Source organism: Sus scrofa, chromosome 13, assembly GCF_054392235.1.
Source record: "Sus scrofa isolate SSC_HxYL_T2T_F1_AM1 chromosome 13, Sscrofa_HxYL_maternal_Yorkshire_Landrace_v2.0, whole genome shotgun sequence".
In the NCBI taxonomy this organism is placed as follows: domain Eukaryota; kingdom Metazoa; phylum Chordata; class Mammalia; order Artiodactyla; family Suidae; genus Sus; species Sus scrofa.
Window position 1 is genome coordinate 34,660,114 of NC_139395.1, and position 72,089 is coordinate 34,732,202.

Here is a 72,089-nt window from a genome sequence, read left to right on the forward strand (position 1 = left end):
GCTTAATCCCATTGCTATTTACCTTATTACTCAAGTTGACATTTCTTAATTAGATCTCTTTAAAACTAGTTCTTACTCCAGTTGAAAATTTAACTGATTGATTTTTATATGATGAATTAAAGAATCTGAAATGGGAAGATATAACAAAATTGTATCCTTTAACTTATTTCATGAATTATTTTTATCTGTATAGCAATCATGTCTTCAATATTTTAACATTAAATTGATTTTATAGGAATCCCATCATGGCTCAGCGGCAATGAACCAGACTAGTATCCATGAGGATGCGAATTTGATTCCTGGTCTTGCTCAGTGTGCTAAGGTTGCCAAGAGCTGTGGTGTAGGTTGCAGATATGGCTCAGATTTGATGTTGCTGTGGCTGTGGCATAGGCTGGCAGCTGCAGCTCTGATTTGACCCCTGGCCTGGGAAGTTCCATGTGCCTCAGGTATGGTCCTAACAAGCAAAAAAAAAAAAAAAAGATTTTTACAAATAATATTACAAGTATATGTAAAATAATGGAGACTGAAAGTTAATCCTTAAAATTTTTTGTTAAAGTATAGTTGATTTACAGTTTGTACAAATTTCTGTTGTACAACAAAGTGACTTAGTTATACATATATATACATTCTTTCAAAAATTCTTTTTAATCATGGTCTATCCCAGGAGATTGGATATAGTTCCCCATGCTATATGGTAGGACTTTGTTGTGTATCCTTTTTTTTTTTTTTAAATTAAAGTATAGTTGATTACAATTTTGTGCCAATTTCTGCTGTACAGCAAAATAACTCAGTCATATGTATGTGTACACACACACACACACACACACACACACACACACACACATACACACACATACTTTCCATTTCGTCTATTATCTTCCATCATGGTCTATCCCAAGAGACTGGATGTAGTTCCCTGTGCTGTACAGCAGGACCTCATTGCTTATCCATTCAAATGTAATAGTTTGCATCTACCAGTCCCCAACTCTCAGACCATCCTTCTCCCTCCCCCCTCTCCCTTGGCAACCACAAGTCTATTTTCTATGTCCATGTGTCTGTTTCTGTTTTGTAGATAGGTTCATTTGGCCCACATTTTAGATTCTATACATAAGTTCTATTGTATGGTATTTGTATTTATATTTCTGACTTACTTCACTTAGTATGATAGTCTAGTTGCATCCAGGTTGCTGTGAATGGCATTATTTTTATGGCTGAGTAGTATTCTAGTGTATATATAAACCACACCTTTTAATCCATTCATCTGTTGATGGACATTTAGGTTGTTTCAATGTCTTGGCTATTGTGAATAATGCTGCTATGAACATAGGGGTGCATGTATCTTTTTGAATTGTAGTTTTTTTTTTTAAGGGCCACAGCATATGGAGGTTCCCAGTGTAGGGGTCCAATCAGAACTACGGCTGCTGGCCACAGCCACAGCCACAGCAACACAAGGTCTGAGTCATGTCTTTGACCTACACCATACCTCACAGCAACACCAGATCCTTAATCCACTGAGTGAGGCTAGGGATCGAACCCGCAACCTCACGGTTCCTAGTCAGATATGTTTCTGCTGTTCCATGATGGGAACTCCTGAATTATAGTTTTGTCTAGATATACTCTTAGGAGTGGGATTGCTGGATCGTATGGTAGTTCTGCATTTAGTTTTATGGGGAACCTCTGCACTGTTTTCCATAGTGTTTGTACTAACTTACATTCCCACCAATAGCATAGGAAGTTTCCTTTGAAAAGTTAATCCATCCTACAGCTATTTTTCTCTTTCTGTTTCCTCATAGGTCTGATCCACGGGAAGATACTATTTTTATCTATGGCAGAGCTATTAGTTTGAACCATGTGAAATTTTCAATATTTGACCATTTTTCCTAAAAAAGTTATAATTTCATATTTCAGCTCCAAATTTAACATTTCATATAATATTTTCTATGTTGTTAGGTAGCTGTCATAGTTGTCATTACAATGACTGTGTGATACTCCATCAAGTAAGAGTTCACCTCCCTATGTTTTGTCTGTTGTCCATAGTTTTTTACTGTTGTAAATCAGTATCTTCATACAAATACACTGTTCTCTCCTTTGGGTGATTTAGTTAGGATAAGTTTCTAGTGATGGAATTACTGGATCCAAGAAAATTAATATTTTATGGCTTTTGATATGTATAGTTAAATTACTTTACAAACAGAATCTATTTAAGTTGCAATCAACAGTGCATAAATGTACTAACTTCATGAGAACCTGATTAGCCTTGGGTATTATCATTATTTTTGATAATATAATAGGTGTAAAATGGTACTTAATGAATATTTTAATTTGTTTTTCTTTGATCACAGCAAGGTGGAGCATTTTTGCATGTTTGTTTACTTATTTCAATTCCTCCTGCATAGATGATCAGATCATATTTTTGGTTCATTCATCTATTGAGAATTTTATTTGTATATGATAATTATGTATTTTATATAATATTGATATTTCCTCTTTACATTTCTTTAAAAAATTACAATCCCTTATTTTTCTCTTAGTTTTCATTATGTTATTTTAGAAGTTAGAAAATAAATATTTTCTAGCATTAACTCTGAATTTTTCCATCAATTAAAGGTAAGAAAACTTAATTTCTGTATGTATTTAAACATATTTAATTTTATTCTTTGCCACATCTTATAAGATTATAAAATATTTCTTCTTTTTGTGATCTACAATTTATTTTGATTTATGGTATAAGCTGAGGATAGAAACTAATTTTATTTTAACTTATTAATCAGCTATCCTCAAACTATTTCTTAAATCAATCTTTTCCCCCCATTGTTTAATGATGTTTCCTTTAAGAATGTAAAAATGTTTACTATGATAGAATCTATTTCTGGAGCGTTTGGTTCCACATCTTTTTTTATGGTGCCAGATATATTTTAATGCCTAACAGGGTGGTGTCCTCTAACGATTTTCCCACCTAGTTTGGTCCTATTTTTCTTCTTAGACTAATTTCATAATGCTTTCATAATTTGGTCAGGTTTAAAACTAGTGTATGGGTTTCCTTTAGCTGATGTAACAAAATAATACTACAGACTTTATGGCTTTCACCAACACAGATTTATTACCTTATGGTTCTGTAGATTAGAAATCTCACTTGGTTAAAATCAAGGTGTCAGGGGCTGTATTCCTTTCTGGAGGCTCTAGAGGAGAAATCACTTCTTGTCCTTTCCAGCTGCTTGAGGTCACCCACATTCCTTGGCTCATAGGCCTGTTTCTCTGTCGTTAAAGACAGTGATGCTTCATTTCTCTGACCATTTTTCATTCTGAGCAGAGCCAGAAAATATTCTCCAATTTAAAGGAACTATGTGACTCGATGGGCCCTGGATAATCCAGGATAATTTCCCCCCATTGCAACATCTTCACCCTTAATCACCCTTGCAAAGTCTACCATGTACAGTAACATATTCAAAGGTACTGAGATTAGGATATGGATGTATTTAAGGGGCCATAAGTTTGCCTACAACAAGCAGCATCAGAATTTTGTTTGGGATTCTGTTAAATATATGTTAAAATGAGCTGAGCAGAATAGACATTTGCCAAATATTTCATGTGCAATCCATCCATCCATAAGGTCTAGTTCAGTCATCATGGTGATCATCTGGTGACATTTTGAGGATTTCTTTAGTAGTTTTATAGACATTATCTCCTTCATTGTACTTTCTAAATGTCCCTTTTGTGTGTTGCCATTGTGACAAGACTTCCCCTTGCCCAGATTACGTTTTTCTAACACATTACTGCTTGATATCCTTAATTCTTTGTGAAAATGTATTCCCTGATGTAATCTTCACTTGGCATCCACTCTACAAGAAGAAACATATGCTGACAATATGTGGTGCCATGTGAATGCAGCTCCCAGGGAATCAGCCCAGCTATGCCATATTGAGAAATCTCCACTTCCATTATTTATTTGAAAAGATGAAAAAATGCTGAGCACTGAGATGACCTTCAACATTTATGAAAGATTGCTGAATCCCAAGTTTGACCTCATTTGCTCAATGACCTGAGCAGAAGGACACTCAGCAGTCCGGGAGCTGCCCTGGCAAAGGGAAGTGGCATATGGGCCTGGGGAAGAAAGGCAAAGCTTTGCTTAGGGACCCTGCATAGTCCCTTTCTCCAAATGATTGATTGATTTCTACCTTGGCAGGTTGCAATTTGCAATCCCCCTCTTTCTAAGTTTGGTCTTCATGTTGAAAGCAGTCTCAGGAAGCAGAGGAAGGAACTTGGCATTGGGAAACAGAGGGCATGGTTCCAGCCTCACCTGAGCACCTGATTGAACCCATGGGTCTTTAGGAGGGAATATGATTCCTTGGGGGATCAGTTCTCTTATTTGAAGTAACAAGGGTGGATCTGTCAGTCTATAAACAGATGGGGATTTTGAAGATGGAAAATTCATTTGAAGAAGCAGCAAAGCACCAATCAGTTCAGTTCCCGCTCTTTCGTTCTCTTTGCATTGATTCTCAGCTGACATTCAGGAAGAGAGCTCTTTTTGACCTGTTTACTGACCATGTGAGCTAGGTCTCGTCTCAGCCCATGAGCCCTTATGACATCTCAGGATTCCCTTCTCTAAGTTGTGATTTACATCCTTCCTAAATGATAAGCATGTAGGATTAGAGACATATTAATCTTCTGACACTAGATCCTCCAGCCTTTGTGCTGCAGGAAGCTTTTGCTGCCTAGGCCAAGAGGAAACACCTCACTGGCTATCTTCAGGACACAAATAAAGTATAGATAGATTTGGCTTTTCCCAGACAATCTTTCTTATGGATTGTGTTGAAATTCTCCCCTCCCTCTCTGCTTGTGCATTGACATGTCTTGATATTGTGTCTCTTCATTAACTACTGTTCTCTTCCCCTATGGATCAGAGGCTCTGATGTCTGATGAGCAGAGATTGGTCAATGGGATCCAGAGAGTGGCTCAGAGATGAGAGGAAGAGGGAAGCCCTCAGAACTGTGCTTCAGAGGAGGAAATCCCTAGAAAGTCTTATGGAGGAGAAAATGGAAAAATCTGTGTTGTCATAACAACCATGGCTTTTGAAAAGACGCTATGGTATAGGATGCCCGAGCAGGAAGAGCCCTCACCGTGAGGACCTGAGGTCAGAGGGAGGGGCCAGGCTGTGTGGAGCCAGCACCTAAGCTGCCAGACCAGATCATAATTTGCAGCTCCAGATGTAGCAGATAGCTTTGCATCGGGCTGCCTGCCTTGGCCCCAAGCTGTGACTATGGTGGAATCGAACTTTATGCTTCCTTATGTAGTGGCATTAAACTGAATGTGGGTGTAGCAAAGGACTCTCTTAAGAGCGTTTTGTGGAACACAATTTTATCTAGGTGGATGTGAGAGGTAGAAATTGCCTCTGAAGAGGGGGTTGGGAGCAGGGACTTTTCATTGTAATTTCATAGCAGCATTTGTGCCAATCCCCAGACATTTTGTAGATGACTTTATCTTTTCTTGGGAATTGTCTTGTTTGTTCTTCTATCTGTTTAGAAATAACCCTCCTAAGTTAGAAGGAGCATGCCATTGTCCTAGAGTTTATTCACAATCTGTCCCAAACCTCACCTGTGACCAGGAACATACTCTAAATCTTCAGGAAGACTTTTAAGTAGGTTTCTGCCTTAGCTCAGGCTGCAGTAATACAGTGCCATAGACTGGTATTGTGTTTAAATGGTAGTTTAAACCATATAAATGTATTTCTCACGGTTATAGAGTCTGGGAAGTCTGGGATCAGGGTGCCCACATGGTGGATCCTGGTGAGGGCTCACTTCCTGGCTTGTAGACCACTGCCTTCTTGCTGTGTCTTCACATAGCAAGAGTGATGGAGCTCTAGTCTCTTTCTCATCATGGGGACTCCACCATCATAACTTCTTCTGAACCTAATTACTGCCCAAAGGCCTCATCTCTTAATGCCATACCACTGAGTGTTAGGATTTCAATGTGAATTTTGGGGGGAACACATGCATGCAGCACCTAACAACACCTAAGCCTTGGCTTAGCAGGTAGTGACACAGGCTCAGATTAATGACCACTGTATATACAGCCTGGAAATGCGGTATTGACCCAGACCATGGGCAGTGTATACTCTACCACTCACTGCCTCAGTATTAACTGGGCATATTATTTAGCCTTTCTGAGCCCCAGTTTCTCCATGTGGACATGCTGAGATGAAATTTCTATATTCTGCTGGGTCACTGGGAGGAGTTGCTGGGATAAATTATGCAAAGCAATTAACTTATATTAAGTGATCAATAAATGTTAATTATTCTGATTATCTGTTTTCCAAATACAACATTATTTCCACCCATGTATTTATTCCTTTGCAAACAGATCAGAAAACTGTCTGTCAGAGAAGATAATTGACTTTTTCAGATAGAAAGCATTTGAATAACCTCTAGCTGGTTGGGTAAAATTTTCTGCTCATGTTTGTTTGCAAGATCATTGTCCAAGATGCATGACTAACCATCAGAGAGACATCTTGAAATAAATGTTTTCAAGGACAGGTGGCAATAATGACACCTTGTGGAGCTGGGCTGATGAAAATCAGAAGAGACAGAGAGGGAGGGATTTATTGATGAGACACTCCCAAGAGAGAGTTGCCTGTAAAGATGAAGCTGTGTCATCCATGAAAAGCTCTTGCTACATGCATTAAACAGGCAAAGAAAGGCCTCAGTGATCCTACAGCAAAGCAGCCCAGTAAGGTGTGTGTGTGTCTGTATATGTGTGTGTGTATGTGTAAAGCCTATGTTAATAGCATACGTTGTTTGGGCTGTGAAATAAACCACAGAGGAGCAGAGCAGACTTGCCAGTAGTCTGCATTTTCTCTGATGCCCACCTGGCATTGTTGTAATCCCAGAGGAAGTGAGGTTTACTTCCTCCATCCAGCAGGAGAACTCCAAGAGCAAGCTTTGAGGATAACAGCAATGACTAAGCAGCCACCAGGTGTTCACTTGGGGCTACTTGTCAGGGGTGTACTAATACCTTATACTCATTATCTCCAACCCTGACAGCAGCTCACTGAAACACCTCCATCTGTGGCATCTCTCTTTGCCTGGAGACTAAGGAACAGAGGGCTAGAGAGGTTAGATGACCTGCTCAAGTTCACAAGCTGAGTATAGTTCAAACACTTGTAGTCTGAATCCAAATATGTGGTCTGTCCTCCATAACTTCTTCCCAACCCCTCAGAACCAAATAACAAAGTGAGTGTAGAATCCTTCCTCTAGCAGCTGTCTGGCTCTGCCTTGAATCCACATTGGCACTAGAGTATGGTGGTCAGCAGCAGCATGAGACATTCTGGGAAGGGCTGAGTTGTCCTTACTGGAGGTGGGCAGTGTCTGGCAGGGGGCAGGGCCACAGGAGAACTGGCAGTGCCTGTGGGGTTAAGAGGCTACAATTATCAGACAGAATAGCTGCAGGCTAAAGAGTGGAGGGCATATGACCCTGCTGGTGAGTCTTTAACTCCATCTCTCTTTGCTTAGAGACCCAGAAGTGGGATTCAGATGTCTGTGGCCAGCTGTCTTCCAGACCTAGGTCCTTTGTCTTTTGTAAGTCTGCAAAGATAGTTGTTCTTGAGGCTTTTGGTTTGAACCAACTGAATCTCTGCAAAAATATCTATTTTTATATTTTAGAATGTATTAGTCCTATGCGATTAGTCTGTGTTAAGTTACAGGTTGCAAGAAGTGGATTAAATGATCCCATTAGTGTGCTTCTGTTTATTTTCCTAGTTTTTGATGCTTTGTTCTAAGTCCTGGTTAGTGCTTTTTGCCCTGTATTTAACCCTGTCTGAGAGTGAGATTCAGAGCCTCTTTTCTTTTGATTTGCTTTGTTTGCCAACTTGTGCAGCCTCTCATTTTCAACCTGACTTAGCCAGTCTTAGATAGGTCTCTTGGATACATATAGTTGATTTTTTAATTCATGGCTCAATGTAAGAATATGGCTCTCTTACTTGTTGTTTGCATACTTTGTTATTAGAACAAATAAGTTGGATACTAGTTCTATCATCGTAGTTGATATTATGAATTCTATTTTTTCATTTTTATAATCTTTTATTATATGATCAGCTTCCTTTGTGTGTGTGGTGGTGGTGTGTTATGTCAGGGTACTTTCTGATGACTTGAAAAGTTTGTGATCTGTTTTAATTTCTTCTGGTGTTTACATTGGTAATACCGCTCTTCTCTTCATTTAGACTCTGTTGACCTTGCCATAGTCACTTTCATTTCTATCTCTTCTCTATCTTTCCCCCTTCTGTACCCAATTTTTGTCAGTTCTCTCTTTTTTTGTGTGTGTCAAATTTCTTGGGTTCACATTTATTCCTTTTAGTGTATTTATCTTTCTCCCAGTTGCTTTATCAGATTTAAATGATGTATTTTGACTTCCGCCTGGAAAAAGTGGCATCCTTATACCACCTTCCACTTTTGTCGTCCCCATCTCCTCCCAACTGTATTCAGTCATATAATTTCTACAACATCATCATGAATAACATGTATATTCTATTTATTATTTTTAGTTGTGATGAAATATATATAACACAGATATACCCTTTTAATAATTTTAAGTTTACATTTTGATATTGTTAAGTACATATACATTATTGTGCAACCAATCTTCAGAGCTCTTTTTATCTTGCAAAACTGAATATCCATATTTACCTAAACAACTCTCCTTTCTTCTTTCCCTCCAGACCCTGGCAACCACTGCTCCTCTTTCTATCTCTGAATCTGATTCCTCTGGTACTTCATATATATAGGATCATGCAGTATTTGTCCTCATAAGTAGGCTTATTTCATTCAGCATAATTTCCACAAGAGTCATCTATATTATAGTACATGTCAGAATTGGCCTCCTTTTTAAGAATGAATAACATTCTATTGATTATATCTCTCACATTTTATATATTCATTCATCGATTGGTGGACACTTGGGTTGCTTCTGCCTTTTGGCTACTGTGAATAATTCTGCTTAGGAATATAAATGTATAAATATCTCTTTGAGAACCTGCTTTCATTTCTTTTGAGTATATACTCAGAAATGGAATTCCTGGATCATAAGGCAATTCTATTTTTAATTTTTTTAAGGAAACATCAGATTATTTTTCACATCTACTGCACATTCCTATCAACAGTTCACAGGGTTCCAATTTTTCCACATCCTTGCCCAAACCTTGTTATTTTCTTTTTTAAAAGATTTTATTTTTTCTATTATAGTTGATTTACAATGTACTGTCCATTTCTGCTGTACAGCAAAGTGACCCAGTCATACATGTATATATACATTCTTTTTCTCACATTATCCTCTATCATGTTCCATCAAAAGTGATTGGATATAGTTCCCTGTGCTATGCAGCAGGATCTCATTGCTTATCCACTCGAAATGTAATAGTTTACATCTACTAACCCCAAACTCCCAATCCATTCTACTCTGTCTCTCTCCCCCTTGGCAACCACAAGTCTGATCTCCAAGTCCATGAGTTTGTTTCTTTTCTGTGAAAAGGTTCATTTATGCCACGTATTAGATTCCAGATATAAGTGATATAATATGGTGTTTATTTTTCTCTTTCTAACTTCACTTAGTATGAGTCTCTAGTTCCATCCATGTTGCTGCAAATGACATTATTTTGCAATTTTTATGGCTGAGTAGTATTCCATTGTGTATATATACCACATCTTCTTAATCCATTTGTCTGTTGATGGACATTTAGGTTGTTCCCATGTCTTGGGTATTGTGAATAGTGGTGCAGTGAACATAAGGGAGCATATATCTTTCTGAAAATTTTGTCTGGATATATGCCCAGGAGTAGGATCGTTGTATAATATGGTAATTCTATATTTAGTTTCCTGAGATACTTCCACACTATTTTCCATGGAAGTTCTACCAATTTACATTCCTACCAATAGTGAAGGAGTGCACCCTGTTCTCTACACCCTCTTCAGAATTTGTTATTTGTTAAATTGTTAATGATGGCCATTCTGACTGGTGTTAGGTGGTCCCTCATTGTAGTTTTGACTTGCATTTCTCTAATAATTAGTGATGTTGAGCATTTTTTCATGTGCCTGTTGGCCATCTGTATATCTTCCTTAGAGAAATATCTCTTCAGGTCTTCTGCCCATTTTTCAATTGGGTTGTTGGTTTTTTTATGTTGAGTTGTATAAATTGTATATTTTAGAGATGAAACAACTATATAAACATCATTTGCAACTATATTCTCCCATTCCATTGTTTGTCTTTTTTTTTTTTTTTTTTGGTGTATTTTCCTTTGCTTTGGAAAAACTTGTAAGTTTGATTAGGTTCCATTTGTTTTATTGTTTTTATTTTTGTTGCCTTGGGGGAATGACCTAAGAAAACATTTATATGGTTGCTGTCAGAGAATGTTTTGCCTTTGTTCTCTTCTAGGAGTTTGACGGTGTGTTGTCGTACATTTAAGTCTTTAAGCCATTTTGAGTTTATTTTTGTGCATGGTGTGAGGGTGTGTTCCAATTTCATTGATTTACATGTGGCTGTCCAGTTTTCCCAGCAGTACTTGCTGAAAAGACTTTTTCCCATTCTTACCTCTTTTGTTGAAGATTAATTGACCATAGGTGTCTGGGTTTATTTTCGAGTTCTCTGTTCTGTTTCATTGGTCTGTATGTCTGTTTTGTACCAGTACCACACTGTCTTGATGACTGTGGCTTTGTAATATTACCTGAAGTCTGGGAGAGTTATGCCTCCTGCTTGGTTTTTGTTCCTCAGAATTTCTTTGGCAATTCTGGGTCTTTTGTGGTTTCATATCAATTTTTGGATTGTTTGCTCTAATTCAGTGAAAAATGTCCTGGGTAATATGATAGGGATTGCATTGAATCTGTAGATTGCTTTGGGTAGTATGGACATTTTAACAATATTAATTTTTCTAATCCAGGAGCATGGAATATCTTTTAATTTCTTTGAATCCTCTTTAATTTCCTTGATGAATGTTTTATAGTTCTCAGCGTATAAGTCTTTCACCTCCTTGGTCAGGTTTATTCCTAGGTATTTAAGTTTTTTTGGATGTGATTTTAAAGGGTATTGTATTTTTATATTCCTTTCTAATATTTCATTTTTAGTCTACAGAAATGAAACTGATTTCTGAATGTGAATCTCATATCCTGCTACTTTGCTGAATTTGTTATCAGTTCAAGTAGTTTTGGGGTTGAGTCCTTAGGGTTTTCTATATCTAGTATCATGTCATCTGCATACAGTGACAGTTTTACCTCTTCTCTTCCTATTTACTTTTATTTCTTTTGTTTGTCTGCTTGCTGTGGCTAAGACTTCTAATACTATGTTGAATAAAAGTGCTCAGAGTGGGCATCCTTGCCTTGTTCCATAATTAGTGGGAAGGCTTTCATCTTTTCTCCATTGAGTATCATATTGATGTGGGTTTGTCATAAATGGCTTTGATTATGTTAAGGAATGTCCCCTCTATACCCACTTTAGTAAGAGTTTTGATCGTGGATGGATGTTGGACTTTGTCAAATGCTTTTTCTACATCTATCTAGATGATCATATGGTTTTTGACTTTTGTTAATGTGGTGTATGATGTTGATTGATTTGCATATGTTGAACCGTCCTTGTTAACTTGGGATGAATCCCACCTAGTCATGGTGTGTAAACTTTTTGATATGTTCTTGGATTTGGTTGGCTAAAATTTTGTTGAGAATTTTTGCATCTATATTCATCAAATGTATTGGCCTATAATTTTCTTTCTTTCTATTTATTTATTTATTTCTGCGGTACAGCATGGGATCCAAGTTACACATACATGTATACATACTTTTTCCTCCCATTGTTGTGTTGTGATGTAAGTATATAGTCATAGTTCTCATAGCTACATAGCAGGATCTCATTGTAAATCTATTCCAAGAGCAGTAGTTTGCATCTGTTAACCCCAGGCTCCCAACCCCTCCCACTCCCTCCCTCTCCCAATTTTCTTTTTTGGTAGTATCTTTGTCTGGCTTTGTTATTAGGGTGATGGTGGCTTCATGGAATGTCTTTAGAGTTTTCCTTATTTTTCAGCCATTTGGAAAAGTTTAAGAAGAATAGGTATAATTTCTTCTTTGTATTTTTGTTAGAATTAGGATATGAAGCCATCTGGTCCTGGACTTTTATTTGTAGGGAGTGTTTTTATGACATATTCAATTTCATTTCTAGTGATTGGTCTCTTCAGTTGATCTATTTCTTCTTGATTCAGTTTTGGTGGGCTCTAAGTCTCTCGAAAGTTGTCTAATTCTTCTAAGTGTCAAATTTGTTGGCATATATAATTGTTCACAGTATTCTCTTATGGTTTTTTGATATTTCTGCAGTATCTGCTGTGATTTCTCCTTTTTTGTTTCTTATTTTGTTTATTTGAGTTCTTTCTCCCTTATTAGTGAGTCTGGTCGGAGATTTTTCAATTTTGTTTACCCTTTCAAAGAACCTTCTCTTGGTTTTATTCATTTTTTCCCTATTGTTTTTTGAGCTCTTTTAATTGATTACCTCTCTGATTTTTATGATTTCCTTCCTTCTGCTGACTTTAGGTTTTGTCTGTCTGTTTTTTTTTTTTCCTAATTCTTTTGGGTTGTAGGTTAAGTTGTTGATTTAAGATTTTTCTTCTTTTCTGAGGAAAGCCTATGTCACTCAAACTTTCCCTCTAAGAACTCCTTTTGTGCCATTTCATAGATTTTGAATGTTTGTGTCTTTATTATCATTTGTCTCAATGTATTTTTAACTTTCCCTTTTGAATTCCTTGTTGACCCCATTGGTTTTTTTAGTAGCATGTTGTTTAGTCTCCATGTCATCAGTTTTTTTCTCATTTCTTTTCCTGTGTTTGATTACTAGTTTCACGTCACTGTGGTCAGAGAAGATACTTGAAATAATTTCTATACCCTTAAAATTTGCTGAGGTTAGTTTTGTACCCCAGTATATGATCAATCCTTGAGAATGTTCCATGTGCACTTGAGAAGAATGTATATTACGATTTTTTTGGATGTAATATCCTGTAAATGTCAATTAAGTCTAACATTTCTATTGTGTCATTTAGGATCTCTGTTGCCTTGATTTTCTGTCTAGAGGATCTGTCCATTGATGTGAGTGGGGTGTTAAAGTCTCCTACTGTTATTGTATTCCAATCAATTTCTCCTTTTATGTCTGTTAGTATTTGTTGTACGTATTTGGGTGCTCCTATATCTGGGGCATATATATTGACAATTGTAATATCCTCCTCTTGAATGGATCCTTTTATCATTAAACACTGTCCTTCTTTGTCTTTCTTTGTGGCCTTCATTTTAAAGTTTATTTTGTCTGATATGAGTATAGCAATTCCTGATTTCATGTCTTTTTCCATTCACATGAAATATCTTTTTCTATATCCCCACTTTCAATTTATATGTGTCCTTTGCCTTAAGGTAAGTCTCTTATAGACAGCTTATTGTAGGCTCTTGCTTTTTAATTCAATCTGCCACTCTGTGTCTTTTGATTGGAGCATTCAATCCATTGACATTTAAGGTAATTATTGACAAATATGTATTTATTGCCATTTAAACCTTGTTTTCCAGTTGATTCTATGTTTCTCCTTTATTCCTTTCTTTCTTTGGTTAGAAGATTTCCTTTTTTTATGCTTGTGTCCTTTTCTTTTTAGTTTTTGTGACTGAATGTTTGGTTTTGATTTGTGGTTGCCCTGTTTTTCAACTATGTTAACCCCTTCCTATATCTGCTGGCTTTAACCTGATAGTCATATAAGCTCAAACACATTCTACAAAAAAGAGTCTAGATTACTTAATTCCTTCCCCAAATCTTATGATTTTGAAGTCATTTTTAAAAAACGTCTTCATGTTTGCCCTTTTGCTGTGCCTTTTGTTTATCATTGCTTTTACCATGTTTTTTTTTTTTTTTTCTTTTAGATCTGTATAATGGCTTATTTAAGTGATAGCTTTCCAACTGTGTCTGATTTCCTCCATCCTGTTTCCTCTTACTTCCTTTTCATTTAGAGAAGACCTTTCGGTATTTCTTTTAAAATTGGCTTGGTATTGCTGTATGTACTCTTTTAGTTTTTGTTTGTTAGAGTAATTCTTTGTTTCTCCTTCTATTTTAAATGCCATTCTTGCTGGGTAGTATATTCTAGGCTGCAGATTTTTCCCTTTTAGAACTTTGAATATATCTTGCACTCTGTTGTCCTGTATTGTTTCTATAGAGAAATCAGCTAATATCCTTATAGGGATTCCCTTATAATTAAGTCTTTGTTTTTTCTCTTGCTGCCTTTAGAATCCTCTCTTTATCTTTAACTTTTGCCATTGTTATTACAATGTGCCTTGGTGTGGACCTATTTGGGTTCATCTTGTTTGAGGCCCTCTGTGCTTCCTGTATCTTGATATCTGTTTCCTTTAGATTTGGAAAGTTTAAGCTGCAATTTTTTTCAAATATGTTTTCAGTCCCCTTTTCTTTTTCTTCTCCTTCTGGAAGCCCTATTAAGCATAGATTGGCCCACTTTTATATTATCCCATAGATCTCTTATATTGCTTTTATTTTTTTTTTATTTGATTTCTGTCTGCTGTCCTGATTGGGTGATTTCCATTATTCTATCTTCCAAGTCACTAATTCATTCCTCTGCATTATCCATTCTGCTCTTCAGTGCCTTTAGCTCAGCTTGTGTCTCTGCAAATGAATTTTCTAATTTTTCTTGGCTCCTCCTTATACTTTCTAGTTCCTTTCTAAAGTAATCTGCATTACTGTTCATGTCCTCTCTTAATTCCTTCAGTATTTTCACTGTCTCATTTTTAACTTGGTATTTGTTAGACTGCAGAGGTCTATTTCATTGTTTGATCCTTCAGATGAATTCTTCTGTTCTTTTAACTGGGAGTGGTTCCTGAGCTTCCTAATTTTGCTTATATTTTTCTTATTCTGTGAGTTTAGGGAAAACAAAACTTGGAGGGCCATTTATATGTGGGAGCATCACAAACCTAGGTATTTTGTGATAGCTTACTTTTTGTTTTTAGGATGCTGTGCATGCTTCCAGGGAGATGGAGGCAATGAACAGGGCAAGTAGCTAGTGCCTGGTTCCAGGCCCTTGACAGTGGCAAGGACCAGCAGGAAGGTGGCTCAGACTGCTCCTAGTTGCAGGGCTCTGGGATGCTACAATGATCAGGCAGGTGTAGGTGGTGCCCAGGGTGTTTGGCAGTGGCAGCAGCAGCAGGGTGGGTGCATTCCCAAGGGAGTAAGAGCAACAATAGGGGGTGCTTGGTTGCAGCACCCTCTTCTTTGCTGATCTCTGAGGTGCTTTGGGTCCCAGGTAGTGACTGTTCACAGAACCCCTAGTGGTAGGAGGCCACACACACTCCTGGTGTCTGAGATGACTGATGTAGTTTGCCCCTGCCACTGGTAGACCATGCAAGAAATGCTGTGTCCTGCTTAGCCCCCCACTGCCCTTAGCTTACACAAGAGGTGCCCAGCCACCCTGCACAAGGGGTGCCCCATTGCCTGTAGCCCATGCAAATGGCACCTGGCTACCTGTAGCCTATGCCAGAGGCACTCCACCATATGAGAGTCTGTGCTTACACAGGAAAGGTATTCCTATGGTAGTCTACCCTTCCTCTTCTTGCCTTTCCCAACAAATGCAGCTTGCTTCTCCTATGGGCGCAGACCTCCTCCCGGTTTCCCTTGCTTGTGGCACTTGGTTCCCCAGCTTGTGGCACACCACTCTCTAGCCCCTCAGGCTATCTCCACACAGCCAGCCCTTGTCCTCTCCCCAGAACTGACCTCCAGACCCTGAGTCTCAGTGCCCAGCCCCTGCCTGAAGTCTCAGTCTGTGGTGTTCTGGGAGGTGGTACCTTGGTCTGTGCGGCTCTCACATGCTTTGTCCTCCTCAGTCCAGCTGCTGAGTTTTTCCCCATGACTCTGAGGTCCCTCTGTCTTGGCTGATCTCCCAATCAGTTAGGCGGTTTCCCAGAGTGTGGGTTCCTTTCCTCTTGAACAGCTCCCTCTCAGAAGTGTAGTCCTGTCTTGATTTCTTTTTTTTCTCTCTCTCTTTTTCTTTTCCTTTTGTTCTACCAAGTTATGTGGAGGGTTTCTTGCCCTTTTTGGAGGTTTAAGGTCTTCTTCCAGCATTCTGTAGATGTTGTGTGTGAATCATTGTACATGTAGATGGGTTTTTTTTTTTTTTTTGATGTGTTTGTGGGAGAAGGTGAGCACCACATCTTACTTCTCCATCATCTTGACCCTTCCTCTCTCTCTCTCTCTTTTTGATAGTATTTATCCTAATGGGTGCAAAATACTATCTCATAGTATTTGAGTTGCTTTTCCCTTATAATCAGTGATGTTGAGCATCTTTCATGCGCGTATTGGCCACTTTTATATCTTCTTTGGAGAAATGTCTGTAGTGGTCCTTTACCCATTAAAGATTTTTGTTTGTTTGTTTTTTGTTTAGTTGTATGTATTCTTTATATGTTCTGAATATTAATGCATTATTAGATATTATGATTTGCATACATTTTACCTCATTCCCTGTCTTGTCTTTTGACTGTGGTATTCTTTGATGGACAGAAGTTTTAAATTTTTATGTCCCAATTTATGTACTTTTCCTTTGTTTCCTATGCTTTTGGTGTCATATTTAAGAAATCCTGGCTAAATCCAATATCATGAAGATTTCCCCTTTTGTTTTCTTCTACTTTATGTTTTTCGAAAAGACTTTTGATTTTTTTTTTAATTTTATCACTTTTTTTTTTTTAATTTTCCCACTGTACAGCAAGGGGATCAGGTTATCCTTACATGTATACATTACAATTACATTTTTTCCCCCACCCTTTGTTCTGTTGCAACATGAGTATCTAGACATAGTTCTCAATGCTATTCAGCAGGATCTCCTTGTAACAAAAAGACTTTTGAATGCTTAGTGATAGTAGTCAATTTTTCCCTATTCTGTCAACAATTTTCTTATTTTTTTTCTTGTCAATGTTCTCATTTCCTGTTTTTTTTTTCCTGTCTCTTTTATTTTCATATGATCTTTTAAGATAAGTCTGTGTTGTTTCTTTTTGATTAGGTCATCTTTGAATGAAATAAGTTCTTCTCGGATCTACTGTACCACTAGGTTTGAGTGAGGAAGGGCCTTAAGATAAAGGGTTGGATGTACCTAGGAAGGAATGAATCATTTTAGCTTTAAGTTATCCACTGACAATTGAGACTCTATCTTCCTTCTACATCAGTCACAGTCAGCTTCCTGCAAAGTCTGTGTGATTCCTCATTGAACCCCTTTCCCCTGCAACTCTTGGTACTAAACAGAATCCTAGATACCTCCTCTGACAGCTCACTGATACCCTTGTGTTGCTCCAAATGAGAGAAAGTTTCTTTCCCTAGCGTGGAACCACCTTGTTTGGACGACTATGCTCTTATAGTTTGCCTGAGATCTGTACTTACTGAATTTCACTGGATTTCATAGCTCTTTCTCTTTTAGCCAAGGGCAGAGTCTCAGTATTCTGTTTTAGTTTGTTGAAAGTGCAATTTGTGTTTCTGTTTTCCATTCTCTTTGATGATGTTGGGGTGACTTCCTAGAGGAAAAAGAAGCAGGACCTTATAGTGAGTGTCCAAGTGGTGATATTCACTTCAATTCCCTTTCCCTTTTTCTTTTTGACCAGTTTGACAGCCTCCCACTTTCCTAAGACACAGATTAGCACATGGAGAGAGTCCAGCTGCATGGAAATTACAGACCAAGATAGATAATGGAGTGGACTTCTGATTCCATCACTTAGTAGCCAGGTGACCCTAGGCAAATAATTCTTCTGTGCTTTGGTTTTCTTCATAATGTTAATAGTAATAGCCAAGGTTTTATTGGGTGCCCACTCTGCTATTCAAAGACTGTTGCATATATTTGTTACTGAGTGCAAGTTCATGCGCCTGATGCACAGTGAAGCCAAACAGTACTAAAATAATGGAGGTTAGAGAAGGGAAATGTTTATTGCAGGGACATGAAAGGAGAGAGATGGCCCATGACTTAAAAAGCCTGAACTCCTCAAAAGTTTTCAGCAAAGCCCTTTAATAAGAAAGGTGAGGGAGGGGCATGGTTGCTTGTTGCAGACATCTTGGCGTCAGAGTCCTTTGTTCTTGCAGCTGTCCATGTAGGTCAGGTCACAATGTTCCTATAAACCTCCATCAAAACAAACGTTATTCTCTATTCTGAACATTTAACAAATCCCATAAACAAAGTGACATCATTCCCTCTCTCTCTCTCTTTTCTTTCTTTCTTTCTTTCTTTGTGGCCATGCCCATGACATGCAGAAGTACCGAGCCAGGGATTGAGCCTGGGCCACAGCAGGGACACAAGCCACAGCAGTGACAGTGCTGGATCCTTAATCTACTGAGCCACCAGGGAACTCCTGGTACTTCTCATTTTGCTTGTTGAAGATCCCAAGGATTGACTTTCACCTTCCAAGTTCTAGGCCCTGGCCGAGAGGAGGAGGGTCCCTGTGAGGGCCAGTCAGCCTGCCCAGGAGTGTTCCTCCAGAACCCAGTCTGGGTCCTCCAGCCATTGCCCAGGCCTGGTTGAAGAGGCAGATATCAGCTGGCAGTGCCCTCTGAGCTAGGTTCCCAGGGTCTACCCAATTGGCATCACTCAGGGCCAAAAGGATAACACATGGCAAATGCCAGAACAGTGTACCTGGTAAGTTAGACATTTCTCCTCATATTTCCCTCCCCTTCTCTTCCTATTGCTCCCCGTTCCCTCCTTCTTTTTTCTGTGTTCCCACTCTTCAGTGATAAGGTAGGGAACACAATGGTTTAACATCACTGTGTTTGACAAAAGTGTGTAAAATAGTTCCACACATTCAAAAACACTTCTTTCTTCTGAAGAAAAGTTTACAATGCTGACCTTTGTGCTGGAGATAAATTAGAAAATGATAAGAAAACTTTATCATTCAGTCTTTGTGCCAGTTTTCAAAAATATCTTAATGTCCTCAGGAGCTAAGGATGGTGTAAAAGGAAGGAACCTGTCTCTGAGGGCTTTTGGAAGCAGCCGCTGAAACTCTCTGAGGCACCGGGTCTTTGATCCTTTGGAGCCAGGCTGTAAGTCAAAGGAGGACACACGAGGAGAGGCGGCTCCTGTGTCCATACTGTCCTTTAGAACAGTAAGTGCTGTCTACTTACCTCATGACGGTCTCTGGCTCTGGGTTCCACATATAAAATAGGTCACAAAATGGGTAGTTAGTGACTAACGGTTGTAAGTCATTTTCCTCATCCTTCATGGTTTTCTCCATGTGTTTGCTTCACTCTCACTCTGCCAATTTTTTCTTAGAGGAGGAAAAGCACAGGCTGGAAAATGGATCCTTTGTCTGATTTTGCACAAACTTTTCAAACCCTGTGAAAGAGAGAAGGGAGAGAGAGAGAGAAGGAAGGGAGGGAGGGAAAGAGAGAGAGAGACAGGTAGAGGAGACCAATGAGACTCTGAACCCTTTTCCTGCAGGAGAATCTGATTGGTTTGACTTTGGTCAGGTGTCCACATGGGTGCAATCAAAGGTGTCCAGGTTGATGACATACCTGCTGAGGATACAGACCCTCTGAGAAGAGTGACTTGGGCAGAGGAGGAAGTGATTGGTGGAGAGAAGCTTTGGTATTTCTTGGATGCTAAATCACTGTGTCAGTCTGCTAACTGGGGCCTGATATGGCAATGCATTCTGTGTACTAGACTCAGGGACTGAGGATGCCAGCACTGTGGCCTTGTCTCCAGTTTCCAGCCCACTTCCTGAGACTGCTCATCTGCTGGCCTGGATTCCCAGTTTTCTGCCAGTCCCTTGGTTCCTTTTAATTGTCCGATACGTGCTGTTTGCCTTGGCCATCAGTCATCTCATTGGTTCCCACGCCTAATTCAAAACAGGCTTACCTGATGTGTCAACTTTGTCTTTTCTCTGCCAGTTGACTTCTTCCTTGAGTGTCTTGTCCTAACAGCAGGGTGCCCTGTATCAGACTGCAGCCAAATTACTCAAAAATTCTGTTCTGGAAGCAGAGGTGGGGTAACAGTCCACCCTGCCACTTCCATGCACTTTTCTCCAAATCATCCTAATCTATTTTAAAGAAGGAACCAAACAATCTCAGGGGACATTTCATCCCTAAAAAGTTCTCCAAGGAAAGTTCAAAGATGGGCTGTTGTTTAGAGATCAATGAAAACGAGATGGAATTTAAATATTAAGAAGAAAGCTCTTGCCTTCAGGTAAAGCTTGTATTTGCATAATAATGAGAATGACTAGCCAGATGGAATTGAAAATCTGACTGGAATCTCAAATCCTGGTGAGGGAAGATTCCTCTACCTGAACTGGCAATGGGAAATATGCTAATGAGAGGTTTGCTGCTGTCCATCACATTCCACAGATTCTGAGACGAAGAAATAGAAAGAGTTCACAAATAGGAGGTGATACAATTTGACATTAAACTTAATTTGGTTTGTTTTCCCATCAGCCCCTGGCAGATGTGCAATTGTGGAAGTCTTTAAGGGGGTGGGAGCAAGTGATTCACTTCTGTCAGAATTGCCTGACAGTGTCATCACCAGTGCTGTCATCGTCATTATTGTTATTGCACTGGAAGCAACAGGAGGGAGGGTAAAAGGAAGTCTGGAGTTTGACCCTGAATCATTATTGAGAACTAATAGGGGCATCTAAAAAGAGAAGTAAAAGCAGAAGAAAATGAGAAATCCAAATAACTATTTTTGTGTCTTGATGGTTAAGAAAGGGGAGACTTAGTATGTGGATGATGGAATTAATAATGTAGAAGACACCTTAACTTGGAAATTGAGTTTTCTGAAGGAGACAAGGTTGGGTTAGCCTGTCCCATACTTGAGACTGGATTCTTTTTTTTTTTTTTTTTTTTGAGGAAACAGAGTCCATTCTGTGGGAAGCTGGAGGAAAACTGTGATGGGCAAAGTTCCAAGATGGCTTCTGAGATCTCCTTCCCCCACATAGTGTTTTGTATAACTCCTTCCTTTTGAGTGTAGGTAGAACCTGGGGCTTGCTGCTAACAGAATCACATTCATGATCATGCTATATTATGTGGCAGAGGTAAAGGGATTTTGCAGAGGTGATTAGGGCCCTCATCGGGTTGAATCACAGGGGAGATTATCATGGGTGGGCCTGATCTACTTGGAGAAGCCCTTCAATAAAGGTTTAGAGGAATTTCTGCTGTGGTGTAATGGGATTGATGACATCTTTGGAGTCCTGGGATGTCCTTAGATTCCTGGCCAGCACAGTGGGTTAAGGACATAGTGTTGCCACAGCTGCAGTTTGGATGGCAACTGTGGCCCAGATCTGATCCCTGGCCTGGGAACTCCACATGTTGCAGGTGGCCAAAAAAAGGGGCTTAAGAAATAGAGACTCTCTCTCCACTTCTGACCTTGAAGAAGAGAGTCACAAGAAGATGACTTCTGTCACCAACCCAAGGGAGTGTGGAAGCAAACTCTTCCCATTATTGTGTGTTTGTATTTAATTATATGTATTTTATATATGTAATTATATGTATTTTATATGTATGTATTATATATGTATGTATATATATGTGTATATATATATATATATATATAGAGAGAGAGAAGCTATCTGGGCATTCCTTAGCCTACTGAAATTCATCAATTATTAACCATCAAACTTGGTCTTGCTACAAGTCTGGATGGGAGTAGCAAGCTAGTGGTCCCAGGAACCAGATGCAGTGGGAAAGCAGAGACTTTGGATCCAGCTGTCCTACTGCAGAACTTCTGAAGGTTCCTGCTGAGAGGGCGGGCTGGTATTTATGGCTGAGGGTACATTTGCACATCAATTGCACTGGATGAGAGGAGGCATTGTCCCAGTGATGTGTTGTTGGCCTGAGTACCTTTTTACTTTCTGCAGTAAAATGTTACTTGTCTTTTATTATTAATATAATAATTATGTTATATTGGTCAGTTCACAACTAACAAAGTCATTTTGACCAGCCAGAGACTGTTTGAGGAGCATGCTTCCCGGAGAACACCAAATTGGCTCTGAGCCATTTGTCATCATTGTTGTCATTGTCTTCCTGTGGTTATGATCATTATTAATAATGGCGATCATGATCATTAGGCTTAGAAAGAAAATAATGATAAAATGGCTCTAATTAGGCATTCTAAATACGTCATGTTCTTATCAGTATGTTGTCTAGTATTAATTATAATCACTATAATCACTCTAACAATATGAACTTCTCCTGGAGTTTGTCTTCTGTGTGATCAAAGCCTTGAAAGACATGCTCTTGTTAGCTTTCCTGACATTCTGGCAAAGGGGATACAGATTTCCAGTCATGGCCCTTGTGTGGTGGACTAAGTATGGACTAAAGGGGATGTAATAAAGAACTCTAGAAACCAAAACCAAAACACAGCCGAGTCAATGGTGGGTAGACACATTGTTGGGAGGTGTGTTTGATGTGGTACAATCCAAAATGAAATAGACTTCAGGAAGTTCATTTTTACTTTTCTTTTTTTTTTTTGGCACACTGGTGGCATATGGAAGTTCCCAGGCTAGGGGCTGAATTGGAGCTACTGCTACCAGCCTAGGCCACAGCCACAGCAATGCTGGATCCAAGCCACATCCGTGACTTTAGCTGTAGCTTGTAGTAACACCAGATCCTTAATCCACTGAGTAAGGCCAAGGATTGAACCCACATTCTCATGGAGATTGTGTCAGGTTCTTACCCACTGAACCACAGTGGAAATTCCCAATTCTACTTTCAACTTGAACATTGCCTCTGCCATTTCCCAGCTCTGTAACGTTGAGAAATTGCTTTGCCTCTCTGAGCGTAGTGATTAGTAATACTTTATCTTCCTATTGCAAGTAGAAGCCACACGTATCTTCCTGTTTCACAGCACATTTAGTTGAATGAAATAATGCATGGAGCCAAGAGTAAAGTCCCAGGTTTTGAACTCTTGGAAGAAACCAAGTGAATGTTCACTCCAGCCCTTGGGACAGAACTTGACACATGGTTAGTTTGTACTTAATGGCTATTGGTTGAGTGCGTAAAGACAGCAAAGGATTGATGGCTTTATATAATTTATAGCTAGAAGTTTTAAATAGAATAATTAATTTCTGGTACTTAATTTTCTGAGATGACTGAGTCTGAGGTGCTCTGCCTCTTGTCCCAGCCCACCCGTCAGCTCTCTCTGCCCTGGATAGGGACTTATGGAAGCAGCTTGTGGGGGAAAAGGAGGTCTCTGGACTCTTGGCATTAAACAAGATGAGCACATGTGAAGATAGCCTGCCATTACAGCCATTAGCACGATGGGTTTTGTCCCTGAGTTCACCCACCCCCTCTCCATGTGATTGCAGCCCTTTCTCCAGGGACTGGCTGCCCCTTCAAGGCTACCCCTGAGCCCAGGCCCTTTCTTTAACTTAACTTAACCAACATCCACTGTGACTCGGACCTGGGCTTGGAGGATCTCCTGTTTGAAGAATCTTGAAGTTGGCTAAAAATGGCAGAGTCTCTTAGCTATTCCAACATCCCCCTGTTCTGTATGATTTATGCTATCATTTGCATTTAGAAGGAGAAGGACGTGCCCATCAAAGGTAAGCTCAGTTTCGTTTCATTTATTGGAACTTCCTCATTATTAACGAAACTAATGAACTCTTAGTTGTCTTAGTTGTCACCAAGACTTAACATGCTGCTATCTGACTTCATGTGCCCCGACCTCATTTTTTCTTTCAAGGCCAAAGATGTTCTAGGGTAGTCACATCTATAGGGCATTTGCAGGCCTGGCTATAAGTCCTTTTCTGCAATTGGGCATGCTCTTGTTTTCCATTAGAGCAGTGGTCTCAGAGGCCATGTGTGTGAGGTAGAAGGATCCTGGATCCTCTTGGAGGAGAGGAACCAAGATACAACCTGAGACTGTGCCAGGAGAAAGAAGTAAAGCTCTGTTACCATAGGCATCTGAGATGTGGAGTTTTTTGTTACAGCAGCTAGTGCATTACCCTGACTACTGTGAAATTAATAAACACAGACAGAGAAATTCCTGGAAAGCAGGATGTTGAAGAGATGGGCATTCCAGGGAGAGAGACGTTCCATTTTGTTCTTTCACTGTCATCCTGAGTATCTGTCTGGGAGTTAGCAGTGTGTTGACCCTCCCATGATTCCCACGGATAAAAGGCGGCAGAGCCTGAGGTCCCAGGAAGGCCAGCTCTTCCGCTGGGCCCACATTCTGCCATGGGCTCGCTTGCCAGCCAGCTTCTTTGGAAGGCACATCACCCTTGATCCCATCCCTGATCTTGCTCGAGGGGCTTGGCCAAGGGGTGGAGGCCTGGACCCGCAGAGCCCAGGGGTAAGCTGGCCCTGATTTCAGGCTAAAGAATGCTCCACGGGCCCCTTTGCTGGTTGCCATCTCTCGGCTTTGTGTGCGGGGAAACATCTTGAACAAAATGTCACGGAGAGAGCATCTCAGCCGTGTCCTGCTGACTGAGGACATGGGCTGCCGGGTTTGCCATCTGCCTGCAGCCTCTCCGAGGTAATTATATCAGAGTCTCTCAAGTCCTGGAACAAGGTGGATGTCAGATGCACTTTTCTTCCTCTAGGAAGGTAATTTTCATTTTCTCACTTCATTTGGAGCTGCATATCGTTATTGTCTTCAGGTGTGAGAGAGGTGCAGGGAGAGAGGATGGGGGAGTGTGTGGAGTGGGAAAGAGGAGGAGCACCGTGGTGGGGGGAGTAGGACCAGGGATGATGTGATGGTGGCGAGAGTGGGAGGGGCTCAACCACCCCTGAGCCTAAAGAGGGGCACAGATACTAATTTTGGCAACTTTTAATTAAAGGATAGGCTGGGAAAATTCCATTATTATTACTGCTCAGCTTTCTGACTGGAGTGGCTTAACATCTCCTTTATTAGTGTAATTGTCTGAAAGTATTTTCTTTATTCTCAGATTGCTAATTTGCATCAGGAAAAGGAAATGTGTCTGATATCTCCTGAAGGAAAATGTTTTCAGAATTGCCAAACATGGAGCATTTATGCTTTTTCCTCTGCCCCTCGTATGATCGCTTTTTGTTTGGAGTGAGAAGAAGAAGAGGATTCAGGTGTAAGCATGAAGGATGCTTAACGAGACTGTCACCTGTAAAGCTAGCCCTCAGTGGGAATGTGTTTTAAACATGGGGCTTCTCCAAGTCCTTCCCCAATGCATCTTCCCTAGGATATGGGTCTTAGGACACTTCTGGGGAAGGAGGGGTGGCAGCATCTCTTCCTTATGGAATTAACTATGAAATTTGTATAACGAAGGCTAGTGGCCAAGACCACAAGGTTACTGGATGCCAGGCAGCTGTCCAGGTGCCCTTGGCTCTGTAACAAATGTTTGTAGACATTAAAAGTGTGCTTTGAAACATTAATTTTATTGTTTTCACAGCAGATGTACAAATTAGACTTTATTTTATTTTTGTATCATTTTACAGTCAGAGAAATTGAATTTTATAAAGAAAAAATGCTTTAGCCATGGTTGTCTAATAAGTAGACCAAAAAAGTCCCTATTTTCTTGGGATTGAGGGAGGTCCTGGGACATGGGACTTTCAATTTTAAAGTGAAGTGAGTCTTGGGTAAAATGGGATGGGCTGGTCACTTTACTAGAAAATTCAATTCTGGGTCTTAAGATCCAAGGACAGGATTCTTTTTTGTTTCTCACAACTTCCCCCAGTATATGCACTATATTTTACAGTGTTAGTTGGCTTTATTTAGGCATTTATTATTTTGCACATAGACACTAACTACCCTGCCAGTGAAGTAATATGGCTGATCTAGAGCTGTACAGGAGAATAAACACACCAAATATTAACAATACTGATTTGTGCCTTTTGAAGAATTGCCTTTGAGAGGTTGCATATTACTCCATTGCTCAAAATGTGCTTGGAAATTCCAGATCTTGCAATTTGTCTCTAGACCCAATTTTTAGGGCCATTCAAGAGGCAAAGTGTTACTATTTTGTGGCAAAATTGCTTTTTAGTAATTTGCCTCTTGTTTCACCTCTCTTGCTCTTCTAGTTTGGGCCAGGAAATATTTTCTTGTTTACCTATCTTTATTATGTGTTTTTATATCCTTGTACCAGCCTGTTTCAATTGCCATGTATCTATAGCAGTAGAAACTGTGGTTGATTATAAGTGCAGATGGTGTTAGGTGACCAACATGGTAACCCATTGAATTCTGAAGATGCCATGTACTGTAATATTTGATGTTATTCAAGTATGATATAAAATATTTGATAAAATATTTTAAAATTAGCAAGGATTTAGAATTGGGTTAATAATAAGTAAGCATTGTTACAGTGCTATAAATGAAACCCCAGGAAGGTTTCAGAAAACATGTTTAGCAGGATGTACAAGAAGAGAACCACAGTCACAGGACATGATGGCAGTAGATGGGACATTTTTTATTTAATTAAAAAGGAAGCCAGTAGGGAATATTAATTTCTATTTAAATTTAGTAGAAATATTACAAAAGCCTATGCAAGAATGCTCAAAAAAAGGAGCATTGAAAAGATAAGGAGTATTAAATATTAAAATATCACTTTTTAGCCTTGTGTTTCTACATAGCATTAGGTCAAGTATTAGGTTGAACAAATAGAAGTTTTTTTGGTCAGAAGTGGTTGAATATTGGCAGTTGTATATGGTTCAAACTAACGTGACTATTTCTATCTTGTTGAAGGAGAAATAGAATTGAGACAGTGAGTTATTAGAAGCACAGGGCAGAGAGCTCTTCTGATCCCCAATCTAGAGAATTATCTGATTTTTCTCTTTTGTAGTTCCAGCTCCAGTGGCTCTCATAGAGCAAAAACTTTATAAATGTATGTGGTGGTTTTTGAAAAATGGTCAAAAATTTGTTGACATTCTTCCCATCAGTACATAGAATCTATGTCCTTACCTCTTGAATCAGGCAGTCTTATGATTCTTTTTCAAAACAAACAAATTTTTATTGAAACATTATTGACTTACTTTGCTGTGTTCATTTCAGGTGTACAGAGAAGTTATTCATTTATACATATGTTTCTATATATATTTTCTTTTTTAGATTCTTATCAATTATAGTTTATTATAAGATATTGGGTAGATTTCCCTGTGCCAGACAGTAGGTCCTTGTTGTTTATCCATTTCATATACAGTAGCATATATCTGTTACTCCCCAACTCCTAATTTATCCCTCCCTCACCCCTTTCCCTCTTTCATGACCGTAAGTTTATTTCTACGTCTGTGAGTCTATTTCTACTTTGCAAATAGGTTCATTTGTATATTTTTTAGATTCCACATCTAAATGATATGTCTTTCTTTGTCTGACTTAGTATGATCATTTCAGGTCCATCCATATTGTTGTAAATGGCAATATTCCATTCTTTTTTATGACTGAGTAGTATTCCATTGTATATATGTACCACATCTTCTTTATCCATTCATCTGAGCACGGACATTTAGGTTGCATCTGAGTCTTGGCTATTTTAACTTATGATTATCTTGACCAATGGAACCCCAAGGATAACTCACAACATTTTTTCCTGGTTCTCTTGGAATAGTCATTCTTGTGCCACTCATCCTCTGTAGAGAAACCCACTACAAGAAGTTAAATGGAGAGGCTACATGTCGGTGCATCCACATGTTGGTGAACATGTGGAGCCTAGACTTTGAGTCATGATGGCCCAGACACCAGACACAAAGTGAAGGGGCCTCCAGATGTGTCAGCCCCCAGCCACCTAAGTCTTCCCAGCTGAGGCTCTGGATACCATGGAGCAGAGAAAAGCTATCCCTGCTAGATTCTTCTCAAATTCCTAACCCACAGCATTCATGAATATAATAAAATGACAATTTTTAAAAGCCACTAAATTTCTAGTGGTTTGTTATTCAGCAATAAGTTCCTGAAACAATGTGAAAAGAATGTATACTTCTTGTCTAGAAAGTTGGGCTTCATTCTCAGATACAAAACTGAGACAAGCACCCCATGCATTTGAGTTCCAACTGGCGGCTGCCCCTGCCTGTGGAAGCTCATGCTTGCTATTAACTGTGAAGGAGCATAAACAAAGAGTGTCAAGGAGACATTAGCCCTAATTGCTCTGAGAAGCTTGAGGAGGGTTTCTGCCTGTAAGGAAATCTCAGTTTGCAGACATTGAGATTTGTCAGAAATACCTCTTGAAGAAGGTGCTCTCAACTGGGTTCAGATGCTGATGGAATGCTAAAGGATTCTTCATATGCATATCTTTTAATTTAAAAATAACTTTAAAATGTATTTTGAAAGGAGCAATGCATATTCATTGTGGCATGACTTGAAAATACAGGCAAGCCAAAAGAAGAAGGCAAAAGACAGCTATAATCCCATCCAGAGGCAAATGCTGTTATCTCCTATCAAACCTCTTTTCCTGGGAATAAATCACATGACCTATTGGTCTATAATACCATGTAATGCATGATTATTACAATAAAACTTATAAACATTTAATATATCCATTTTAACATATGATATCATATCATCCATATTTTTCTGTAACTATCTTTTGTTTTACCCAAATATTGTTGACATGGTTCCGTGGCTACATATAAAACTAATTTATTTATTTTGTACTGATTGCATAAGATTCATTGCATGACTGCTCTGTCATTTATTGTTTTCCTTGGTAATGAATGCTTAGACTTTTTCTGTACTTTTATTGAACATATCAAGCTGTATAACCTTCTAAAGATAGTGCTTAAATAATTCAGGCTGGCTATTGGTTGATGCTATTTCTTGTCTTTGGCACTTCCAAGCAATTTCTCTCTCTTATTTTTTTGTCTTTTGTCTTTTTAGGGCCACAGCCATGGCATATGGAGGTTCCCAGGCTAGGGGTCCGATAGGAGCTGTAGCTGCCGGCCTATACCGCAGCTCATGGCAATGCTGGATCCTTAACCCACTGAGCAGGGCCAGGGATCAGACCCGCATCCTTATGGATACTAGTTGGGTTCGTTAATCACTGAATCACAACAGGAACTCTGGCAATTTCTATTAGGAAATGTTTACCTCCATCCCTTAGGTCTGACCTTGGCCTCACTGACTCTACCCCAATGCATCTACACACACACACACACACACACACGAGTTCAGGAAATTCCACAGAAGATGGCTGTGGGATCCTGAGATTAGATGCTTTCAAAAGGGAACAGGCAATTTCACTCTAAGATTTGGTGCAGGGTTGCAACAAACTTCTGGTCCTCCAGAGAAGAAATATTTAAACATGCTGTGGGAAGTAGGTTAGGCTGAACATGGAAAGTTTCTTTCCTTCCCTCACTATTATGTTAGTTAATATCTCCCCTATGGCTTTTGCAATTGGGAAATGTCAGCATAAATGTGAAATAAAAATGGTCTGGTCAGCTCTTTGGTTTAAGTAATCTAAAATGGAGGAAATAAAATGGAGATTTAAAATGGTATCCACATGAATTAAGCTCTTCTCCATTTTTTTTCCCCTTTGTCTTTGAGGATAAGGTCTGCAAGGACTGTCTTGCTTTTTGATAGCAAATCAGTATAGACTCTTCTTGACATTCTTTGCTCAAGTAACCTGCAAACTCTTCACAGGACAATAGCAGTGTTGCTCAGAGGAACACTTGGAATTTGGAATTTCACTCTTGCGAGAGAAAAGGAAGCTGAGCAGAGTTTGGACTTCTGTTCCTTTCTAGCTCCTCGGTGTATTCCACAGCTTGAAACATTAACCCTGAAGGGGTTGAATGAGTGGTTTTTCATAAGAGGGCAAGTGTGGAGGCAGGTGGAGATGGGGGTGGGGGAAGCTCATGTTTTCCTGTCAATCTGAGTTAAGTTAGACCCTAGTTCCATTGCATTTGAGACATGGACGCAGTCGAACTTCTTTGAACTTAAGTTTTCTATTTTGTAGGATGCAGATCACACAGCGTTGTCTTTGTCAGGAGAGTAAAGGGTAAACATAAAGCGATTGCCCGTAATAAACACTCACAAATATTGGTTCCCATCTCCGCCTAAGACACAGTTTTGTCTGTCATAGCTGGAGACAATAAGATGCACTGGACTTCTCCTGAGAAAGTGAGAGGTATCTTTGAGAGAAAGTGTTTTTAAATAAGAACGTTGGGTGGCTTTAGTTTCCTGCCTCCTCTGCTGTCTCGAGAGGCCAAGGTATATTCTAAATATATTTTGTGTGGTTGATGAAAGAGCTTGTTCCCTTAGTTGCTTCAGGGGTGTTGAGAGTGCAACCAGCAGATTCTGGAAAGCTGTGTACCATCTCCATTTGTCACTCCAAGTATTCTGGATGCCTTCCCAAATCATAAAATACTTGATTTGAATGATGGTTTTCTTTAGGAAACTGGTAAAGGAACTGAGATTGCTGTGGATTTAAAGAGAGCCAGGGATTCAGAGGCAAGAGGAGAAAATGAACTTAATCATGCAGATGTTATAGTGAGGCCTTTTGACCCTTACAGGCAATGAAATTGGGAATCATGGAGTTCTTATTGTGGCTCAGCAGTAACAAACCTGACTAGTATCCATGAGGATGCAGGTTAGATCCCTGGCCTCACTCAGTGGGTTAAGGATCTGGCGTTGCCATGAGCTGTGGTATAGATTGCAGATGTGGCTTGGATCCTGCATTCCTGTAGGCCGGCAGCTGCCGCTCTGATTCAGCCGCTAGCTTGGAACCTCCATATGCCACAAGTATGGCCCTGAAAAGAAAAAAAAAATTGGGAATCAGGACAAGTTTCACTGAATCTCCCAGTGGCAGGCTAACCACGGAGTTACCTTTTTTTTTCTCTTTAAGGTTGTACATCATTTGTAATTAATGTTTCTATTTACATCTCTTTTGGATATTAGAGCAAGACATTTAACCAAATCATAGTGAAATAAAACTTTTGAGTCTGACTTGTCTGCCCTCCAGATAGTTTAAAGAATCCTTTGGCCTGCTAACATTTTTATTGCCTTGTAAAACATTTAGTGGTTTTCCTCACAAATCTTGGTATCTTACTCAGAAATAACGTAGCTGGCAGCAGGGCTAGATGTAATCTAAAATTATTGCAAGAAGTGTACTTGTTTGCCCAGAATGTAATTTCTTTCCATTCTGACCCATCCCCCTACCTCCATATCTTGGGCTTTTGTTTATCTGCATGTCTGCATGATTATATATTTTATGCTCTACAGACTTTCCTCTTTCAGGACACAGGCTATAAGTGAAGAGCTTGAATTAGACTCCACAACTTGGGCATAGACCATCCAGGGTCAGAGCTAGAGAATGGTTTTCAGGTAGAGCCAACCAGCAGGGGAAATATTCTAGTGAATATAGGTGATGGTCAAAGCCTTTGCTTTCTCTTAGACTTAAATGTATGTATTCAACAAATTGCAACCTTTCTTGATATTAACAATTTTATTATGGTAATTTTTGGAGAGAAAGAGAATTAGCTTTATGCCCAAACCTGCATTCGAAGTCCAAACATAGACCATTTGTGTAATAAATCTAAGTGCTCTGGAAAGGACTGTGGGAAAATTTTTCATTATAAATAACAATAAAAGTATAAATAAACAATAATTTGGAGTTAGAGCTGATAATAAGGATACAGCTAATATTGAACACAAGACGATAAACTTAGGGCTTGTCATTTCAGAAAAAGCTGCTAGAATAGTAACTGGAATGACTGTTTTCAGTAAGATATTACAAGACCTGCAAATGCTACTGAATGCTGCAGCGATTAGCCAGAAGAAATTAGTTGGGGAAAAGGAAATGAATACTTTTGAATACTCATAAAGTGCCAGGTACTTATATAATTGTCTCCTTGAATACTTAGAATAATTTTGAGATGAAAGTATTATTTCTATAGATAAGGACATGGAGGGTAAGAAAGGTTAAGGATTTGACTAATCCTGTATGGAAAGTGAATGCAAATGGTAGGTCTAGAATTCAGCCCCTAGATGTATGCCCTTTCCATTAGGTCTCTGTTTGATTAAATGCATTTGATTCAGAAGATGTTTCACTTCAAAGCCAAATATAGGGGGGAAGAATGGATATCCACAAAGTCAAGAAATGAAAAGTTTCAACTTCACGTTTGTTGGCAGTTGGCAAATGTCTTATCTTCCATGATACTCTAGCCTTTTAGAAAAAAAAATGTGTGCAGGTGTAGCAAAAAGAATGGTACTTGTCCAGGTGTTTTCAGACACTGAATATTGAGATTAAATATAATGAGCTGAGGAAATTAGAGATTAGATGACTTCTTGAGGGTTTGAAATGTCAGAATTACAGTGGGCATTCCCAGGAACTAAGCTTGTTGGTACCCCAGATTTGGTGACACTCAGGGAACTTAAGTTTAGAGGAGACTGTTTATTAATTTACATAGTATTATTTCATTTTCTGTGACCATATAGTGATGCTTACCTCCCCAAGAAATTATTTTGGTATGAAGACTTTATACTTTGGTATATAGCCTTTGTAACCTGAAGGTTCATTGGTGAGTGGGCTCAGAAGGAATGGATGGGACGACCATGTGGGTGTTTTCTCTAGGCCACAGATGAGAGTATGCTATGTTTAGAACATTCTCATCAGCTAGATGGCTACTATTACAGTCTTCTTGCTCTTTTTCATAAACTCCATATAAATCGCAATCCTTTTTTTAGTTTCAATAATTCAGTTGTTTAAACTAGTGTTATACAAATATAAATTTTAGTCACTTTAATTGGATCCCCACAAAGCCCTGCAGTTCACTGCTCTGAAAGGGGAAATCCCAAGACTAGTCTCCTCCATTCATATAAATCTCAGATATTCCACTTATTCCAAGGTTTAACTTCTTGTGGCCACCTATATATCACTTAAAGGAGTATAAATACCCCTCTGAAGAGAGCTGATTAAATATGACCTGACCTTCAGCAATAAAATGGAATTAGGAAAATCATTAGCTAGAAATTAGCATGTAGGGAATGAAAATTAATATAAGGTGAATTGGGGGAAGATTTATGTAAATAATAATTAAAGAAGATATGAAGTATCTAGGAAGGGGTGGGCATAGCATTTTATTTGGGGCAAGAGCAAACACTAGAAGACATGTTTCCTGGGAGATAAGCTGCAGGTCTGATATATCACTTTCATTAAGGATGGTAATAATTTGAAAGGCTTGTGGAAATTAAGCTTTACTATTTTCAAATATACTTTAAAAGTTCCTTTTGAGTCACTGAAGGGTGGTAATGCATGGTAAAGTTTGTTTATCCCAATTATGCTGTGTTTCTCTTTATATAATTGAAAGATGTCTAATGAACACTCACTGTGTAAGAGGTGACTGCTAGGTAATATGAATAAGCAGAAAGGATGATCTTTGCCTTTAAGGAACATTGCTTTAAATTCCATGATAAAACATTCACACAGGAATGGGTGATTGACAGCCAAAAGCCACATATGCATTGTGCCCAGTGGATGGCACATCCCCGCATTGGGAAGATTACCATAATATCTAGGATGTGAGGAGATGTGTAAGGTAGCATTGACTCAGGTCATGGGAGTTTATTTACCTCCTAGAAGAGGCTGGGCATTCCCTTCAAGCATGAGTCCTCATGTTTTCCAAGTGGTTATTATTCTTATTTCCAGTTTTGCTACCTTTGCAGGGTAAGAGTTCTGTACTTAAGTGACAGCCTAGATGTCTGTATTCAAGTACTTTCCAGGGGCACATTCTGGAGTTCACAGCTGTCTAATAGTTATTAAAATTATAGATGAGAAAAAACAACATTAAAGATGATTGCATAAAGGATGTGCAGTTAATTCCCTCTTTTGAAATGCAGACATCTCCTTCCAGACCCAAGAGAGTTGTGAACTTGGACTGAATAATAACAGCCCCCCAAAGATTTGCACTCTTGATGACTCATTAACTTATGGTGTGAAATACTATAAGAAATAGCCTTAGGAAACAACTTGTTCAGGCTGTGGCGAGAATGTTCCTGAGAAATATCATTTATAATTTAGTACAAGGCATAGAGAGATATTTGTTTATTGGACAAGTTATCTTGTCAATAGGGTAGGCTTGCTCATCATTTAAAATCTCCGTCTTTGTCCATTTTGATGTTATTTGTCCTCTGTGATAGTATAGGCAGGAACAGAGAGAGCAAGCTGAGAGCTGCCTTTACCATGAGCTGGTCCCTATAAGGGGAAGGAGCAAATCACCATTAATGAGAAGAGAGTTGTCAAGATAGAGAAAAGAGCTCTAAATTAAATTAATTCCACTTACTAGATTGCATGACTTAATTAGCCCAGATTTTCAGTGTAAATGAACAGCTTTCTACTTCTAGCTACCATCTAGGATTTTCATAGCTGGAGAGGAGAAGTCAATGCCTGGCTTCAAAACTTCAAAGGAAAAGCTGATTCTCTTCTAAGGGGTAATTGCAGCTAGTGACATGAAGTTGAAACCAATGCTCATCTACCATTCCAAACATCCAAGGGCCCCTAGGAACCATTACTAAATCTATCCAGCCTGTGCTCTATAAAGTGAACAACAATGGCTGGATAATAGCACATCTGTTTACAATAGAGTTTACTGAATAGTGTAAGCCCTCTATGGAAACCTACTGCTCAGGAAAAAAAAGTTCCTTTCAAACATGACTGTTCCTTAACAATGCATCCTTTGAAAATGTTACTGTTCCTTAACAATGCATCCCCCAAGAGCTCTGAGGGGGATGTACACAAGAGATTCTTCATGTTGTTTTCATGCCTGCTAATGCAGCATCCATTCTGCAGCCCATGGATCAAGGAGTCATTTTGAATTTCAAAACTTATTACTTAAAAAATACATTCTGTGAGGTTATAGCTGCTATAGATAGTGGTTCTACTGATGGATTTGGGCAAAGTCAATTGAAGAAACATTCTGGAAATTATTCACTGTTCTACATGCCATTAAGAAAGTTTTTGAGAAGAGGTCAAAATATCAACAGTAATCAGAGTTTGGAAGAAGTTGATTCCAACCCTCAACTGGACCACTTTGAGGGGTTCAAGATTTCAGTGGAGGAAGTAACTGCATGTGGTAAAAATAGCAAGAGAACTAAACTTAGAAGTGTAGCCTGAATATTGGACTGAATTGCTACAGTATCATGATAAAAACTTTCATTCAAAAAGAAACATGCACCCCCATGTTCATTGCACCACTATTCACAATACCCAAGACATGGAAACAACCTAAATGTCCATCAACAGATGAATGGATTAAGAAGATATGGTATATATATATATATACAGTGGAATATTACTCAGCCATAAAAATGAAATAATGTTATTTGCAGCAACATAGATGCAACTAGAGATTCTCATACTAAGTGAAGTAAGTCAGATAGAGAAAGACAAATACCATATGATAGTACTTATATGTGGACTCTAAAATATGGCAAACTGCACCTATCTACAAAACAGAAACAGACTCATGGACACAGAGAATAGACTTATGGTTGCCAGGTTGGCCGGGGTTGGGGAGGAAGTCAGATGGACAGGGAGTTTAGGGTTAGTAGGTGCAAACTGTTGCGTGTAGAGTGGATAAGCAATGAGGTTGTACTGTACAGCACAGGGAACTATACCCATTCTCTTGGAATAGAACATGATGGAAGATAGTATGAGAAAAAGACTGTGTGTGTCCAGTAGAAATTGACACAATGTGGTCAATTATACTCTAATTAAAAAAAAACTTGAATGGATGAGGAGTTGCTTTTTATGGATGAACAAAAAAAGTGGTTTTTTTTCTTCCTTTTTTTCTTTTTCTTTTTTTGCTTTCTAGGGCTGCATTTGTGGCACATGGTTGAATCAGAGCTGTAGCAGCCAGCCTACACCACAGCCACAGCAATGCAGGATCTGAGCCGCATCTGTTACCTACACCACAGCTGGTGGAAATGCCGGAAACTTAACCCACTGAGTGAGGCCAGGGGATCCTCATGGATCCTAGTTGGGTTCGTTAACCTCTGAGCCATGTAGGGAACTCCCAGAAAGTGGTTTCTTGAGATGGAATATACTCCTGGTGTAGATGCTTTGAAGATTGTTGAAATGACAAAAGATTTAGAATATTACATAGACTTAGTTGATAAAGCAGCAGTACTGTTTGAGAGAATTGGCTCCAATTTTAAAAGAAATTCTATTGTGGGTCAAATGCTACCAAATAGCATTGCATGCTGCCGAGAAATTATTCGTGAAAGGAAAAATCAATCTATGTGGCGAATTTCATTGTTATTTTATTTTAAGAAATCATCACAGCCACCCTGACCTTCAGCAATCACCACCCTGATCAGTCAGCATCCATCAACTTTGGGGCGAGAACCTCCACCAGCAAAAAGTTCACGATTCATTGAAGACTCAGATTATGGTTATCATTTTAAGGAGTAAAGCATTTAAAAAATTATTCTATGTATATTCTTTAGACATAATGCTATTGCAAAGACTACAGTAAAGGGTAAATATAACTTATGTGCATTAGGCAAACAAAAAATTCATGTGACTCGCTTTATTGCAATATTCATTTTATTTCAGTGGTCTGGAATGGAACCCAAAATATCTCCAAGGTCTGTCTGTCCTTCATCAGCTTTGTTATTTAGATTTTCTATATTCTTGCCTCTTATTATTTTTTGGTCTATTTAACTCCCAAGAAACCACTTAGCCTCCTATTACTAGGACACCTCTTTATTTCTCCTCATAGTTCATGAGATTTCTGATTCACGAATATTGCTGCTAAATTATTTGGTGCTTTGGTGTTCATAACCTGAAAATCTTCAATTTGAACAGCACATATTACCAAGTGCCCTTCTTTGTTTCATTTAATGCTTTGCTTTGGAGGCTTACCTCTGCCTATTTCTGTTTCTCTGAATCATTTTTTAAAGGTTATCTCTTTTATTTTGGCTCAGAGTTTGGTTTTGCTTTGTGAGCTACTTTGAACATCTTTTTCGTTTAGTACATAGATTAAACACACACACACACACATATATATTTGACCTAAATCATAGCAATATTTTTAATTTTTTAATTAAAAAATTTCTTTTATTACAGTTGATTTACAATGTCCTGTCAATTTCTGCCATATAGCAAAGTGACAAGTTGTATGTCACTCTTTTTTTCTCACATTATTCTCCATCAGTGGGAATATAAATTGGTACAACCACTATGGAAAACAGCATGGAAGTACCTCAGAAAATTAAATATAGAACTATCATATGATCCAACAATCCCACTCCTGGGCATATATCTGGAAAAAAATTATAATTCAAAAAGATACATGCACCCCTATGTTCATTGCAGCACTATTCACAATAGTGAAACAACCTAAATGTCCACTGGCAGATAAATAGATTAAGAAGATGTGGTACATATACACAATGGGGTACTACTCAGCCATAATAAAGAACAAAATAAGGCCATTTGCAGCAACATGTATGGAACTAGAGACTCTCATACTGAGTGAAGTTAAGTCATATTTATATTTTTTGATGTAACGTAACATTTGATTTGAATTATGTTAAATTATTCTACATTTGTTTTCTCTTTTTTAAAAAAGTCTTTCACTATATTATTGGCTCTTGGATTTCTTTTTGTCTATTGGTTTGTGGTTCTGTAATTTATGAATATTTGAGTTTTTGTTTTAGTGGTTACTTCCATAGTTATCATTTTCCATGTCCACCTGCTTTTTAAGGCATCTATTTTTTCCCAAGCATGAGCTAAATATAAATTGGCATCACCTATTTCCTAAAACATCCTCTTCTTTTCTCTATTACCTAATAATAGCCAATAAAAAAAGTGCTTCCTTTGCACTATTAAATGTGTCTCAATTTAGCAATGTCCTAAGAAAAATTCATAAGAAAATAATATTTTGGTTGCTTTTACCACCTTTTCCTTGAATTCTTTTTTTTTTTTTTTTTTTTTTTTTGTCTTTTTTGTTGCTATTTCTTGGGCCGCTCCTGTGGCATATGGAGGTTCCCAGGCTAGGGGTCGAATCAGAGCTGTAGCCACCGGCCTACGCCAGAGCCACAGCAACGTGGGATCCGAGCCGTGTCTGCAACCTACACCACAGCTCACGGCAATGCCGGATCGTTAACCCACTGAGCAAGGGCAGGGACCGAACCCGCAACCTCATGGTTCCTAGTCGGCTTCGTTAACCACTGCGCCACGACGGGAACTCCACCTTTTCCTTGAATTCTTGAACTCCTTGTATTGCTTAAATTTTCAGGGAGACATTTATCTCATTAATATTGAATATAAATTCTGGTAAAATACTGGTCACAATGTCAGTCTGTTCCATGGCACCTATTTTCTGGAAAAGGTTTTTGTCTGTTGGTAAGTTTTGCTATTTTCCTATTTTTCTTACATTAAATTTGTATCATATTCCATCTCTCTTTATTATTCATATTTTAATCTATTTTATTTCCTGGATGAGTGAGCTTCTTAAGGCTGTTCTTTGGTGATGATGGGAGTGGGTAACGGACTAGTCTTCCAGACTTCACAATCCAAAGGTTTTCTTTGTTTCGCTGCTGCAGATGCAGACTGCTTCCTGAAAATACAGCTTTCTGGGCTTTTTTTTTTTTTATTAATTTGGATTATAGCCTCATTTCCTCTGTCTTTCCAAATCAAATTGAGTCCTGGAAGGCTTTTTCCTTCAGCTTGTTTACCCATTTCTGCACTCTTTGTGACAAGCAAGTGATATAGTTTACTTTGAAGCCGTCCTCATCTTCAGGAAGCATATTTTTTTTTTTACTGGCACTTTCTGAGATGGGAACCATGTCTGCAACCTACACTACAGCTCATGGCAATGCCAGATCCTTAACCCACTGAGCGAGGCCAGGGATTGAACCTGCAACCTCATGGTTCCTAGTCAGATTTGTTTCCCCTGCACCATGATGGGAACTCCTGAAAAATATTTTTTAATAGTAAAGAGCACTTTAAAATATTAAGTTCTGTGCTGTTGGTGACTCAAAGATGAATCAGTCACCTGCCTCACATGCAAATGGAAGGTTTTAGACTAGCATTGATTAAATACCTGTTATGTACAAATATCAGGCTAGGTGCTTTACTTAATTCTTTTAGTAACTCTAATGTGTGGGGACCTCTAGCCATATCTTTAAGAGGAGACATCTGGAGCTCAGAGGGAAGGAGTAGACCCCCAGACTTGGATCAACGATCTCAAATCTCACCTTCCTTCTACTATCCCACACTGATTCCATTTTCTTAGAGGGAACAGGCATGGGTACCATTTCCAGACATGTCAGTGATGGGCTGAGACTGGACATGAAAGCAAACAGCCTGAGGGTTTCCCATTTAAGTATCTATGTTAAAGTGCCATTGAAACTTGAGTCCTAAGATACTGTTTGAAATTCTGTGTGTGTCTGAGGCTGGATAGTGGGCTGGAAAGGAAGTGGAGGTTGAGGGCTTAAACACCTTGGGGGCACTTACTGCCAGGAAGATTAAAAATTATTAACCAAACACAGATATTATCCAGAAGGCAATGTTTATCACTCCAAAAAATATGTAAGTCAGCAGGTCTCTTACCTATTCTTTAGGAAAAGGATTAGGAAAGTGTGATATGTGCCTCTCAGTCCTGAGGGGCTGATCTCACACTTCCTGGCTTGGCATAAATGTGGGAAACCCCACACTCACCTAGGATGCTTTGGCAGACAATTCAATACTTCCATGGGTTGGCTCTTCCCCACAACCTCTGTTCTCATGGCCTCACCAAATCAAATTATCTTCCCACTTGATCCTCAGGGGTTTTTGCATTGAGTCCACTGTATGCCCTTCCTCGCCTGTGTTTGCTCTCAGTGCAGTAATTTGAAATAGAACTTTGCAGTATACCATTTCCTATATTACATGAAGATAATATGACTGCGTAATTAAAAAGTTTAGCAACACTGACATTTCTGTGTTTGCGCTGGAGTTATCTTGATATTACCAGAGACTGAAGGATGCTGCCACCTGCTAGGAACATACGCTTATGTTTGAACAAAGGTTAATGAATCTAACCTTTGGAAAATGGCTTCAGGTGAGGGCTCAAGAGTGAGTTGGTATATCCTAAGGTAACTGAGCTATGTGTTCTGAGAACTGGGTCACTTTGGGGTAAGACACTTTGAAAATTCCTTTCGGGCAGGTGGTGGGTAGGACAGTGCTTTGATTATTTCAGTCTTACATGTAAGACAATTTTTCTCTGGCTTGGCTAGATGCTCCACCTTGCAGGTCTGGGTGCAGTTATTAATTCTGTGTCAAACTAATTGTATGTTTCTAGGGATACACATGTCCCTTTATTTTAATCTCTGTGTATTTATCTTTGTGTAACTCAGTGCTATGCACAAAAGTGGCCACCATTGTGGAGATAAACCCACAGTAGTGACTTTGTATTTATTGAATATAAGCATAGGTTGATAAATTTGATACCATTTAATCACCCTCACCCTGCATATCAATTCTCCATTCTCCAAAGGTCTTATTTAATTAAATATGATGGCTAAGCTTTTGAGACTCTTCTCCATCCCTGAGCCTTTGGGAAAAATGTTATTCTCAGATACCTCTTTATTGAGGTATTTTGCTCTTGGATTTCCTAAGAGTGGTAGCATGCCATTGAAACTTGCTCTCTGGGCAAACAAGACATCCTTCTCAAATCAGGATGGTGACCTGACCTGAAGGAGCCTTTTCACCTCCCAGAAAAGCAGAGCAGTGAAACTTGTCTTTTACTCAACTTGCCTTACTTGAAGAAAGGACTTGTTAGTTTAAAAATAGTCATCTTTTATTCCCTGCCTGTCAGGGCCACTCTGCCTTCTCTCAAAAGCCAGCGTTTACTGATGTTCTTTGACTGACACCCTCCTCAGTACTAAACGGGAACAGAGAATGGGAGAACATTTCATTTTATTGACAGGCATTGAGACCTTGTCAGGGACAATTGCTTAGCAACCTCTATGGTGCCACTTTGGGAAAAGGGGGGAAGAAAAGGACAGAATTACATATAAATGAGAGGGAAGCATATGTGACAAAGGCCAACTTTCATAAAACATGAGGCTTTTTTTTTTTTTTTAACTCAGTCTTTAAGTTAGCAATATAAGTTGTAAAATCTGCACAGATTATCCTTTTCTTTTCTTGGGTTTTTGAAAATTTCTCATCTGTATGGGTAAGTGAAAGGGAACTGGCTGTGTTCAGAGAAAGGAAAGCTGAATTCCTATCTGGACTCTTCCAGCTGTTTGGCTCTGTGTGGGTCACTTGACATTCCTGAGCTTCATGTATAAAACTGGGAAAACTACCCATATGAAGATTGGATAGGTTTATATTTAGACCTAAAGATTTACATGCATGTGGAAGGGTCCTAGATATTGTCAAGCACTTATAAAATAAGGAGTTCTTATATTTGTGCTATATTGGGACAAGGTTTCTGTATTAATATGATGCATCTGTTAGTTGGACATAAACATAATTCTATTGGTCTGGAAAGAACACTGGGTTAAGTTTAAAGTCTTTTTCAAAGTACCTTTGAAAACATTATACCCTCTGATTCTTACAGTTCATTGATACAAAATAATTATTATCTGTTTTTTACACTTAATAATTATGAACCCCATTTCTAGGTATGGAACTTGCCCACAGCTTCTCTGGGTGTTAGGGATCATGTCAGCTGGTCCCAAGCCTATGGCATATCTACAGTTTTTTCAATTTTGGTTGCTACCTTCAATTACTTTTGTAATAAGATTATGTATACTATCTTTTCCTAAATTTTTTTGTGGTAAATAACCAGTTAAAAAAATTCTGTGACACAAGTGAACCTATCTACAGAACAGAAACAGACTCACAATCATGGAGAACAGACTTGAATATAAGCATAGGTTGATAAATTTGACTTGTCGTTGCCAAGGGGCAGGGGAGAGGGAGAGGGATGGACTGGAAATTTTGGGATAGCAAATGAAACTATAACATTTAGAATGGTTGAGCACAGGGAAATATATCCAATCTCTTGGGATAGAACATAATAGAAGATAATATGAGAAGAGGAATGTATATATGTATGACTGGGTCGCTTTGCTCTACAGTAGGAATTGGCACAACATTGCAAATCAACTATATTAAAAATGTACATTTTTTGGTAAAATACAGTAAAAGTGAAATACTATAGTCAATTTCCTGGTTTGCACAATGCACTACGTGTAAGATAATATCATTGGGGGAAGCTGGGTGAAGGGTTCATGGGAATGCTATGTACTAATTTTGTAACTTTTTGTGAGTCAAGTTCTTTCACAAAGTCACTAGGAATAAATGACTGGAAAATAAGAAAATACAAAATACAATTCTCCTTTTTTAATCATTGGAGTCAACAGACATACAATTACTCTGTTGAATTGCTATAAAAGTTTCTAAATACTTGCACTTGATTTCTATGCTTAATTTGTGGTCAACCAGTTACAGACAGATCCACTGATCACACGAGTTGTTAATGAAAATAAATTCCTCTTTTGTTCAAATAAGTAGTTCCTGAAGAAATTGTGATTTCAAGTCTGCAGAAGAGAGTCTGGTTGTCCCACACTTTGTCCTGTCCAGTCATCTACAACAGGTGGAAAGTAGAATGATGCTAGGGCCCAACTTAAGAGTGAGCACTGGATTTCAGAGCAGCAGGGATGAAGAGAAAGGATCAGCAAGTGACTAACAAATGACTCAATAGGTGACCATTTCTAGGGAGGCCAAGACAAGTCCTTGGTGGAAATAACTATAGATTACCACCACAAAGTACCAATTACTAAAATAATACAAGGTGGGGAAGAGGAACTATGAGAATTCAGAGAAGGGCTAACATTCTTTTGGAGAGATTACAGAAAGTTTCTTGGAGTAGGTGGCATCTGAGCAGCTGAATTACTCCTTGAAGTAAGTGTGAGGTCTGACAAGAACTAGAAGCAGAAAGCCACTGTTGTCTTAGGAAAGTCAGTCATCGAGTGGTGGGGAGGATGGGTTGGGGGGTGATGATGCTAAGATAAGGGGTAAACTTGAGGCTGGTGCCTGGAGAGGAATACACACCCTTGAAACAGTGGGTGTGAAAGGGGGAGGAAGTGAACACAAGAGAAATTACAGATGGAACACAGAGCAGAACAACAGATTTGATGGGGGACACTAAGAGTAAAAGATGCAGGAAGAGACATGCATTTTGGAGGAGTAAGAGTAAATTCAGTTATATTTCTTTTGAGGGGCTGGTGATGGTTTAGGTGGTGATTTCCTCAGATAGTCAGAGATACGGTGTCCAAAAAAATCAGGAGGATGCATTCACAGACGTGAATAGAGTCCCTCAAAAAGATACATCCAAGTCCTATCCAGATGTGACTTTCTTTGGAAACAGGGTCTTTGAAGATAGAATTAAGTTCAAGATTCCAGATGAAATCATTCTGGTTTTAGAGTCACTAAATCCTGATAAGCATCCTTATAAGAGAGAAGAGAAGGAGATTGATTCCCAGAGATACACAGAGAAGGCCAAGTGGAGACAGAGACTGGAGTTCTTCGGAGCCAGCAGACACTGGGGGAGGCCACAAAGGACTCCCCACTGGAGGCTGGGGTGGTAGTTAGGCCCTGCTGATACTGTGATTCAGCCTTCTGGCCTCCTCACATGTAAGAGAACAAGCTGCTGTTGTTTTAAACTGCCAGTTTGTGTAATTTGTTAGGACAGCTCTAGGAAACTTAATACACACCTCTTTGAGAGCTCAGTATGTCATGTTATTCTTGTGTCGTGAAGGAGAAGGAAAATGAAACTCTTTATTCAGCCTTGTTAGCATCTTGTTTCTGGGTGTTTTCAAAGGTGGCTTTTCTTGCAAGTCAGCAGGGGTGAAAATGAAGTGGTTCAGAAGAATGAAGTTTGGGACACTTTAGCAAGTGTGGAAGTGATTGAATTACAGATTGATCCACTCTGCCCCGATTGCACTGATTTAACTGTTTCCTTCCTCCCTCCCTCCTTCCCTTCCTTTCCTTCCTCCCTTCCTTCTTCTTTCTCCATTATTCTTCTTTTTACCAAAACCCACAGAATCTCTTTACAATGGAAGATTTCCTGCATAAAAACACAATTAATTAATTCAAAATCATTTTTCTGTTTCTAACCTTCAATCAGAACTTATCACTTTGGAATAACCAGTGTTACCACATTCAGAAATAACCAGAATTCTGTGCACACCTAGCCTGCCCAGTCTTATTCTGGTTAAATATATGATTTTTTTTTCTCTTGGGCATTTTGAAGTATTGATATATAACTTACAGACCCCTCTAACTTCACTGTTACTGTCAGTATTAGGTAAGATGTTACTGCCTGGAGAGCAGGGGCTCTATTTGGCACACTGCCTAATACAGGTTATGGCAGAGAGTAGGTTTCCACATTTTTTTTTGACCTAAACTGTTGGCTGAAGGGATTTGCTGGTCTAATACCTTATAGTTCTTAAAGTGAACTTCCCTCATGAAATCAGAAACATTTAAATGTGTCCTCATGTTTTCATGAACTTGGGAAATCACCAAATTCTTGCATATTAATAAAACTGTGCTCCATTAAAAGTACGGAAAAATACAAGTCAATCTGGTTTAACAAAGGGAATGTAGATGAGAGGCAGAGCAAGATGGTGGAGGAGTAAGAGGTCAAGCTCACCTTCTCCCACAAACACATCAAAAAAACACATCTACATGTAAAACGACTCACACAGAACATCAACTGAATGCTGGCAGAAGAACTTAAACCTCCAAAAAGGGCAAGAAACTCTTGACGTAACTGGGTAGAACAAAAGAAAAAAAAGAGAGGGGAAAAGAATCAGGACAGGACTAGCATTCCTGAGAGAAAGCTGTGAAGGAGAAAAGGAACCCACAACCTGGGAAGCCACTTAACCGACGGAAAGATCAGCCAAGTCAGAGGGACCTCAAAGTCGCCAAGAAAAGTGCAGCAGATGGACTGAGAACAGCAAAGCAGAGTGAGAGCCACACAGATCATCTGAACCACTGGCCTGGACACCACAGCCTGAGATGCTCGGTTGGGGGTTGGGCACTGAGACTTAGGCCCTGGGAGAACACCTGTCCTGCACACTCTCTGGTGCAGGGAGTTTCCTATTGCAGCCTGCCCCTCCTCCTCTAACCCTCCCCAACAATGACGCCTTGCCTCTCCTGTGGGTCTGGATCTTCCCCTGGGTTTCTTCTGCCATGGCACTCCCCTCCCCCATGGCGGTATTATCAGAAGCCAGAGGGATGTGTGGCTTGCCACCACAGGGTGGGGGGGGGGGTGGGCTGGACCTGTGACCCAGTCACCTCAGGGGTTGGCAAAAAAGAGGGCAGTGCAACCAAACACCATGTGCTGTTACACTCACTCCCCTGGAAACACACCCGCCCTGCAGTGCCACTCCCAAATGCTCTGGGCAGGGCCCAGACACTTAGTCACTGTCCCTTCCCAAGACCCTACAACTAGGAGCAGCTGGTGCAGCACCTCTTGCTTGAGCTAAGTGAAACAGGGTGCTTCTTATGTGGTATACAGGAGGCGGGGGTAAACCACCCCAGTTATCCCTGATTCCAGAGGTGGCCTGGCCACTGCCCATGGGGATACATGAACAAAAATCACTTAAGGCCCAACCACCTCAGAGGGAACCACAGAGGACATTGCAATGGAACACCACTGTGGGGAGCCGAGAAAATGCAGGGACTCAAAAAAAAGGACCTTGCCTGATGGCAGAAAAACCTGAAGGCAAGTTCCTAACCAAGGAAGGGAGCTCACCTGAATGGTACAAGCTGAAGGTGGGCTTTTGGTCAGGAAAAAAGCTCACCTGAACGGTGCATGCCGAAGGTGGGCCTCTGGTCAGGATAAAAGCTCACCTGCACGGTACAAGCCGAGGGCAGGCCTCAGGTTACACAGCTCTCACTTTGATGTTGATGGGGAAGAATTGGGGCTTTCCTGGGAAAACAATTTCCATGTTTGCACTGGAGAACATGGATTGTTTCTCAGGTGACCTAGTCTTTCCTGTTGTTTTATTTGTTATTCAGTTTTCCTCAGTCTTTCCTGATTATTTACTTACTATTCTTATTTTCCATTCTTATTTTCCTGTGGTGATTTATGATTTAACAAAGTTACAACAATAATATAATAAGAATTTCATCCTGAAAGACTTTCCCCTATTTTAATCCAACTTAGTTAAAACATAGTGTTTATCTATTAACTAGTTATATAGTAAACTTTAGAGTTAGGATTTTAATGAGATCCATAGAAGTTAGCCATATCTTATCCAAAAAACCTAGCTGTGAGTTTTGTCTTTGATTTTAAAAGCTTTTAAGTGATAGCTAGTTTAATTAAATTGGTTTATATTTATTTACACTGTCTCCCTGCCATAACGCTTTGAAGATAAGCACCAGTCTACAAAGTTTGTAAATGCTAAATTCTTGTGTTTTACGGCCCCTTCAAAGTACTCACTAAGTTTAGTTAAGATAGAGATCTTAAAACAGGGTGCATAGCTGCTATACCATGTAATAGTTAACCAATGTACTTTTAACACTGTAATGTAATCTGTAGTGAAAAACTGTCTATATAATCAACCACTGTTACCAATAAAATTTGAGCAGTCCAGCACCCTGAAAGAAGGGACAAAGAGGCTGTCTCCATGTTGTACATTCGCTGATGCCGCATCCCTCTCTGATTGGGAAGTGCACGCTCCCTGGCCGCCAGAGCTGGCCTCCAGCATACCACCTGTTTTTTCTCTTGCTCCCCTGGGAGAGCATCCATCCTGCTGCTGCCACTGCCAAACACTCTGGGCAGTACCCAGACACCTGATCACTGTCCCTTCCCAGGAACCTGCAATTAGGAGCAGCTTGTCAGCACCTCCTGTGAGTGCTAAGAGGGATGAGGTGCTTCTTGCATGGTATATAGGAGGCATGGGCAAATCACCAAAGTAATCACTGGCAAAGAGGGGGGAGTGGCTCGCCACCACCAGGGGTCTGTGAACAGACACCACTTGCAGCCCCATTCACTCCAAGGACACCACAGAGGAGGGCATTGTGACCAAACACCACCTGTGGGTATTCCAACACCCTTGGAAACACACCCACACTACTGCTGCCACTGCTAAACGCTCTGGGCAATATCTGCACACCTGATTGCTGACACTTTCCGGGATCCTGCAATGAAGAGCAGCCTGTGCAGCATCTCCTATGTGGGCTAAGTGAGATGGGTTGTTTCATGCATGGTCTACAGGTGACAGGGGCAAAACACCACAGTTATCACTGACTCCAGAGATGGGCATGGCCTGCTCCCAATAGGGGTTCCTGAACAGGCACCACCTGCAGTTCCAGTCACCTCAGAGTGCAATTGAACACAAACTGTTGTTGCTCTCACTCCCCTGGGACCTCACGTACCCTGCTGCTGCTGCTACTGCCAAATGCTCTGGTCACCTTGTAGTTCTGCCTAGAGCTCATTACTACTTCCCAGGGCCCTGCAACTGGAGCAGCCTGTGCCACCTTCCTGCAGGTCCTTGCTACTGTCGAGAGCCCAATGACCAGACACGGATGGCTGGCCCTCCCCAATGCCGCCTTCTCTCTGAAAACACGCTGAACATCCTGGGAATAACAGCCTGCTCACACTGAAGAAAGAGACAGCAAATATTCAAACTCCCACACCAAAAATAAATAGTAACCCCCACCAAAAAAACTAAAAAGGGGTATTCTTATAGAGAAGTAGCCTTAGAAGATTACAGTTTGGCTGCCCCAAACTCACAGCAAAAGGAAAATACGAGCAAGATGAAGAAGCTCAGAAACCATTCCCAGTTAAAGGAAGAAGGAGAATTCACCTAAAGCAGTCAACAAGGAAACAGACCTCTGCAGTCTGACAGACATTGAGTTCAAAAGGGAGATAGTGAAAAGACTGAAGGAATTAAGAGAGGGTATGAACAGTAATGCAGATTCCTTTAGAAAGGAACTAGAAAATATAAGGAGGAGCCAAGAAAAACTAGAAAATTCATTTTCAGAGATACAAACTGAGCTAAAGGCAACAATGAGCAGAATGAGTAATGCAGAGGAACGAATTAGTGATGTAGAAGATAAAATAATGGAAATCACCCAATCAGGACAGCAGACAGAAAACCAAATGAAAAAGCATGGAGGCAATATAAGAGATCTATGGGATAATAGAAAGTGGGCCAATCTAGATAATAGGGATTCCAGAAGGACAAGAAAAAGAAAAGGGGATTGAAATATATTTGAAGAAAATATGGCTGAAAACTTCCTAAATCTAAAGGATACTGATATCAAGATACAGGAAGCACAGAAGGCCCCAAAGAAGTTGAACCCAAACAGGCCCACACCAAGACATATGTATTAAAAATGGCAAAAATGAAAGATAAAGAGAGGATTCTAAAGACAGCAAGAAAAAAGCAAAGCGTTAATTATAAGGGAACCCCCATCAGGCTGTCAGCTGATTTCTCTACAGAAACACTACAGGCGAGAAGGGTGTGGCAAGATATATTTAAAGTTTTGAAAAGAAAAAAAATTGCAACCTAGAATACTCTATCCAGCAAGAATATCCTGTGAAATAGAAAGGGAAATAAAGAATTTCTCCAACAAATAAAAGCTAAAAGAGTTCAGCAATACTAAACCCATTCTAAAAGAAATACTGAAAGGGCTTCTATAAATTAAAAAAAAAGTAAGAAGAATTGGATGGAGGAAACCACAATTGGAAAGTAGTCACTTAAATAAGCCAGCATACAGATCTAAACATGAAGACATTTAAAACAAAAAACACATCAAAATCATACAATGTTGGTAATGAAAATAAGAAAATATAGATTCTTTTTGTATTTTAACGATGTGTTTGAGCCTATATGACTATCAGGCAAAAGCAAGCAGATATAGGAAGGGTTTAACATACTTAAAAAACAGGGCAACCACAAATCAGAACTGAACACTATATTCACAAAACTGAAAAAAAAAGTACTCAGGCATGAAATAAATGGAAACCATTCAACAAGAAAAAGAAAAGAGAAACAAAGAATCAACTGGAAAAGAAGGTTTAAAATAGCAACAAATACATATCTAACAATCATCACCTTAAATGTCAATGGACTGGATGCTCCAATCAAAAGACACAGAGTGGCAGATTTGATACAAAAGCGAAAACCTTCAATCTGCTGTCTACAAGAAACTCACCTTAGGGTAAAGGACACATATAGATTGAAAGTGAGGGGAGGGGAGAAGATATTTCCTGCCAATGGACAAGACAGGAAAGCAGGTGTTGCAATACTCATATCAGACAAAATAGACTTTAAAGTGAAGGCCATAAAGAAAAACAAAGAAGGACACTATTTAATGGTTAAAGGATCCATTCAAGAAGAGGATATAACAATCATCAATATATATGCCCCTCATATAGGAGCATCCAGATACCTCCAACAAATAGTAACAGACAATCATAGTAGGAGACATTTACCATCCCACTCACATCCATGGAGAGATCCTCTAGACAGAAAATCAAGGCAACAGAGATCCTAAAGGATACAATAGAAAATTTAGACTTAATCAACATTTACAGGACTTTACATTCAAAAAAGTCAGAGTATACATTCTTCTCTAGTGCACATGGAACATTCTCAAGAATTGATCACACACTGGGGCACAAAGCTAACTTCAACTAATTTTAAGGGTATGGAATTATTTCAAGTATCTTCTCTGACCACAATGGCATGAAACTAGAAATCAACCACATGAAAAGAAATGAGAGAAAACAGACTACATGGAGACTAAACAACATGCTACTAAAACCCCCATGGGTCAATGAGGAAATCAAGAAGGAAATTAAAAAATAGCTCGAGACAAATGATAATGAAGACACAACCACCCAAAATCTATGGGATGTTGCAAAAGTGGTGCTCAGAGAGAAATTCATAGCAATAGAGGCCTTCCTCAAAAAAGAAGAAAATTCTCAACTCAACAACTTAACCCACCACCTAAATGAATTAGAAAGAGAAGAACAAACAAAACCTAAAGTCAGCAGAAGGAAGGCAATCCTAAAGATCAGAGAGGAAATCAATGAAATAGAGATTCAAAAGACAAAAGAAAAAATGAATAAAACCAAGAGCTGGTTCTTTGAAAAGGTAAACAAAATTGACACACCTCTGGCTAGACTTATCAAGAAGAGGAGAGAAAATACACAAATAAACAAAAGAAGAAATGAAAAAGAAGTCACAAATGATACTACAGAAATACAGAAAACCATGAGAGAATACTATGAACAATTGCATGCTAACAAATTTGACAACCTAGACGAAATGGACATCTTTCTAGAGACTTACAGCCTACCAAAAGTGAATCAAGAAGAAATAGATCAACTTAAGAGACCAATCACTAGAAATGAAATTGAATATGTCATAAAAACACTCCCTACAAATGAAAGTCCAGGACCACATGGCTTCACAGGTGAATTCTACCAAACACGCAAAAGGAACTTATACCCATCCTCCTTAAACTTTTTCAAAAGGGTGAAGAAGAAGGAATACTCCCAAAGACATTCTATGATGCCACCATCACCCTAATTCCAAAACCAGACAAAGATATCACCAAAAAAGAAAACCATAGGCCAATATCTTTGATGAATATAGATGCGAAATTCTCAGCAAAATTTTAGCCAACTGAATCCAACAACATATTAAAAAGATCGTACACCATGCCCAGGTTGGATTCATCCCAGTCCACAAGGATGCTTCAACATATGCAAATCAATCAATGTCATACACCACATTAACAAAAGAAAAGTCAAAAACCATGTGATCATCTGAATAGATGCAGAGAAAGCATCTGACAAAGTCCAACATCCATCCATGATCAAAACTCTTACCAAAGTGGATACAGAGGGAACATACCTTTGCATAATAAGAGCCATTTACAACAAACCCACAGAAAATATAGTACTCAATGGGGAAAAGCTGAAAGCCTTCCCACTAAAATCTGGAACAAGACAAGGATGCCCACTCTCACCACTCTTATGCAACATAGTACTGGAAGTCCTAGCCACAGCAAGCAGACAAACAAAGGAAATAAAAGGCATCCAAATAGGGAGAGAGAGGTAAAACTGTCAGTGTATGCAGATGACATGATACTGGATATAGAAAACCCTAAGGACTCAACCCCAAAGCTACTTGAACTGATCAACCAATTCAGCAAAGTAGCAGGATATAAGATTCACATTCAGAAATCAGTTGCATTTCTGTATACTAACAATGAAATATTAGAAAGGGAATACAAAATACAATACCTTTTAAAACATACAATACCCAAAAAATCAAATACCTGGGAATACACCTGTCTAAGGAGGTAAAGGACTTATATGGCGAGAACTATAGAACATTCATCAAGGAAATTAAAGAAGATGTAAAGAAATGGAAAGTTATTCCATGTTCCTGGGTTGGAGAAATTCATATTGTAAAAATGGCCATACTGCCCAAAGCCATACTACAGATTCAATGCAATCCTTATCATATTACCCAGGACATTTTTCAATGAACTAGCACAAACCATCCAAAAATTTATATGGAAACACAAAAGACCCAGAATTGCCAAAGCAATCCTGAGGAACAAAAACCAAGCAGGAGGCATAACTCTCCCAGACTTCAGGCAATATTACAAAGCCACAGTCATCAAGACAGTGTGGTACTGGTACCAAAACAGACAGACAGACCAATGGAACAGAATAGAGAACCCGGAAATAAACCCAGCCACCTATGGTCAATTAATCCTTGACAAAGGAGGCAAGAACGTAAAATGGGAAAAAGACAGTCTATTCAGCAAGTATTGCTGGGAAACCTGGACAGCTGAATGCAAATCAATGAATCTAGAACCCACCCTCACACCATGCATGAACATAAACTCAAAATGGCTGAAAGACTTAAATATAAGACAAGACACCATCAAACTCCTGGAAGAGAACATAGGCAAAACATTCTCTGACATCAATCTTACATATGTTTTCTCAGGTCAGTCTCCCAGAACAACAGAAATAAGAGCAAAAAATTAACCTATGGGATGTAATCAAACTGACAAGCTTTTGCACAGCCAAGGAAAACAAAAAGAAAACAAAAAGACAACTTTCAGAATGGGAGAAAATAGTTTCAAATGATGCAACTGACAAGGGCTTAATCTCTAGAATATACAAGCAAGTTATACAACTCAACAGCAAGAAAGTCAACAACCCAATGGAAAAATGGGCAAAGGCCTGAACAGACCATTCTCCAAGGAAGATATACCGATGGCCAACAAGGACATGAGAAAATGTTCAACATCCCTGATCTTTAGAGAAATGCAAATCAAAACTTCCCTGAGATACCACCTCACACCAGTCAGAATGGCCATCATTAATAAGTCCACAAATAACATGTTCTGGAGGGGTGTGGAGAAAAGGGAACTCTCCTGCACTTTTGGTGGGAATGTAAGCTGGTACAGTTACTATGGAAAACAGTATGGAGGTACGTACCTTTAAAAACTATACATAGAACTACCATATGACCCCACAATCCCACTCTTGGTCATATATCTGGACAAAACATTCCTTGAAAAAGACACATGCACCCACGTGTTTATTTTAGCAGTATTCACAACAGCCAAGACATGGAAACAACCTAAATGTCCATCAATAAATGACTTGATTTGGAATCTCTGATATATGTACACAATAGAATACTACTCAGCCATTAAAAAAGAATGACATAATGCCATTTGCAGCAACATGGATGGAACTAGAGACTTTTGTACTGAGTGAAGTAAGTCAGAAAGAGAAAGACAAATACCATGTGATATCGCTTATATCTGGAATCTAATATATGACACAAAGGAATCTTTTCACAGAAAAGAAAATCATGGACTTGGAGCATAGATTTATGGTTGCCAAGGGGGAGGGGGAGGGAGTGGGGTGGATTGGGACCTTGGGGTTAATAGATTCAGACTCTTGCCTTTGGATTGGATCTCACAGCAATGAGATCCTGCTGTGTAACACTGGACACTATGTCTAGTCACTTATGATGAAGCCTGATAATGTGAGAAAAATAATGTATACATGTATGTGCAGTAGAAAATTGACAGAAGACTGTAAACCAGCTATAATGGAAAAAAATAAACACACATACACACACACACACACACACACACACAGAATGTATTGGCTTAGAAAGAAAAATTCCAGAAGTTCTGACTTTAGTTGAGTGTTGATCCAACAGCTCAGTCATGGCAAGAATGAACCAGTTTTTCTGCTTCCCTCTTATCCTGTCCATGGTGTCAGTTTTATCCTAATGTGGGATCCCCCTTTTGGCTCTATGAAAAACAAATACTTGATTGTTTGTTAATATCCCTTGGGAAGACTATCACTACCTAAGCTGACAAAAATCTTGAACATTTCTCTGATGGGACCAGTTAGGGCCCATGTTCTATCTTTGAACCAATTTCTGTATCCATGAGTTATAATTACCCAAGAAGGACCACATGCCTTGTTTAATTGTCTCTTGGCCTGATGTCCAAGAGGAAGGTAAATGAGCTTCTCTTTGGTTGGGCAGTCCTAAATTCAGAGAATCCCTAAACTAGGTTATGTTAGACTGGTAAGGCTAAGGATAATAAATAGGGCTATATTTGTGTTCAAGTTTATTGCATTAGGCCAGACGCTTCAGTTATGTTATATATTTTTTAATCTTACAAGTGATGCTGTGTAACTGACTCAAATGAAGGAGTTCCAAGACTGACCCAGAGAGGCTAAGCTGCAGAGCAGTCCCAGCCTTATTTATGCAGGGGGCTTTAATATTTAGAAGTCTGATATGACCTTACTGTCTCAAATTTATCATTCGTAACTGTGGGTCTATTGCTTAGAATTTTGTAATTCATTTGGAGTATATTGCTAACCTCTCTGATATTTTTTTTTTAACCACATGAGTTCCACTTGTGTCCTTCAACTGATAAACCTTATCTAATTTGCCCATGCCAAGGTCAATATTTGTTCTCACTAACTGGATCTGAGTCTACTCTTGACATTTGCCAGTTCAGTGGTTTCCCAGAGCTAGCTGTCTTAGGTTCAGCCCTGAACCACTCCTAGAGCTTGGGCTGGGATTAGTGCCACCTAAACTACACAGTCTTCTACTATGGGCTAGGGTTCCCATTCGTGCTGGGAGAGGCTATCACAGTGTCTACTTTTATTCATTGTCTGTTCAACTTGTAATAATAGATATGTCACTTGCCATCACCCAGACTATTAATGTTTTCCTTTTGCAAATGAGAAGACTGTGAGATCTCTGTTTCTGATTTGAATTACTGAATTCCAATATAGGTTATTTGTTTATATAAAGACTATTTGAAGGTGCAAGAAATGTTCCTGGAACCAGCATACCATGGAAAGAAGGTTTGGATTTGTACTTTCTGGCAACTCAGGGCTTCCCTGAGAGGTCTCAAAGCTGAGCTAGACCAGGTGAGGGTGAAGATTTGGAGGTCAACCCTGTTTCAATAACAGTGCTATTTCATGGATAGTATACTTATACACGTGGGATTCCATTTAAGATCTGGTACTGCCAGAAAGCAAGTGGAAAAATCACTGCTCCATCCTAGCTTTGGGACCTGGAAAAAACATTCCTCCCTCTCTCTGGTCCTCATTTTCCTTTACTTGTTAAATGGAGATATTGGATGAGAAATTCTTAAAGGTCCCTTCCATCCTCAAGAGTCTATAAATCTGTGACTCTTGCCTTTGGCCAAGTTATATGAAAACTGATGAAATGACTACCTTCGAAGTTATTAATTCAGCACAGCTTCCCCGTCTTAGTGAGTTTTCAGCTGGCTAATGCCACATGACAGTCATAAAATGCCAGCGTTGCTGGTGTGGGATGGAGTTAACAGTATGAGATTTGCTAAGTGTTTCTGTGCGATCAGTGTGAAAGCAATCACATCTCCAGAGCGAGAAAGGTCAGTGCCCTGTCGCTTCCAAGCCTCACCACACTAAGGGGACATGAAGGGGACTGCCACCCGCTGAACACAAATCAGGCTAAAAAATGAATACCCTCTGCAACTGCAGTCTACTAACTCAGAATGTCAAATGATATTACTTTGGGAGCCTGTTAAGCCCCCTTCTCAGAGCACAGCAGTGTCTAAATCCCCTCATCTCATTTGATTAATCTGAGAGACTATCGAATATGTTATTAGGCACAGAAAACATGACTGCAATGTGATAGTCTACAGTGTTATGGAGCATGGAAATTCTTTGAAGTCCTGGTGAATTTTCCTGGTTCTGAGTTGCTTGAAAGTGGGGGATGGGGAACCTTGTTGATGTTAGTGAATTAGTGTCCTATGTGAAATAATGTTAGTAAATATATACATAAACTAAAAAAAGAAAAATATTATAGAGCAAATCACAACTGTTATAGGATCAGACCTCTTCTACCCCAAAGAAGGGACTTTCTCTATCTTTTACTCCCCACACTTTAAGCCCTGGAACACACACCTGTTGTTGATGGGAAGGAGACCATAATATTAACAGTGGTTATTTCTCAATGGTAAAATTACAAATAATTTTAAATTCTTTTTTGTTTGTTTGTTTTTGGCCACAATTGAGGCATATGGAAGTTCCTGGGCCAGGGAATGAATCCATGCCACAGCAGCGACCCAAGCCACAGCAGTGACAATGCCAGGTCCTTAACCTGCTGAGTCACCAGGGAACTCCAAGTTTTTTTTTAATTCTTTATGTATTTTTTATATTTCGTACATTTATATCTTATACATTTTTTTTGTCTCTTTGCCCTTTTAGGGCCACATCCGCAGCATATGGAGGTTCCCAGGCTAGGGGTCTAATTGGAGCTGTAGCCGCCGGACTAAGCCATAGCCACAGCAAAACCAGATCCGAGCCATGTCTGTGACCTATGCCACAGCTCATGGCAATGCCGGATCCTTGACCTGCTGCGCGAGGCCAGGGATTGAACCCACAACCTCATAGTTCCCAGTAGGATTTGTTTCTGCTGCACCACAATGGGAACTCCTACCTTATACGTTTTTATCATGGGCACGTATTGCAGCAAGAAAATATATTTGAAATCATGTATTATTTCAAAAAATACACTTTCCTTTTTCACTGTAAGGTAATTCTTTCCCTCCAGAAAAGCCCCTGTATGGTGTCTTTCCTCCCATCCTGCTAAAATGGAGGAAGGTACCTGAAATGCCCTGTGAAACAGCTGAACTGAGCCCTGGCTGGGAGGCACCCTACTTCTTTTTCAAGACCCCGAGCCACTGTGGCCTGACAAGCAGTAAGAAATGTGATAATAAAGACGATGAGCCACTCCTGGGCTGGATTTCATTTCCAGCTTAATTAAATCCTAGAAACACACCTGACCTCCAGCTTGGAAGAGCTGCCACAAAAGCCAGGTGCCCTCATCAGCTCATGCTCACCCTGCAGTGACTGTGGGCAGGCAGCCTGAAAGCAGGGGGCAGGGAGAGGCAGGAGCCATCAGAGATGAAACAGTGGAGTCAGGAGGCAATATTTCAGAGGAAGCTGTTTCATACCATGGGTCATCTCTTTGCCCTTCTGCTTAAAAGCTGAATAGCCATGCTAACGTACAAATGTCCTGAACTGAAACTCTTGTAGTGGCACCACTTTCCCTGCCACCTGGCCCCACAACAGGTCTTCCACCAGCTCCCCACCTCCACCCATTATTGTGGTAAATTGTGTACAAAACACACTGGGTTTGAAACTGACAGCACTAATGGCCTGAACCCTGCCAGAACCCAGATTGGGACTTGAATCCATGTGCTGGGGGTTGAACCTAGCCAAAATCCAGAATGGGACCTAAACTCACAGTTTTTAAATTAGAATTACTCACCCGGGGTCTGGATGTACTGACGTTCAGGTTCTTCATGCCTCTGCACAGAAGGAATTCGGCGAGAGACAAAGTGACAGGCAAGAAATACATGCATTAAGATAGGTCACTTGTGAGAGATGCATGTGGGCAGCCAAGGAGGCTCTGCCCTGAGGATTAGGTGGCTTCAGTTTTATCCTCCAAGGGGAGTGGGAGTCAGAAAAGACCACCTCTGCCTCTTCCTCTTTCTTTGAGTAGTAGCTCCTTCAAGGTACTTATTCAAATCAGCAGAAGGGCAGTCCTCAAACTCCTGCCTTTGGTCTGCATCTGGATGCAGGCCTCATCCCATCCCCCACCCAGTGACATGAGGCATATCTTGCGCCTCTACTAGTCAAGCAGGCCTGCCTTGTTCTGATGGTTTTCTTGAGCAGTTATTAACTTATAGTGATTTCCCAAAGTCTTCTAGATTTCCCTCTCTATCTGTGGTCCCCTCTTGGGACTTCTGCAACTACCTGTGCCTACTTCTTCCCTATCAGGTTAGCACAAGCCCTGACTTACCCCTCAGTATGAGCTGGTTGACAGGCTCCAGTGATGACAAACCCATAACAGTTTGAGGTCCTCCAGACCTCCTGCTGCCTGGAGTCTCTTTGTCCATATTCCAGAGATTAGAAATTCTCTTTTTCAAAAGACATGGTATATGCATTTTTTTAAAAAAGTTATTGGAGTATAGTTGACTTACAATGTTATGTTAATTTCAGGTATAGAGCAAAGTGAATCAGTTCTATGCACACACACACACACACACACACACACACACACACATATATATCCATTGTTTTTTCTCATATAGGTAATTACAAACTATTAAGTAGATTTCCCTGTGCTATACAATAGATTCTTGTTAATTATATATTTTATACAGCAGTGTATATATGTTTTTCCATCCTCCTAATTCCTCTCTTCCCCCCATGGTTTCCCCTGTGGTAACATAGGATTGGTTTTGAAATATGATTTTATTTTATAAAAAAGTTCTTTTGTATCATTTTTATCAGATTTCACATATAAGTGATATCATCTGATGTTGTCTTTCTCTTTCTGACTTCACTTATTGTGAAAATCTCTAGGTCCATCCACATTGCTGCAAATGGTATTTTTTTCATTGTTTTTTATGGCTGAGCACACCATTGTGTGTGTGTGTGTGTGTGTGTGTGTGTGTGTGTATGGCACTTCTTTTTCCATTCCTCTGTTGATGGGCATTTAAGTTGCTTCCCAGAAATTCTCTTGAAATGTAAGTAAAAAAAATTGCCATGATTAACTAAGCCCAGGAATTGTACAAAAAACTTGAATGACATCATCAAGTTGGTGGATGATTGTCATACCTCTAAGAAGTTGAGCCTGATACAGGGATTTGGTTACCTGAGTTTATGAAGGGGGTACTATCAGGAGAAACCTGGAGGGAGGCAGGGGGCAGGAGAGAAGAGGGAAAGGGAAGTCAAGAATGAGGTCTTCAGAGACTCAGCTTGGTCTAACCCACAGGGAGACCTGGAGCATAAACCTCATCATGCAGTGGTTCCCCATCTGGAGGCCAGGAGGCTAACTGAACCCCTATCCATCATTGCTGTGTGTTGTCGCTGGGGAGGGGACACACCTCCTCATGCCAGGAGGCTCTTGTCAGCTGAGGGCAGTTCTCTGTACAAAGGAGCCAGTTGGAGCTCATGACAGTCAATACTTAGTGTCTAGAGCTCATGACAGTCAATACTTAGTGTCTAGAGGATGGTACCAGCCTGTAAAGGCACTCCAGTAGGGCACCACTGATACCCACTAATCCAGTGTGGTTGGGTGATCCAGGTGTGTGGCTTTCATTCTTGTAAAATGGTGAAGATTGTCACAAATGTGCATAAAACCTGGGAGGCATTTAATAACCTTTGAGAAGAGGAATAGTCTCCTTGAACCCAAACTATGACTGTTTCCTTCTTCCCTTTGATTTTTGAATATTTTGTACCTTCACAAGTAGGTACATAGCTACTCTATTTTATTCAGAAAGTAAGTACATAGCTATCTCTTTGACTCAAGTGTATGCTTGAGTCAAAGGAAGAACTCTTGCCTTATTTCATGTAATACACCTGCTTATACATGTTTTGTCCATAGTAAGCTACTAGTCAACACTGATCGAATTGAGTACTCCTTGATTTGGGGGTAGGGTGGACTTCCTGGTGTTATTATTTCAGCCAGTCAGCCACTCAACATTAATTCAATGTCTATTAGTTGTGAATAGCTCAAAGGGCATTGTGTTGGTGGCTGTCTATATTACTTCCTGTCTGTCTAAAAGCCTCAGAATTTGCAAAACAGCAACAGGAGGGTGTGAATGAGGTAATACCAGCTACTGGATCAGGAAGAAAAGCAGTTACATAAGATGTCATGTAGAAGAAAGAGTGGGTCTCTTGGAATCAGGAGAGTTGGAATACCACTCATTAGTTGATTTTTGCATTTGTGAAATGGGACAAAGATTGGTTGAACTTACAAGGCTTGTGGACGAAGGAGACAATACAGGTGAAGTCCATAGACTGTGCAGAGAAAACTAGTACATGTTTAAGGACCAGTGATGATTCACAGGCAGAGATGATAGGCAAAAATGGCTTGGAGTCCCTCTCTGAAGTTCAGGTGGCCCATTTTACCTCCACCTGTGCTTAGAATCAACTGCCTCCAGGAAACAAAAGAGGAAGAGGAAATCAATGTTCTTCTTGCTTTCCCTCCTGAACTTAGGCAACTGCATGTGCTATAATTAGCACCTCAGCCTACACCTTCAATTCCTGAAAGTTTCCCATTTAATTTTATAAGGACATATACACTTCACAACGCCTTATACCTGCTCACACAAGCAAATAATTATTTTGACACTATGACAATTATAGATAGTATATTTTAAAAATTTCTGAAATCTTCCAATGGGGTAATTAGAGTCTAATTTTCATTTGCTAAAGCAATGAGCTCTGGAGGCCAAATGACTCCCTGATGGCATGTTGGCCACCTTTTCCTGGTCCTTATTGGCTGGTAGAGATTTAGGTCCACATAATTGTACCATTTCTCACTGATGACTGATTTTTGACCTTTAATGATAACACAAATTATGTATTCAGCACATCACTTGTTGGTTTCTTGAAATGGGCATTTTACTACAATTTGCATTGTTTAAAAAATAGCTTTAATTTAATTTAATTTAATTGTTGGGCTATTTAGACCTTCACTTTCCTTGAGGAGTGACACCCATAGCTGGCTCAAGGCAGTGGGGCCTGGGACAAAAGAGAACCATACACCTATTCTGGGCAAAGATGGCCAGGGGAGGAGGGGAGCCTGAGAAATAGAGTCCAAGGAAGCAGGCAAAGACTAGTGAGAACTGGCCAGAAGCACTATCTTATGTCCTAGTGTCTGATTTAGGAAGGATCTTGGAAATGCTAGGATAGGGGAAGTGGTGTGGTTTCTTTCCTAGACCACTGGTAATGCACTATTGGACCATGAACTTAGAAGCTCTGAGGATGCTGAGCCAGGCTAGGCAGACTTCCAGAATCTAAGCTTTAATTTGGGACTCCAAAGAGCCTCTATTTCATTCTACCACAAAGTAGATGCAGAAACTGAGGCCCAGATTAATGCAATGACCTGTCCTAGGTCATATAGCTTGAAGATGTTCAGGTCAGGCAAAATTTACTTTGCTAGGCTCTCCAGGTGACATAGAAGAATGTTCGAGTCTATCTGCTGAAGGGTTTTCCCCCCACAATCCTACTCTGATTTGTGATGAGGTGAATAACAAAAATGTCTTTAAGATCTATTGTTTCTTTTCCAAGGGCTGTGTCTTGAATCTTGTCTATCCAAAGGCACCAGATTAATCATAGACTCAAAGAAGGTTGGACCTTAGATTTGTCCATTTTACAGATGAGGAAACTGAGGCCTAAAGAGGTAATGTGGCCTGCTCATGGTAACATGGCCAGTAGCTGGCCCAATGCAATTGAGATGTATGAACTGGCCCATGCATATTAGACTATCCTAGGCTTTCTCAGTATACAGAGGAAGTTAATCAAAGCACATAAGCCAGGTAGGGAGATTAAGCGATTGCTAGTTACTCCCATCCTATTAGGAAACGGCTGAACCACCTTATTTCTGAGTCCTGGGTTCTACAGGTAGACATAAAAGGGAAACTCTGTCCTCAAGTTGAGGGGAACATCAGAGTTAGGGGAGACAGTCATAAATGGGGCCTGATCGAGGGGCCAGAGGGGGAGTGGAAGCCAGGTGAAATGTTTATGCACATGGAAAGTTAAAACAATGCAGAGGGAGAACAACAAAAGTCAATTCTCCTTCATCTCATCTCTACTTGCCTCTGATTCACTTCCCACAGATAAGCCCTTTCTGGTTTTGATTTTTCCAATAGTTATCTCTAAAATTCTTAATAGTATATGAAACTTTTATTTCTCCAGTTATTAATTTTAAACCTTCACTAAAAACGCTATTATGCATGTGAAAAAAAGAACAATTTCACTTCTCCTCCCTTCTGTCTCTCATGCTACCTCTCATAGTTTGATGGTTTGGGTTCTTTCAGTACATTAACACTTTAAAAGTATACTTCCAATGCTTCCTTGATCCATCAAATTTAGACAAATTTGACTCACAGCTATGAGAGATGTAAGATGAAATTAGGAGCCCTGAACTTCTGCCCACTTTGCCTCCTTAATTCCCATGATCTTCCAACTACACCATTAAACATTGTCAAGGTTTATTATGTCTTCATTCTGTTTTGTAAGTGTGCTTAAGCTGTCCCTGCCTTTTCTGTAGCTTGAATTGGAAAATTAAGCGCCAATAGGAGTCATTAGCTATATTATGACTACATATTACTCACCCCAAATCAAGCAGGGTGACGGGAATTTCTGAGAGTAGGAAAGGACACAAATCATGTATAGATTAAATGGCCATCACCTTGTAACAATGTTTTCAAAATATTAACATAAGAGCTTGCACAGGGTAATCTACTCAATATTGTGTAATAACCTATATGGGGAAAACTCTGAAAAGGAATGGGTATATGTATATGCATTACTGAATCACTTTGTTGTACACCTGAAACTAACGCAACTTTGTAAGTCAACTATACGCCAATAAAATTTATAAAAAAATATTAACATAAAGACCTATTTTTATTTATTTTAGCTTCTCAGCATCATGGTATTTTAATTGTTTCCCATTTGTAGTCTGAAAGTATAGGCATGTTCTGAGCTTCATGGCTGACTCTCTGCATAGTATTGTTTAGTCACCCCCTCCACCTTCCACTTCTCCAAAGAGATTCATTCCTGCTAAATATTCAGCGCATTCTTTAATCTTTGTGTCTTTGCATCAGTCTAGTATCTTACACCTATCCCTAAATCATGACTCCTTAGTCCCATGAATCAATGACTAAATGGAAGTAAGAATAAAGAAAATCAACTTAATTAGTGGTTTGATTTAAGGACAACTAAATAGAGTGATTTAATTTCTCTTTTGCCATTGGGGTGATTTTTAGAAAAGGCAAAATTGTCTGAAATCATAACCTAGTTCTTCCATCCTAATTCCAGGCACTGAAATTAACATCTGATTATCTTGATGTGGCTAGAAATTTTTTCCAACTAACTCTTTTTGGAAGTCAGATATAGTGTTGAATTCCAACAGCAAAATCTTGGTCCAGAAGTTCATCACTGAACCAGCATGTGTTGAGTGCTGTTATGTTTCTGTCTCTGGGCTTGGAGCTCAGGGGATAGAAGATCCATAAAACATGGTCTCTCGTCTTAAGGATTGTTTCCTTCAGGCTGACCTACAATAAATGATATGGATATGTCTACTTTGAAATAACCAGATTTCTAGAAGATCTGAGAAAAACCTTAGGGGTAGGAAATATTAGCTCAGTTGAATCTCAAACAGGCTGAATTGTTTTTGAAAGGCCCGAAATTTTTCTTGACTCTTTATTCTACATTTTAAGAGAACAAGACTAAGAAGATGTTCAGCTTTGCTTCCTAATTGACCATGCTCTTTCATGCTGGGCTTATTCTCTGCTGCTGTTGTCTTCTTGGCCAGGACAAGGCTCCTAGCCCCTTCTTTCGCCCAGGTCCACACTGAAGCCTTTGGTGGATTCTTGTGACTATTTTAGCGTCAGCCCACACTAGATGTGACCTTAAAAGCAAGTTACGCATCTTCTCTAAATCTTTAAGTGAGGATAATTATCATTCCTTGCTAACACACATAAAGCACTTGGCCTAGTTTAGGACATGTAGTAAATACTCATTATATAACGGGTATGTCTGGATGGTGCCTCCAAAGAGTAATTCAAATGTCATCTTCTCCACGAAGCTTTCCATCCCCTGATCAGCTATATTTGGTCTTTTTCTTTCTGGGCTCCTATAACATTTGCACTTATCTCTTCTATTTCATATCTCATGTTACATTATAATGATTTGTTTATCTCCTGCTCTAGTCACTTAAATCACCAGAGTCTCTTTTTATATTTTACAGTGATCTCAGCCTATTATAAAGATGCCTGGCACATAATGGGCATTCAAAGGCTGTCACTGATTAAATTAAGACCACTTGCTCTTTGATTGGGAGTGCAGTGTATGGGAAAATAGAGAGAAAAAAGGTAGAGTTAAAGTATAAGATGTGGCGAGGGAGACATTTAAGGATTTCCTGATATTCAGTTGGTTTGCTGCTAAGGATGAATGATTTTAAAATATCTGACCCAATGAAAATTGGGCAAGGGAATGAAATTCTATTTGGAGAGACTGGCATTCTTGAGAATCAGCAAAGGCTATGTCTACCAACATCTTTAGCATTATTGTGGTTCTGTTCACAAGTGGCTGTTAATGGCTGACCCTAACCACTGCAGAACCTACTATCCTCCCCTATGCCATCCTCTGCAAAGGTATTTTCTTAGAGTAAATCCCTAAAATTCTCTCAATCTGCTGAGATGAATTGCAATTATTTTATGGCCCAGAGAACATCCTTATAAGACACAATTTTGAAAAAAAAATTCAAAGCACCATTATTACATATGTAGGAGAAATCGCTGTATTGGAGATTATTCATCTGTGATCCAAATCTTTTAAAATTACTTGGTTTATGGGGAATTTGATATGCTGGGGATTGTTCTCCTTCATGAAGGAGATGGCTCAGCCATCTACTTAAAGTGAATTTGATTTAAATATCATTATTAGGAAGCTGAATTGGTTCAGGAGATCTTGAGACTCAAAACCATTGTCTGCTGAGATCACCAAGGACAAAGCCAGAGAACTGAGCCTGGTCCAGAAGCCTGGGAAGGTGACAGCTTGCGTTCAAGCTTGCAGACTGGAGATAGTGAAACATTTAGAACCTATGTTTAAATAAGGATGATTTGTAAAGGACTGTGGTGTGAATAACACTAATCTCAATCACACTCAGTCTCATAGGTGAACTGACAAATTTACATACGTTGTTAGTGAGGTAGACTGGTGGACATTTTTTTCCTAGTAACTAAGAAGTGGTGACAGAGAGGCCCAGAGCCCAGCTTTCATTTCTATAAGGGTTGGCTAGCTAACCTCAGTTTCTGGTGCCAATAGCCCTTCAGGTCAACATTCATCTAAACATGTAGTATTTCACAGGGTCCCCATGACTGCTTTGTGAACTACATAGCTATGCCATATCAGAAATATTGAAATTCAAATTCAAAGAAGCTATATTTCTGACTCAAGATCACAAAATAATATGTGGCTTATCATTGTTTTATGTGTCAACTTGTCTAGTGTCTAGTCCCCAGTTAGTCAGTCTAATCTAGAGGTTGCTATGAAGGTATTTTAGACATGGAATTTATGTCCATGATTGGTTGACTTTAAGTAAATGAGATTCATCTAGGTAATCTGGATGGGCTTGATTCAACCAGAGCAGAACTGGGGCTTCCCAGAAGAAGCAGTTCTACCTATGGACTACTTCAGCTCATGCCTCAGGGTTCTGTCTGCCCTTCCTATGGCCTGATTTGTGGATTTCTTTTTGGCTATGCTCACAGCATGCAGAAGTTCCCAGGATAGGGGTGGAACCCCTGCCACAGCAGTGACCTGAGCTGCAGCAGTGACAATGCTAGATCCTTTAACCTCTAGGCCACCAGGGAACTCATTTTTTAAACATTTTATTTTTGATCTGTGGATTTTGAATATGCCTAACACTCTCCACAATGTTATAAACCAGTTCCTTGTAATGACTCTCTTCCTATTCATTTCCTATTAGTTCTATTTCTATGGTTGAGCCTGGGCTGATACAGGACCAAGTACTCCTTCTCAAATTATGCAAGCAATATCCTATATTTACACTGAGCTTTACTGTTTAAAAAAATGCTTTCACATACATGATCTTTATTAAGTCCTGAAACTGAATACATAAGTCAGCCAGTCATCATCTTTGTCATTGGACCTGGCCATCATCACTTACTGTTGCCATTTACAGAGGAAAAGGGTTATGCAGCTTATAAGAGAAAGAGCTGAGGCTAAGAACCAGTTCTAACTTCAAATATTATGCACAGCTTCAGAATTCACCTGCATAAATCTTCTAATACCTTATCCTCTTGGCTTCTGGATGTCTTTTGATGATAATTTCCTCCACCATAGCTCATCTCCACACATATTTCTAGCCATTACACTCATGGAAAACTCTAGACCTTTTCATCATCAGTAAATGCATAGTTTCTGAAATCTCTATTTTAAATCTCCATTAAAAAACCCCTCCATCCAACATCTTTTCATGATAAAAACTCTTACCTTAACATAATAAAAGTCATTTATGACAAACCCACAGCCAATATAATATTCAACTAAAAAAAAGCTGAAAGCTTTCCCACTAAAATCTGGGACAAGACAAGGATGCCCACTCTCACCACTTTTATTCAACAGAGTACTGCAAATCCTAGCTACAACAATTAGGCAAATAAAATAAATAAAATTTAGCCAAATTGAAAGAGAAGAGGCAAAACTGTCACTCTATGCAGATGACATGATATTATATATAGACAGCCCTGAGGACTCCACACAAAAACTACTAAACTGATAAAAAAATTCAGCAAAGTATCAGGATATGACATTGACATTCAGAAGTCAGTTGCATTTCCATATACTAACAATGAAATATTAGAAAAGGAATATAAAAATACAATACCCTTTAAAATAACATCCCCCAACTTAAATACCTAGGAATAAACCTGACCAAGGAGGTTAAAAGATTTAAATGCTGAGAAATATAAAACATTAATAAGGAAATTAAAGAGGATTCAAAGAAATGGAAAGATAGTCCATGTTCCTGGATTGGAAGAATTAATATTGTTAAAATGGCCATTCTACCCAAAGCAATCTACAGATTTAATGCAATCTCTATCAAATTACCCATGACATTTTTCACTGAACTAGAGCAAATAATCCAAAAATTTATATGGAACCGCAAAAGACCCAGAATTGCCAAAGAAATTCTGAGAGACAAAAACCAAGCTGGAGGAAAAATTCTCCCAGACTTCAAGCAATATTACAAAGCCACAGTCATCAAGACAGTGTGGCACTAGTACAAAAACAGACATACAGACCAATGGAACAGAATAGAGAACTCTTAACTAAACCCAGACATCTACTATCAATTAATCTTTGACAAAGGAGGCAAGAATATAAAATGGAGAAAGACAGTCTCTTCAGCAAGCGGTGCTGGGAAAACTGTATAGCTGCATGTAAATCAATGAAACTGGAACACACCCTCACACCATGCACAAAAGTAAACTCAAAATGGCTTAAAGACTTAAGCATAAGACAAGACACCATAAGACTCCTAGAAGAGAACACAGGCAAAACATTCTCTGACATCAACTGTAAAAATGTTTTCTTAGGTCAGTCTCCCAAAGCAATAGAAATAAAAACAAAAATAAACCAATGGACCTCATCAAACTGACAAGTTTTTGCACAACAAAGGAAACCATAAAAAAAGAGACCAAAAAGACAACCCGTGGAATGGGAGAAAATAGTTGCAAATGATGCAACCAACAAAGGCTTAATCTCCAAAATATACAAACAACTCAACAGAAAAAAAAAAAAACAACTAACAACCCAATTGAAAAATGGGCAGAAGACCTGAATAGATGTTTCTCCAAAGAAGACATAAGGATGGACAATTGTCACATGAAAAAATTGCTCAGCATCACTAATTATTAGAGAAATGCAAATCAAAATTGCAATGAGGTACCACCTCACACCAATCAAAATGGCTATCATTAATAAGTCTACAAATAACAAATTCTGGAGGCGGTTTGGAGAAAAGGGGGTCTTCCTGCACTGTTGGAATATAAATTGGTACAGTCATTATGGAAAACAGTGTGGAGATATCTCAGATAACTAAATATACAACTACCATATGATACAACAATCCTACTCCTAGGCATCTATCTGGACAAAACTTTAATTCAAAAAGATATGTGCACCCCTATGTTCACTGCAGCACTACTCACAATAGCCAAAACATGGAAACAACCTAAATGTTCACTGACAAATGAATGGATAAAAAAGATATGGTACATGCACACAATGGAATATTACTCAGGCATAAAAGGAATGAAATAATGGTACTGCAGAAATTTACAGAACAGTGTAAATCAACTATAATAAATTTTTTTTAAAAAGATCCCTCCAGTTGTGACCTTTTCCTATAGGTTCTTCTTTATCAAAGTTTTGGTTGTTTTGAAGTTCCAATTTAACTGGTGAATAGTTTGTGTTTATGGTTAAGTGTCTCCAACTACAGTTCTTTATAAAGCTATTTTTAATTTAGTAATATCAAAATTTACTTTTATTCATGTTCATAGTTTTCTAAGCTTTCAGGCTAAATAAGTGGGAGCAGCTTGTGAGAAGACATCACAAAAAATGTAGGTGATTTAGGTCAAATGCATCTGACAGAAGAATCAAGCACGGGTCTGTAAACTCTCTCTTAAAAGCCCAGATAGTAGATATTTGATGGTTTAAAGGCAAAGAGGCCACATTAAAGCTATTAGGTAGGTACTTAAATAACCATTTAAAATATAACCATATAAAAATTAGGAAAAAATTCAGTTTATTAGCCATGAAATAACAGGAAATTTGTTGACTTGGCCCATGGTCTGCAGTTTTCTGATCTCTGCAATGGAGGCTTAATTGGAATATGAAGAAAAAGGTGAGGTGGTCCAGTTGGAGCTGGCAGATAAGGGTAATGAAGGCTAAGACTAGGATGATGACAGTGGGGAGAAGAAGAGAGAGGAACAGTTTGGAGGAAATGAGAATATCTAATTAGATATATGTATAGCTGATAAATGAAAAGATGAATCAAATGTGATCTAGAGGGCTGGCTGAAATTTATTACTTTGTCTTTGAGATTCACAAACATTAGAGCATTGGAAGCTCTGAGAAATCCTGCAGTAAGTAAAACTGTATTTAGTCCAGGGTTTCTCAACATTTCCCCATTGAGTACTTTATTCATAGACTGCCTACTAATCAATGACCACCATGAAGTAGTGTGTATCATGCATGTGCTTTAGTAACTTTCATTGACTTGATCTGTAAGTGCATTCATTGCCCACTAAGATGTCTGTCTCATCAGAAAAATAGGAACCACACCAGTTATTTTAACAGAGATAATTTAATCTAGGGAATTGAATTGCCTATAGGCATTTGGAGGACTGTACCTGCAGAAAGATGTAGAAACTTCAGAAAATAACTACTGCCCTTAGGGAAGGGATAACAAGGTGAAGAGTTGGGGTTGTTAGAACCTAGAAGCTTAGATAAAGGCCTCTACAAAACTGAGACACAGACTAGTAAGCAAGAAGTGCCACCTGGCTGGTGTTGGTGTAGCCAAGGAAACCCAATGATTCTGGCTCTGGGAATATGAAAAGAAAGACCTGGAACCAACTGCTGATGCTTCTAGGGTGGAAAACCATGGCTGTGGTGACACTGACAGGAGAGAAAGTCAACAGCAAGGAGAAAATCCCTTCCAGAAGTCTCTCTTTTTCACCCTTTATTGGCAGATCCTAACAGGAAGCCAGACAGCAAAAGAGAAATTTTATCTGTCGAGTCCAGCCTCAGAATCATAAAGCAGAGAACAGAAGGGTGGGTGGTACTGAGAGACAATAGTTTAGTAACCAGCCCAGACTCCAATCTGCATGGATGATCAGTTTCCAAACAGCCTGAGTCTGAATGCCTCAAGAGGTCTCCTCTTCCTCCTAAGGGAAGGTACCTTTCTGAGGTTTTTCTTTTTTTCTTAGACAGCAGAAGCTGTTCATTTGAGTAGAGAAAATCAGAATTTTACTTACATTTCTTTTATAATCCAAAAGAGCTTAAATAAAGAGAAAAGAGATTTGGAGTTCCCATCGTGGCTCAGCAGAAAACTAACCTGACTAGCATCCATGAGGATGCAGGTTCGATCCCTGGCATTGCCCAGTGGGTTAAGGATCCAGCATTTCCCTGAGCTGTGGCGTAGGTTGCAGCTACAACTCTGATTCAATCCCTAGCCTGGGAATGTCCATATGCTGCAGGCATGGCCCTAAAAAGCAAAATAATAAAAAGAAAGAAAGAAAAAGATTTGCAGTCTCCTCTTCCCAGAATGTTCTCTCCCCAGACATGTGCAGTGTTGAGCCCACACTTCCTTCAGATCTCTGCTCACATGTCACCATCTCAGGGAAGTCTTCCTTGAGCATCACATATAGGATTGCAATTCCTTCTTACCCAGGGAAATCTATGTCCATAATTCTGAATTATTTTTCTCCCTAGTCATCTCTATTCATTTTTTTGTGTGTTTGTCTGTCTCCCCTTATGCCAACTAGAATATATGTCCCATAAAAGTAGGGGACTTTGTTTTCCTCTCTATGCTGCCCCCATGTCCAGAAAAGAGCTTGACAATAGCAACTGCTTAATAAATGTTAAATGAATAATTCACAGGGGAGAAAATAATGCTAAAATACGCAAATGAATTGTTAGACAGTTATGGGGAAGGAAGGATTATTTTTGTATTGGAAGTATGAGTTCTGATTGGCAAATGAGTCCTTGAATAAAGTTTTTACTTTGAATAGTAAATTCTACAAAGGTGAGGCAGCTGCATGGCTAAATTCCAAGAGAGATATACTCAACATTTCTGGAATCAAGGTGCTGCTTAGATGTAATAAATGACCACATGATGCCTGAAAAATTTCCATCGCCCTTTCCTTTTTTTTTTGGTCTGGAGAAAAAAGTGGGTTTGACTTCATTTCCAGAACTACTTGTAAAGTCTGTGCCTAGTAACTAGGAACTAAATCTTTACTTGTGGGCTGTCTGTGCTTGATTCTGTGCTCCAAACCTTAAAACTCTGATTACTGATGGGACTCAAGAGAACACCAAGCATTTTCCTTGTCACCTGAACCATCACTCACTGGAGATGGGGAACCAGGAAGATCTCTAATATCCATTGGAATGGCTCAGGGAAACCTGGACTGCCAAAGAAAACAGGTGTTCAATGATTTCTGGAACAAGTTTGCGGCAGAGAATCCAAGCTATGCGTGGGCCCCTGTGACCACTTTCCTTGTAATGCTTGTGGATGTCAGACGGTAAATGAGGACTCTCAGGCAGCCAGAAAAACCCTTTGGGGACAGCTTTTCATTCATGCAGCTGACAGTTATTTATTTACTTATTTTGGCCAGGCCCACTGCAAATAGAAGTTCCCAAGCTAGAGACAGCACCTGAGCCTCAGGAGTGATAACCCCAGGTCCTTAACCAGCTGAGCCACTGGGAAACTCCCTGACAATCATTTTTTGAGCCTCTGCCTGGTGTAAGGCTTAGAATATGACCCAGTCTTGGTCCAACTTTCCAGTAAGTTTGTGCCTTCCCCCAGGGGTTTCTGGAAGCTTTCTCTTAGAGATTGTTTTAAGCAAAGAATACTATTTGCAGGAAAGAGAAACTCATTCAAGCAAGCTTCTTCAAAAGAGAGGAGAGCAGAGGGGAAAATTTCCAGAATCCAAAGGCAGGAGGTGGCAACATGGTAGCTCATTATACCTTGCTTTATAGGGTGCTATGCTCTCTGGGCATCTACTTCATTTTTCTCTCTTTCCTTAGACCCAGTTCCTGCAGTGCTCAGTTCATCAGACCATTAAGGACCATTTCAGACCTGGCTGTATAGAGCCATCCAGGAATCCTCAAAGAAGACTGCCTCTGTGTTCCACTCCAGACTCCAGGAAGAAGGAAGCTGAGTGCCTTACCTGGTATCTGAGGCTCTCTGCCATGCAGTCAGATGTGACCAGGGAGCAGGGTCTTGTGGTCCACTCAGCTGGTTGGGAGGAGGTGACTCTCAGAAGGATACAGGGAGGATGTGATTGGCATCTCTGTGGCAGAGTACAAGTACTGTTTAGAGCTAGTGGCCAGTGAGGTTAATGAGGACCTGGAGGAACAGAGCTGTCATTGACCGGACCTATTAGTTAGATGCATGACATATGGGGGAGGGGGAGTTTGAATACCAAGAAGGAAGTCTGGATACCAAAGTTGAAATGATGGGAAGACTTGGGGCAGAGATTGTCACCAACCAGGGACTCGCAAGGAGGCAAATGATTACTCACTCTTCAAGTCATTCAGTTCTATACTAAATAGTTATGTTCTTGAGGGGAGGAGGCTGGGGCTTATTCGTTATTGTATTCCAACATCTAGCACAGTGCATGGGACATTGTAGATATTTGATTGAATAATTATATGAATGAAAATCCTTTAAGGTGTATCACTTCCTCAGTGAAGATTTTCTAATTCTTCCTTCAGCAAAGCCAGAATTCTCTCCTTTAAGCTCCCACTGCACTATCCACATTTTGTGGTCATTGTCAGATGACAAGTCAATGCCCATTACCCTGATTCAACTCTCTTAAGTGGAAAATGAGTTCTATTAAGCAAGAATAAACAGGTGAGATCTCATCAAACTAGAAAGCTTCTGCACAGCAAAGGAAATGACCAACAAAATAAAAAGGTAACCTATAGAATGGGAGAAAATACTTGCAAATCATATATATGATCAGGTGATAATATCTAAAGTATATTAGGAATCCATTCAGCTCATTAGCAAAACAAACAAGCAAATGGGCAAAGGACCTAAATAGACACTTTTCAAAGAAGGCATACAGATGACCAACAGGTACATGACGAACAGTTCCTCAACACAAGGGAAATGCAAATAAAAGCCACAGCAAGATGTCAACTCATACCTGTGAGGATGACTACATGCAAAAAGACAAGAGGTAACAAGTATTGGTAAGGATGTAGAGGAAAGAGAACTCTTGCACACTGTTAGTGGAAATGTAAATTGGAATAGCCACTATGGAAGACAGTCTGGAGGT